The 71,602-nt window shown below is 47.2% G+C and overlaps 1 protein-coding gene and 1 long non-coding RNA gene across 8 annotated transcripts; one reads left to right on the forward strand and one right to left on the reverse strand.

The window, feature by feature from the left end:
• Positions 1 to 9,575: 9,575 nt before the first annotated feature.
• Positions 9,576 to 46,911, forward strand: TOR4A (torsin family 4 member A). 7 transcript variants are annotated; one of them, XM_043498674.1, is made up of 6 exons: positions 9,577 to 9,848; positions 12,771 to 12,871; positions 13,970 to 14,064; positions 23,882 to 23,993; positions 29,057 to 29,346; positions 41,542 to 46,911. In XM_043498674.1, exon 6 carries the CDS (start codon positions 41,579 to 41,581, stop codon positions 42,857 to 42,859), a length of 1,281 nt encoding a protein of 426 aa, XP_043354609.1. In that variant the 5' UTR covers positions 9,577 to 9,848; positions 12,771 to 12,871; positions 13,970 to 14,064; positions 23,882 to 23,993; positions 29,057 to 29,346; positions 41,542 to 41,578; the 3' UTR covers positions 42,860 to 46,911. The 7 variants fall into 7 exon arrangements, with proteins under 7 accessions (XP_038230537.1, XP_043354609.1, XP_043354610.1 ...); XM_043498675.1 differs by lacking the exon at positions 13,970 to 14,064; XM_043498672.1 differs by lacking the exons at positions 13,970 to 14,064; positions 23,882 to 23,993.
• On the reverse strand, positions 12,754 to 22,564 carry LOC122456869. Its single transcript, XR_006275998.1, has 3 exons — positions 20,571 to 22,564; positions 17,095 to 17,098; positions 12,754 to 12,764 (listed from the first exon to the last, which is right to left on the reverse strand). It is a non-coding gene; the product is annotated as an uncharacterized LOC122456869 (long non-coding RNA).
• Positions 46,912 to 71,602: the final 24,691 nt, after the last annotated feature.

Raw genomic sequence — 71,602 nt, forward strand, 5'->3', positions numbered from 1 at the left:
GACACTCAAAGGCACACTGGTTCAGAAAAACTTGGTTTTGCTTTATAACTACAAATAATAGATTTTAAGTGATTATAAGTGATAGCAAAACAGATTACCCAGCAAATAAACAAAACCGCAAACTAAGCCTAACATACTAGATAGATAGGATTTGAATTAGCAGTTTCCCAACCTGATTGATAATACAAGCAATCCACCAGGTTTCCATACATAGGCTAGAAATCCCTTTAGCCTGGGACCAGCACTTCTCCAGTTCTGTCTTTGTTCCTCAGGTGTTTCCAGGAGTTCTCATGCAGGGAGTGAAGCCAAGAGACGATGTCACACACCACCTTATAAAGCTTTAAGATATGGTGGGAACCCTTTGTTCCAAAAACAGTTTCAAATCAGTTTGTGGAAAAATACAGGTACCCATAATGCAGTTCAATGTCACCATGTGGTCTGGTCACATGCCCCTGAATAGCTTGCTAAGGGCTTATCTACAAAAAACACATCCCTGAGTGCAAGTTTCAGCGCTGTAAAGCACCAGTGTAGACAGTGCACCAGTTCTGGGAGCCACACTCCCAGCACATTAAATTGATCTAACGCTGCTAAATTAGACCTAAACTCATAGTATAGAAGAGGGCCAAGGGACATGGTCGGAAGCGGCCTCGGGGGACTAGTTATAATCCTGCAAGAAGCTAGAATGTTTCGGTTTGAGCCGCGCTGACTCAGTAGTGGCACACAGCGCCATTGATAAGCCCCTGGGTCAGGACCTGGTGGAGCAGGGAGGGCCTGGGTCCCCCTAGCCCTGCCATCACCAACTCCTAGGTGGTGGCCCACTTCCCCTATTGGCCACTGGGCTGCTCATCCCCGAGAGAGGGGGCAGCCATATTGGTTCTGACTGCTAGGCCTTATAGCCCTGGGAGGAGAGACAACTCCATTGGCTCTGACTATTAGGCCTTACAGTCTTGAGGCCAAGGACATTCCAGTGGACTTATTCACGGGGTGTCCTCACCCCGCACTGGACAGGCTACCTCCACCCTGTCACAGTGCTTCATGGATGAGGTCTAGAATTTCTCCTCTCAAAGTGCTTGGGATGACAATGTGATCCCCTTTAATCACTAATCTACTAGACTTGTGTAATTGCCCGTGTCCAGCAATAATCTCTTGCCATGGCCACAGTGTTCTTTAGGTACTTGGGCCATCCTGCCCAAATGTAACTAAAAACTTCTTGAAGTTGCTTATCTGCCCAGGTTGCTTTTTGTAGAGGGTATAGTCGCCTACCTGACACTGGCATGTAAGTTTCCACCTCATCCACAAAAAGAAAAGGAGTACTTGTGGCACCTTTTCTTTTTGCGAATACAGACTAACACGGCTGTTACTCTAACACCTCATCCACGTAAGCCTTTACATTTTCCTCTAGCCCATCAGTGTTTGAGTGTGATGCTGGGCTCTACAACAGTGTGTCAGCACCTAGGAATGTATTCAGTGACTGGATTAAGTTGCATTAGCCCAATCAAAAGATGCTGGCATCTTAGCAATGCTTGATCCAGGGATTTCCCATTTACAAGAGGTTTATGGTTGGCCATCAGTTTAAAGGAACCCAGCTCACACAGATATCTGTAGAAGGTCTCCCATGCCCATAGACTTGCCAGGCATTCCTTGCGTTCATGCCTAAGGATGTGCTGATCATGAGCTGCCAGCCATGAAATGCTGAAGATTGTGAGGAAGTGTGATGAGTGAATCATGCAAAATGAAAGATATCCTGATGGTCCAGAATGGCAACTTGCAGAGGTATTGTTTATCATGTCATGGGCCAGGATGAAAGGAGTGAGCCATCCATAGTTTCCACTAGGTCAGGGACTATCTTCAGTTGTACTGGAATACCCAAGACTTGGGCAGTATCAGCACCTGTCAAGTTGTCTACTGCCCCGGAATCCACCAGTGCCCACTGTGGGGAATTCAGTATGCCTCCCCTAGGGTATGGAGGCAGACCCAAACTCTGAGGTGCAGGAAGTGCTTACCATGCCTGGAGCATGTCTTGGTGAGGAGTGAGGGCATTACCTCGGGGCTTTCCCAGGCCAACCCCCTCAACCAGGCCTGGGTGTGATCATTTCCTGAACTGGGCTGTGCTAAAGTTTGTGATGGGCAGTTGGTGAGAGCGTGGCTGGATCCTCCACAGTAGAATCGCAGCCTGTGGTGGCAATGGTGCTTTTTCCTCAGAGGTCACATGGCAGTGAATGGTGTCAGGCTGCATGAGTGTGGGGCCCAGGTTAGAGACCGGTACCAAGGGGTGCTGGTCAGGTGGTGGCCTAGACCCCTTCCTTTCCTCACGTTGCTCTTGGAGCCTATTGTTGATGTGTATGACAAGGTTGACAAAGGTGTCTATGTTGGTCAGGGCCTCCACATGAGCTAGCTCATCCTTAATCTCCTCGCATAGTCCCCTCAGAACTGGTAGAGCTGGGCCGCTTTGTTCCACTCAGTGGAAGAGACTCGTCACTGAACATACGCCGCACAGGAGGAGGCTGGTCCCCGCTCTTGACAGAGTGGGCTCTGTAGGGATCGTCGAGCACAAAATGCCTGGAGGAAGGCATTCTATTCAGTTAGCATCAGGCTGCCTCATTCAAGCATGAGAGAGGTCCAGTCCAATGCATCTCTCATCTTTAACGAGTCCTATTTTGGTGTGATAGGACCGGGGAGATGGAGCAGAAACTGCAGTCAGCATTGGTTAAGAAACACCCTGAATTTTTGGTGATCCCCATTAAAACATTCTGGGAGGGGAACTGGTGGCCCCAGGTCTGTGTGCGTAGCTGCAGTGTATGTCTGGAGTGCAGTGTTTTTGTTCCATAGCTGGGTCTCCTGCTTTCCTGGCAGTGGGTTATCTGCGGTGTGCTGTTCCAGTTGGGCCCACAGTGCCACCTTTTCATCATGGAGCTGGGCAGATTGCCTGTGCAGTGCTTGGTTCTCTGTTGCAAGCTGCAATACTGGGGCTTGCAGCGTGAGGCATTCCCCCTGGAGTGGTCAGCCCATTCTGGCATCTCCAGTATCGTCTAGGGCATGCTGAGTAGGAAGTCGCCCATTGCCTCCATGTTCCCACTGGGTAGATCTTCACCCTGGGCTAAGGTGGTCCAGGCAAACTGTCAGAATCCTGACAAGGGCAGAGTCAAACCTGAGGCTGAGCAAAGTGGAGCAAAGTTTGTCATCAAGTTCCACGCAGGGATTGATCTTCAGGATCAGAGATTGAGTTGTGTTTCAAGTGCCAGGTCAGGAGGCAAGGTCCAAATCAAGCTGATGTTGAAGAGCAGGAATGATCGGGCACCTACAGAAAATCCATCCTGTTACCTAAACACTTCTTGGCAGGGGTTGGCACCAGGTTGCGTGATGGACACTTGACAAAGTTACTGTGCTTAGTGACGGACATTGCAGGGGGTGGGTTATGTCATTTGGTCATTTAACATTTCTTGAAAAATTACCACAGACCTCAATTTTTACCACGCACACTTGTGTCTGTGTACGGACATGTTGCTGGCCCCTGCTTCCTGGAACACCACTTGGGTTTATGTAGAGCAAGGAGCCATGAGGCTACTGCCTCTCAGACCACTTGCAGTGGGACTCCTTGGAGTGTGTGCCGGCGGTGGTGCTGTAGGTTGTGTGTAGTGAGCATAAGCAGGCAGCCGCTGCTGGTTGGCAGCCTGGAGGTGTCCTCAGCCTGGCAGTTCTGGGTTTGAAATCTACTGAGCTTTCTAGTTAATAGGTCAAACCCTTGGAAGGAAGGGATTGTATTTTTCACTGTGTTAACTGGTGCTCTGCAAGTCCATACAAAATGCAACATCGCAGAGTCTGCAGGGCAAGACTTTGCCGCTTTGACCGCAGAAGAGTCCCTTGTTCAGTATGTGTCATCAGGGTTTGAATGAGCTCTCCCCTGACATCTAGTGATGAACTAAGGGAAAAGACCTCAGAAGTAGACTGTTTGCATAGCCACAGCCACTCTGCCTAGGTGACCAGCAGACAGACCTGCTTTCCTGTAAGTGATCAATTTTGGCTGTTTTGGGTTAAAATTTACTTTAGTATTGAATGCAGGGTAATAGATGTTCTTCCTGTATGAATAAAAGGCAGCAGAAGTGTCCTTAGCATGCCCTTATTGAGGGGTCAGCCTAACTTTAACCTCATTGATCACTAAAGCTGAAATAACTGATTTAGGGGTTGAGCCTTTGACATGGTACAGAGACAGGGTTTCAGTAAAAAGATGAGGCAGGACCAGAGCGGTTCCCCACCAGGCAAAGCGGTGGGGCCTCAGACACAGCATTACAGCAATGGCCAGCAGCAGCAGGGACAGTGACAAGCAGTGGCTGAGGCCGCAGTGACAGCAGGGAGCAGAGGTGAAGGAGTCACTCAGCCATCCCTACCCCCCTCCGGGACTGGAGAACGACCCAACCCTGGACTCTGGGACATTGCTGGCCTCAGACACCAAACTGTGAGTGTGGTACAGCAGAAAGAAAGGGGAGTGGCATGTTAGAGACATTTATCCCTTGGACTTTCACAGCTCAAGGTGGGAAACTGAGGCCAAGGGCATTGCACAAGATACTCTGGGGCAGCTGTGTTACTTACTGTTTGTGTAATTTCAACTCATTGTTGCAGTGTTTCCCCAAATTCATGCTGTGGTTTCTTCTCATGATAAAAGTTTTCTTTCGTACATGGACTCAATGTTTGTAGTGGGGGAAGTACTGCCTCCTAGAGATGGGGGTGGGGGAGTATAAGTGCAGGGGCTCAAGCCAGGTTTGTTTTGTAATGTTAAGAAGAGCCCCTGGATATTGAACCAGACCCTTGTTGTTGTAACTTCCACCTGGCAGACGGGTTCCACATTAATTGCCATGCTTATGGGGCAAGTTGACCTTTTGGTCCTTTCTGCTCTCTGAATGCACCCACTTCAGGTGTTCAGCTTCTTGCCGTTCCCTATCTCAGTGCGGAATCACGTGATACTTCAGCTCTCTTTATAAGCATTCATGAGACCATTACTGGAAGAGATTAATAGATGTTAAGACCAAAAGGGATAATTGTCTAGTCTCCCCGCCTGCATAACACAAGCTAGAGAAGCTCGCCCAGCAATTCCTGCATTGAGTCCATATATTCTGGTTGAGCTACAGCAGTGTTTCTCAATCTTTTTGATACCAAGGATAAGCTTGTTGCCTTCCTAAACAGTGTCAGGGAGAGCTCAGGGACTGAGCTAGAGCATATCTTTTAAAAATACAGACAATCTTGATTTAAAAATTCCAAGGAATGGAGAATCCACCATCTTAGAGAGGAACTACGAAGGTAGGTCACACTTATAGTGCAAGGGGCTGTAATTTGGAAAGCAGCGATTCAAAAAGGTCATTAGAGATCATGTTGCAAATGAACTCATTATGAGCTCACAGTGCAGTGAGGTGTTTAAGACCCCAAAATACTATTCTTTAGGTGTACAAGCAGAGCACTAGTGAGCAGCAGTAGCCCAGAGGTGCTATAGATGCCCCTAAACAGCATTAATGGAGACTCTTACTGGGTACTCTGTTGGACACACTTCAAAAATAACGTTGATAATTTGGAAAGAGTTTAGAGAAGAGCCCCAAGAATAATCAAGGTCTGGAAAACCTGCCTGGCTAAAGGATTCTGGTCTGTTTAGCTTGTCAGAAAGAAGGTTAAGAGGTGACTTGATCACAGCGTAGGTACCTGGTTTTGGTTACAGAGCTAGCTGCACCTTTGCCTCTTTTCTTGTCTCCAGTGTTCAGCCTCTGGCCCTTGACAGTCTCAGGGTGAAATCACATGATTCTTCCACCTTAGACTAGGCCAGGGTCTAGTTACATCACCCTGCATGTTCCAGTTGTCAGTGCCCTGGAGGGCCAACAGATTCTTCTGCTGGGTTAAGAGGATAGTTGGATATTGGATTAACAATATTGCTGGGTGGGTTACGGGAACCACTGTTGTGGCCCCTTCCACACAAACTTCCTCGTGGCTGGACTTTAAAAAAACTAGACAAGCCATTTACAACATACACTTTGCTTCTCTACAAAAGAAAAAGGACACTAAGCTATCCAAACTACTACATGCCACAAGGGGCCACAACAGTGGTTCCCATAACCCACCCAGCAATATTGTTAATCTATCCAACTATCCTCTTAACCCAGCAGAAGAATCTGTCCTATCTCGGGGCCTCTCCTTTTGCCCCTCCACCCCCATGAACATGATACAGTTCTGTGGTGACCTAGAATCCTATTTTCGATGTCTCCGACTCAAGGAATATTTCCAACACACCTCTGACCAACATATTAACCCACAGAGACCTTCCTACCAACACTACAAAAAGAAGGATTCTGGGTGGACTCCTCCTGAAGGTTGAAACAGCAGACTGGACTTCTACATAGAGTGCTTCCACCGACGTGCACGGGCTGAAATTCTGGAAAAGCAGCATCACTTGCCCCATAACCTCAGCCGTGCAGAACACAATGCCATCCATAGCCTCAGAAACAACTCTGACATCATAAGCAAAAAGACTGACAAAGGAGGTGCTGTCGTCATCATGAATAGGTCGGAGTATGAACAAGAGGCTACTAGGCAGCTCTCCAACACCACTTTCTACAAGCCATTACCCTCTGATCCCACTGAGAGTTACCAAAAGAAACTACAGCATTTGCTCAAGAAACTCCCTGAAAAAGCACAAGAACAAATCTGCACAGACACACCCCTAGAACCCCAACCTGGGGTATTCTATCTACTACCCAAGATCCATAAACCTGGAAATCCTGGACGCCCCATCATCTCAGGCATTGGCACCCTGACAGCAGGATTGTCTGGCTATGTAGACTCCCTCCTCAGGCCCTACGTTACCAGCACTCCCAGCTATCTTCGAGACACCACTGACTTCCTGAGGAAACTACAATCCATTGGTGATCTTCCTAAAAACACCATCCTAGCCACTATGGATGTAGAAGCCTCTACACCAACATTCCACACAAAGATGGACTACAAGCCGTCAGGAACAGTATCCCCGATAATGTCACGGCTAACCTGGTGGCTGAACTTTGTGACTTTGTCCTCACCCATAACTATTTCACATTTGGGGACAATGTATACCTTCAAATCAGCGGCACTGCGATGGGTACCCGCATGGCCCCACAGTATGCCAACATTTTTATGGCTGACTTAGAACAACGCTTCCTCAGCTCTTGTCCCCTCATGCCCCTCCTCTACTTGCGCTACATTGATGACATCTTCATCATCTGGACCCATGGAAAAGAAGCCCTTGAGGAATTCCACCATGATTTCAACAATTTCCATCCCACCATCAACCTCAGCCTGGACCAGTCCACACAAGAGATCCACTTCCTGGACACTACAGTGCTAATAAGCGATGGTCACATAACCACCACCCTATATCAGAAACCTACTGACCGCTATTCCTACCTACATGCCTCTAGCTCACTGAAGTGAGCTGTAGCTCACGAAAGCTTATGCTCTAATAAATTTGTTAGTCTCTAAGGTGCCACAAGTACTCCTTTTCTTTTTTCTAAAAACCATGAACACAACAATCCAGGGCCAAGAACTGGATGCACTTCAGCTGATAGCCTGAGAGGCACTATTCCTTGTGGATGCTGGTATGTGCTCTAACCCACAGCTGAAGTGCATGAATCATTTACTAGACCTGGCAGTTAAGGAACAGTTGTAGATGCCATAGACGGTGTCTTAAAACAGTTACTTAGCTAAAGATGATAAAAAAAAGTCCCTAGCTTGGCCAGCTGGGGGCAGTCCAATAGATGATCTCCTCAGGCCTAGTACCTGAGGCACCATTTCTAATTCATTCCTGGATATCTGACAGGTAGCTCTCCCTGGCCAGGGCTCAGCCCCACAGTATATGGCTCATCGTGGACCCTCCTGGCTGCTGTACCGAGACTGTTGCAGGTCGATTTCCCTTGGGGAAGATACAGCTGTGAACTCCCATGCCCTACAGTCACCCCCTTTAGAGCACAACTTCTTACAGAGAGGAACCACGAAGATAGGTCCAACTTATAGTGCCCCTTTGAGCCAAATACATAGTCAGATCCCATGGGCACCTTTCCCATCTCTGGGCACCTGGGTTGCCACATATTGTTGTCAGTTGTGCCCTGGGAGGGCTGCTGGATCCGTGCTCCTCAGGGCATGTATTCAGAGAGTTTGTGTCTGAAGGCAGCACTGGCCACACTGGGACCGCAGGGAGATGTGTGTCCTCGCCTGTCACTGAGGGAAAGTGGGCTGTCTTGTAGACTTCCTGCATCATCTCCAATGGCTTCTTTCTGTCTATGAGGCATTGCATTGCCCTCCTCACTAGGGCACCGAGTAAGCCCTCGAGGCAGCGAGGGACAGAAACTGACTCCAATGGCACCCCATGGTCCTTGGGAAGGACCCAGTGGGCCACATGCCCAGAATGGTGGTAACCCTGGCAGGGCATGGCTAATGCATCATCATTTCCAGGTTCCCATTCAGCTTATCATACAGCTCCCCCAGGGTTCTGGGGTGAGCCCGTGCCGCTGGCTGATCTGCACCTCAGTGAGGCCAAGGGAGCTCTTCATTGTCTCCTAGTTGTGTTTGGAAAGTATCGGCCTGTCCTTTGTCTTTGAGCCAGGGGCAGCCTCACCCTCCTTGTCCTCTCCCTCGGTTACTTTATGCGCTGTCCCCATGGCATGTGGGGTGGGGTGCTGCAGTGCACGGGTTGGAACACCTCCTATCAGGAGCTGCAAAACCCTGGATGCATCCTTGCTCTCCCCCCAGTCCTGCGCTCCCTCTCACTACCCGGGTGATCCTTTCTCCCTCAGTCTCCACCCCCAAGTGCAGAGCGGGGTTCCAGAGTGTGTGATGTGCAGAGTAGCCATGGTGTGACTGGTGTCTGGATATCCTAACTTCCCCCCTCTGGTTGTGCTGTGCCTGTGAATCTGAGACACCTGCGGCATGTGGGGGGCCTCAGCACTGCTGAATGTACCAGTGGAGTGTCCAACCCCCCGCACTCAGGGTACTTAGGAACAGCCCCTGCGGAAGCATGCAGAACACCATCTGTCAATGGCCTGGGGCTCAACAAAAGCGAACCCCTACAATCAAAGAGGAAGCCAGCGATGTTCCTGGAGAACTGATGTTAATATGCCCCCTGGGGCTGAGTTCTGCTAACAGGCAGGTAGCCACGTTCTGCACGAGCTCTAGCTTCCTGACTAGGACAAACAGCGCAAGGGTCCATTCGTGCAGTGAGGTGAGCAACAAGCTCAGCGTGAGGGGCAGATGGCAGAGTTAGGAGACCAAGGCTGGGGCTGTTCCCGAGAGCCAGGCAGCCCTGGGACAGCCCGGCTGGCTGGTGCATTCATATTTAGAGCAGACTGCACCTTGAGAGGCCAAACTTTGAATCGGGTGCAGTTTAGTGCAGTCCCAGGGCAGCCTGGCCCATTTGTCTGCAGAGAGCCGGATGTAGCCAGAGGTGCGGGCACCAGTAAGCTCTCTTTGGGGGAAATACATTGTGTTAAAATGCTGCAGAGTACATTGCAGCAGAAGCACTGGGAAGCAGAGCAGGGCCAGATACTGCACCTTGGCCCCTTTCCCCAGCACAGCACAGGCTGGAGGTGCTTTTCCAGGAACTGGTCAGTGGAGATTTTTGTTTATGCATGATTTGCATTCTTTGCCTGCTTGTCTAGCGCTCCAGGAAGGGCAGGGGGACTTTATCTCACGCCCTCAGCAGAGCGCTGTGGGGAGTAGTGGTTTCCTCTTTCCTGATGCCTGAGCTCAGTGCTGTTCTGGTGTCACCCAGCTCGGTGACCCTGCTCTGCAGAGCCAAGGAACCGAGGGCCTTGAAGACATGCAGCTCGTCGGGATGGATTGAGGTGAGACTAAGGGCAGGGTTAGTTTGGGGGTAGGTAAAGACCGTAGCTTTCAACCTCTGTCGTCTAAGACCACTCCAGAGAAAACTGCCCTGAAAATTAGAGAGAGGAGCTTTAAAAAGAGGAGAAGGGACAGGGGCCACATAGAGAGGAAGAAGTGAAGGATTCCTCTGCTCCCCATCACAGCTGCTGAGGGAGGAAGCAGAAAGGAGGAACTACACTTTCCTCCCTTCCCCTTGCTCTGAGCAGCTGGAAAGGCTGATACACAAGTCCCTCAGAGCTGCCTTGAGCTTGAGATAAAATTTAAAAGGGTGATACTGCAAGTAAGATGGAGCCCTACTCTGCCACCCCACCACAGCACAGGGCCCCAGGCCCCGCTCCGCTGCCCCCGGCCTGAAGCTCAGGGCCCTTGCCCAGGGCCTCGGGCCCTGCTCCGCTGTCCCTGGCTGCAAGACAGAACAGGGGTCTTTTCTGTGTAGTTTTCAGGCCACTCCTACCAAAGAAAAAGCCTATAACCTTCTGGCTGTGGATGTTATATCAGTGTATGATGATGTTTCAGCACAATGGTGCAATGTTGCAGGCTCCTAAGGGCATGTCCTAACCAGCCCCAGCAGTGCAAACATACATAGGAACTTCAGTGATGGGGGAAGTATAAAAGATTGCTGTGAGCTGATAAGGGGAAGTCTGGGGGTCTAGCTGCTCTCCAGTGCCTGTGCATGGCTACTCCCTCCCTCTCTCTAGTGTCTGGCTGAGGGCGGGTGCAGTCCCAGTCCCCTTCTCCATTGTGTTTGTATGAATAGGAATGATGGAGTGAAACCGAGCAGAGTGGAATGTAAGCTTACTACAGTCATCAACCTGTTCTATTAGTGTCTGATCCAGGCCAGGATTTAGACAGACCATCCGCAGTGACAAGGTGCACGCAAGTTGTTCCCTCTGCTGTCTGCAAGCTAGAAATAAGGGAGCACAGAATCCCTTTGTGGCCAGTGCAGCGAATGAAGATCCCTGTCCCATCAGAGTGGAAATAGGGCATCCTTGGAACAGCTCACCAAGGGCCATGGTGGGTTCTCCATTGCTGGCAATTTTTAAATCCAGATTGGATGTTTGTCTAAAAGCTCTGCTCTAGTTCCAAAGGAATTAATTCAGGGCAGGTCTCTGGCCTGTGTTACACAGGAGGTCAGACTAGAGATCAGTGGTCCCTTCTGGCCTTGGAATCTGTGTCTATGGACACTACGCCCAAGTCCTGTTACTTCTCTGGCCAGAGAGCTGTCACTCATTTCAGGAACCAAATTCCCTGCCTTTCACACAGCTTTGTCTGTCTCCGTTATCGCTGCACATTCCTGACATCAGAAATACAATTCATGCCACAAAGGTAACAGCTAGTCATTTATACAAAGTGGGGGTCCCACAGCATTTCCAGTCTCCTGCATGTACGCTCCTTTGGAGTCTCTCGCTGTGGGTCTTTGTCCACAGCCAGGCAGTGGCACATTGTGAAGTGGGTTGTGAGGGGCACAACAGTTTGCAGGACAGTGAGAGAGATCCTTCTCTGGATCAGTGCTGCCAGCCTGACTGCCTAGGTTTCTGGTGCCACAGAAAGCCCTGTCATATGGCACCAACATTTCCTTTGCTTTCCAAACACACAAATGAGCCAGGATGGCAGGGTTTCCTGGTGCCTCTCTATCAGCAGAATGGGTTTGCTCTCCCTTATGGCTGGGATATCAAGTCCTTGCAGACAATGTTAGACATCACTGAGTCTCAGGGACTTCCACATAGGGTTCCACCCCTGACAACAGCACTGGCCCTGCACCTGCACCATTCTTAAGCATCCTAGAAGACATCTCAGTGGGGTATTCCATGGCCTTATCCCCCCAGCTCTCCAGACCCCTTTTACAATGGCCCCATAGTCCCTCTTCTCCCTCAGTCTACCAGCTTTACCTGTAAACCACACAGCACTTGGGAGCACTTATAATAAAACAAAAATAGGTTTGTTTCACAACACACAGTCAACTTGTGGAACTCGTTGCCACAGGATGCTGTGAAGGCCAAAACTGTAACAGGGCTCAAAAAAGAATAGATAAGTTCATGGAATATAGGTCCATCAATGGCTGTTAGCTAAGACGGCCAGGGGCACAACCCCATGCTCTGGATGTCCACAGCCTTTAACTGCCAGAAGCTGGGAGTGGACAGCAGGAGATGGATCACTCAACAATTGCCTGTTGTGTTTTGCCTCTGAAGCACCTGGTATTGGCCACTGTCGGAAGATGAACCATTGGTCTGACCCAGTATAGACGTTCTTATGTTCTTAACAAAGAATAGAGAGTTCACTAGAACTGAGGGACAGCGAGGGGGAAACTACTGGTTCCAGCACAAAATAATAAAATGCAAACCTGGGTCTACACTTATCAATAGTTACCTTTGCTATCTAATAGAGTTGTCTTTCCCCGCAAAGTCCAGTCCATGGCACAGCTGGCTGGTTTCACAAGCATCAGGATCCCATTATTCATGAAAGGCCCACCTTCTCCTTAAGGGATTTCCTCAGTGAATGGATCCAGAATGCCTTTCCCTACACTCTGTTATACTGAAACAATCTTTTGTCTTTATTCATAGCCAGGACACTCTCCTGCCTGCTGTATGAATCTTGATGAGTTATGAGTTTTCTGTAGATACCTTTACATATTACTCTTTATTGATAAGTATCCCATAAGACATGTTTGGTGTAGTGAGTTTGTCAGGTCTGAGAAAAGAGTTGTTTGCAAAGAACAGGGGACCTTTGTCAAGAGTTGCTGTGTCATGGCTCCCCCAGACATTGACACAGTCGGGCTAGCCACTGGCTATTCTGCAGGCATCCGTTCTGGGCTCTTTTCTGGACAGGACAATTCCTACTATGTTTTCTTTCCCCTTGATGTGCACAATCTCGTTTTCCTGCAGCACTATGCTCCAGCACAACTGCCTAGAGTTGGTACCTTTAGTCCTGTGAAACCACACCAATGGAGAGTGATCTGTTAACACCCTACAATTCTGTTGAACGGGTAACATTTTCACCGTTTGACTACTCACACAATCACATAGCACTCCACCTCTATGACAGAATAATTGTATTCAGTGTTGGTCAATATTTTGCTTAAGAATGCAGTGCGGTTGCTCTCCCCTGCTGGTATCAGAACTGTCCTCACATCTGTTCACAACTCAAACACTTTATTAAAATCAGGACTGGCCATAACTTACTTTTTGGACAAGACCTCTTTTATTTTATCAAAGCCCTTTTGACAGGTCTCAGACCAAACCACTTTGTCTAGTTTATTCTTTTTACAGAGCTCTGTGATAACTGATATGATATCACTAAAACCTTCTACAAATCTGTGATACTACTTTGGGGTATAGGCCAGTTGATAATAGATTCTACTTTTAGGGGATCAGGATGAATTTGCATCCCCGATCCAATGACCAAAATAAGGGACTTTTAGCTGCTCCTATTTTGCATTTTGATACCTGAGCCAGCAAACCTGCATCTTGTGAGTGTTTGCAACACAATGCCCACATGATTTTTGTGGCCTTGCCAAGTGTGGATAAGAATGATGTTCTCATCTACATACGTGTGTGAGCTCCTGTAGTCCACATAACATCTGGTTAATTTCCTAGTATCTCCTGGTAAGGGCCAAAGAGCTTGGGAATTTTGCACTGCTTCATAAGTCTAGCGTGTCTTCATAGTCAGAGTCCTTGGCATAGGGTAAGGCACAGGTACTGTGACAGCATTAAGTTTTCTGTAGTCAACCCAGAGTCTTATAGGTCCATCCTTTTCAGGGGACCATGACAACTGGGGATGCCATGGGGCTACTAGGCTCTATAATTGCATGAAAACACCTGCTGGTGGTGTTTCAACACAGCCATGATTTCTAATCTTTCCCTTGATGTTAACCCTTCACATATATCAATGTTCTCCCCGTAGCTCTCCCCCACCAAATCTATTAGAGAGGCTGTGATGCAATCCTCCTCTTTACAACATATCATACTCTCAACAGCCTCACAGTTGTGATAAGCTTTTAGTCTATGTATGGGAACAGTCTATAGGGCAACCTCCCTGAGGGGCTTCTGCACATTATAAGTAACTTCATTAACCTGCTCCACAGCCTCCAAAGGTCCTTCCCCAGAATTTTGCATCTCGTGCTGCTTTACTGGGAGTAACATCAGTACCAAGCCTCCCACATCAAAAGCTCGTTCACAGGTATTTCTGTTGTACCACTCTTCTTGTGAAGCCTGGATTTTGCTGTCCTACATCCATCATGAATTTTAAATCTCTGAACTTGGTTACGTATTCAGCTATGGGCTCCCCCTCTGGTTCAGGGCACTCTTCTAGGAGTCCCTAACAAGATCTAGGGGGCCTCTGCCCTGTCTCCCATAAAGGAGGTCAAACCGGGCAAACCCTGTGGATTCTTGGGATACTTCCCTGTAAGCAAATAATAGCTAAGGCAATAACTCATCCCAATCTCCAGCTGTTTTGTCCATGTATATTCTTAGCATTGGACTTGAGAGTCCTAGCGAACCTTTCCATAGACTGTTTGTTTGTCTGGGGGTGGTAAGAGGCAGACTAATTGTTTTACCCCATGCTTCTTCCTCGGTTGACTAAATATTAGGATGTGACTGGGTTGGGACTCAGCACCGCAGCGCCTCCTGCTGTTCACTCTGGGAATTAGCTCAGTTCATGCAGAGCGCCCCAGCCGGTGGTGTCCCACCCATCCCACACTGCCCTCCGGCGGTGCCCCTAAGTCCACACTCGCCCCCTTCCGGGGTGCGTGTGTGTGTTTAACAGCAGCCTTTCCAGTTCACTCCTGCCGCAGTGGCCAACCACAACCCCTCAAGTCTAGCCCCTCTGTTCAAGGGCTGGTTGCATTCTGTCATAGCCACCCTTCCATGGCCAGGTGCTGTACAAGGAGGAAGGGGGGGACTCAGGCCCACCCACTACTCTGGGTCCCGACCCAGGGACCCTCTAGTGGTAGCCTCCCTGCCCTCCTTCTCTTCCCTTGTCTAACTGTCCCTGGGCCACTTCCCCTCTGGCCCTTCACACCCTCTAGGCCCTTTCTATCAGGGCCTGGGCCTGGGCCTGGGCCTGGGCCTGGGCCTGGGCCTGGGCCTGGGCCATCTCCTGCTCAGGAAACAGACCTCCCGGCCACAAAGGTCTGGAACAGACTACCTGCTCCCTTCCTGGGCAGCCTTTATATAGGGCCTAGCCTAGCCCTGATTGGCTGGCTGTAATACTGGCCCTGATTGGCTCCCAGTAGGCCTTTTCCTGATTGGCAGCCCTTCTGCACAGCTGCTGTGACCTACTCTAGCCCTATCTCTCATAGGGATAGGACAGCCACCCCACCACATAGGGGTATACAGTTTGACCCTCTATCTGATAGGATTTCTTTTGCAAAACCCACTCTGCTGAATATAGCGAACAGTGCAGCTCCAACTGTCTCAGGATGTCTGGTTGCAAATTCAACCTCTGCTAATTTTTCCCATTTTTGGACGGCCTAGAAAATGGCCCTATGATATCCATGGCAACCCCGTGGAATGCTTCTTTAATCACAGGTAAAGGCTGGAAAGGAGCCTTGCGGAGACAGTTGGGTTCCTTCCTCTTCTGACGTAAGTCACATGCCCTACAATACTCCTTTGCCTCATCAAGAATATGAGGACAATAAATGTTTTTCTTAAGCCTTTCAAAAGTTCTTCCCTTCCCCAAATGGGCCATCTTGCGCTAACCTTAATAGCTCTGCACGATACCTTTTGAGCACCACAAGCTGTCTGCAGGGTGCCCCCAGGCTCCTATTCTTACCCACCTGGGCTTCCCTGTGTAGCCTGCCCTCCTGCATAAAGAACTTACCCCTGCTTTCCTTATTTGGGGCATCTCTGCCAATAGCCTCCCTTATGCCTCCTAGAGAAGGGCCAGCATCTCGCTCTGAAGCAAACATTGCTGGGTTTGTGCTCAGACCCAGAGCTCTCAGCCAAAGAAGCTGATTTCTCAGCTCTCTGCTCTGAAGACATGGGTGTTACTGCGTGCTGCTAAGGGAACAGTGGTTGCCCCACCCTCTACAGGGTCCATGGCTGGGGACTCAGGAGTCACACTTCTTCTTCCTGCGAGTTATAATATTAACAGCTTTACACAGAGACAAGAGATCGGTACCATATTATATATGCTGGAACGCTATCCAGTATTCCAGCAGTTAAATACCTTTTAAACCTTCCCACACCAACTCTACTTGAACTCAGGGAACAGTGGTTTCAAATTTTCCCAATGCAAGGAATTTTACATTTTCCCCTGGGGCATCACTGTTTCCATAACCACGTATTTTCTGACCAGTGAAATCTGGGCACCAGTATCCCTCCAACCTTGGCACACTTTGCCATTCACCTTGGCATCTTTGATAAACTCTTTATCAATCTCCAACAGGTCAGACTGTACAACATTCATTAGGGTCCCCTCAGGCACTCCCATGTTAGTCTTCCACAGAATCATCGAAATGTAGGGCTGGAAGGACCTTGACAGGTCATCTAGTCCATTCCCCTGCACTGAGGCAGGACTAGGTATTATCTAGACCATCCCTGACAGATATTTGTCTAACCTCTTCTTAGACACCTCCAAAGGTGGAGATTCCTAGGTAATTTGTTCCAGTGCTTAACTAACCTGACAGTTGAGAAGTTTTTCCTAATGTCTACCCTAAATCTCCCTTGCTGCAATTTAAGCCCATTTGTTCTTGTTCTGTCCTCAGTGGTCAAGGAGAACAATTTATCACCCTCCTCTTTAAAACAGATTTTTACATTCTTGAGGACTATTATCATGTCCCTCCCTCAGTCTACTCTTATCCAGACTAAATAAACCCATTTTTTTTCAGTCTTTCCTAGACCTTTAATCATTTTTGTTGCTCTTCTCCAGACTTCCTCCAAATTGTTCACATCTTTCCTGAAGTATCGTGCCCAGAACTGGACACAGTGCTCCAATTGAGGTCTTATCAGTGCTGAGTAGAGTGGAAGAATTATGTCTTGTGTCTTATTTACAACACTCCTGCTAATACATCCCAGACTGATGTTCAGAACTTTTTAGCAACAGTATTACATTGTTGACTCATTTTAGGATTGTGATCATAACCCGCAGATCCATTTCTGCTGTACTTCTTCCAACCTGAAGGAACTGACCTGAAGAAGAGCTCTTTGTGGCTTGAAAGTTTGTCTCTCTTATCAATAGATGCTGGTCCAATAAACGATATTACCTCACCCACCTTGTTTCTCTAGTACTCCTTCCTAGGCAGTCATTTCCCATTTTATATTTGTGCAATTGATTATTCCTTCCTAAGAATAGTACTTTGCATTTGTCCTTATTGAATTTCATACCATTTCTCCAGTTTAAGATTGTTTTGAATTCTAATCCTGTCCTCCAAAGCGCTTGTGACCCCTCCCAGGGTGGTATCATCTGCAAAATTTATAAGTGTACTCTCTATGCCATTATCAAACTCATTATTATGAAGATATTGAATAGAATCAGACCCAGGGCAGATGCCTGTGGGACCCCACCCGCTATGCCCTTCCATTTTCAAACCAGTTCTGCACCCTCTTTATAGTAGGCTTGTGTAGACTTTATGTCTTTAGTTTATTTATGAGAAGGTCATGTGAGACAGTATCAAAAGACTTACTAAAGTCAAGATATACTGCATCTGCTGCTTCTCCCCATCCACAAGGCTTGTTACTCTGTTGAAGAAGGATACTGGATTGATTTGACTTGATTGGTTCTTAACAAATCCATGTTGGCTGTTACTTGTCACCTTATTTTCTTCTAGGTGTTTGTAAATTGATTGCTTGATTCTTTGCTCCATTATTTTTCTGAATACTGAAATTAAGATGACTGGTTTATAATTCCCTAGGTTGTCCTTATTCCCCTTTTTATAGATAGGGGAATATTATTTGCCCTTTTCCCATCCTTCGGGATCTCTCCCATCCTCCGTGTGTTCTCAAAGCTCATTGCTAATGGCTCAGACATTTCTTCAGCTAGTTCCTTAAGTATTTGAGGATGTGTTTAATCAGGCCCTGCCTATTTGAAGATATCCAACTTGTCTAAGTAATTCTTAACTTGTTCTTTTCCTATTTTAGTCTCAGATCCTATCTCATTTACACTGATGTTCACTATCTTAGTTGTTCAATCACTGCTAACTTTTGGGGGAAAACAAACAAAAAAGGCATTTAACATTTTGGCCACTGCTGCATTTTCTGTTATTGTCTTTCCCTCCTCATTGAGTAATGGGGCCTACCCCGTCTTCCTCTTGCTTCTAAGGTATTTGTAAAATGTTTTCTTGTAACCCTTTAGTCCCTAGCTAGTTTAATCTCATTTTGTGCCTTGGACTTTCTAATTTTGTCCCTACATACTTGTGTTGTTTTTTATATTCATCCTTCATAATTCAATCTAGTTCCCACTTTTTGTATGACTCTTTTTTTGAGTTTCAGGTTGTTGATCTCCTGGTTAAGCCAGGGTAGGCTTGTACCAAACTTCCTCGGCATCAGGATAGTTTGCTCATGTGCACTTAATAATGTCTCTTTAAAAAACTGAACTTTTTTTTCCCCTTAGACCTGCTTTCTATGGGATTCTACCTACCAATTCTCTGAGTTTTCTACCATCTGCCTTCTTGACGTCCATTGTCTTTCCTCTGCTGTTTTTCCTCCTACCGTTCCTTAGAATCGTGAACTCCATCATTTCATGATCACTTTCACCTAAGCAGTCTTTCACTTTCAAATTCTCAACCAGTTTCTCCCTGTTTGTCAGAATCAGATCTAGATACCTGGGAAGCTACTAGAGCAATGTATAAAACATTCAATCTGCAAACACTTGAAGCATGAGGGGAGATCATTAGCAGCCAGCATGGATTTACCAAGAACAAATTGTGCCAAACCAGCTTGATTTCTTCTTTGACAGGGTAACTGGATTGGTGTATAGGGGGAATGTGGTGGACAAGGCTTTTGACACAGTCCTACATGACATTCTGATAAGTAAGCTGGAGAAATGGGGGCTTGGCAGAACTACCATTAAGTAGATACATTGGTTAAACAACCACAAAGAGTAACTAGTAATGGAATGATGTTGGATTGGAGGGAGGTCTCAAGTGGGGTTCCACAGGGATCTGTTCTGGTCCAGTGCTATTTAACATCTTTATTAATGACCTGGATGTAGGTCTAGAGAGCACACTGATCAAATTGGTAGATGACTCAAATCTAGGGGGGTTGTCAACACTTCGGAGGATAGAGCTATAATTCAGAGGGATCTTGATAAATTGGAGAACTGGGCTATAGACAACATAATGAAATTCAACAAAGACAAATGTCAGGTGCTACACTTAGGGAAGAAAAAGCAAATGCACCTAATCAGAATGGGGGAGAACTGGCTTGGCAGCAGCATTTTTAAGAAGGCTCTGGGAGTTGTGGTGGATCACAACCTCAACATGAGTCAGCAACGCAATGCTGTTGCAAAAAAAGCAAATGCAATTTTAGGTTGTTTTAACAGAGGTATAGCTTGCAAGTCATGGGAGATGATAGTATCACTACTCAGTACTGGTTAGGCCTCAGCTGGAGTAGTATGTCCGATTTTGGTCACCAATGTATAGAAAGAATGTAGAGAAACTGGAAAGGATCCAGAAGCGAGCAACAAAGATGATCAGAGGGATGGAATGCACGCCATATGAGCAAAGACTGAAGGAGCTGGGTATGTTTAGTTTCAAAAAGAGGAGATTAAGGGGGAACATGAAAGGAGTCTTCAAATACTTGAAAACCTGCCACAAAAAAGATGGAGAAAAGTTATTCTTTTTTGCCACTGAGGGCAGGACTACAGCATAGCACATTTAGATTAAATTTCAGGAAAAGCTTTGTAACTGTAAGAACAGTAGGACAATGGTACAGACGCCTAGGGAGGTTGTGGAAGCTCCTTCACTGGAGGTTTTCATAAGGAAGCTGGAGCTATCTGCCTTGGATGGTTTAGTCGCAACAAATCCTGCGTCTTGGCAGGGGCTTAGGCTTGATGACCATTACAGTCCCTTCTAACCCTATGGTTCTATGATTCTAGAACAGCCTCTCCCCAGTCACGTTCTCTACCTTCTGTAATGAAAAAGTGGTCTCCAATGCATTCCAAGAACTTGTTGGATGATCTGTGCCCTGCCATATTATTTTCCCAACAGATGTCTGGGTAATTCAAGTCCCACATCACTACTGAGTCCTGCATCCTGGATGATTTTATTAGTTTAAAAAAACCCTCATCTGCCTCTTCTTCCTAGTAGGGGTCTACAGAAGACCTACCTTGACATCACCCTTGGGTTTTACCCCTTTTATCCTGACCCAGACTTTCAACAGGTCTGTCTCCACTTCTGTCTCGGCCTCAGTGTAAGTGTATACACCTTTGATATACAAGGCAACAAACACCGCCTCCCTTTTTTCCCCTGCTGCTCTTCCTGAACAAGCTGTGCCCTTCTACACCAATATTCCAGTCCTGTGAATTATCCTACCAAATCTGTGATGCCAATTGTGTCCTAGTTGTGATTATTTACTAGAATTTCTAGTTCCTCCTGTTTATTCCCCATTCTTCTTGCATTAGTATACAGACATCTGGGGTGTTTGTTAGATTTCCCCTCTGTATTCGCTTATCTCTCCTTTGTCCCTACTGTAATTGCCCATGTTCCCCCCAGAGGCCAACCCTTCACCCAGCTCTTTGTTTTGGACTTATCTGTGGGCTTTTGTCTCCTGCCCCCATTGAACCTAGTTTAAAGCCTGCCTCACTAGGTTAGCCTGCCTATGTCTGAAGATATTCTTCCCTTTCCTTGAAAGGTGGACCCCATCTCCACTCAGCAGTCCTTCGTCTCGGAACAACGTTCCATGGTCAAGGAAGTGAAAGTTCTTCTGGTGACACCATCTGCACAGCTGTGCATTCACCTCCAGGGTGTCGGTCTCTACCTGGGCCCCTACCCTTGACTAGAAGGATGGATGAGAACACCACCTGCACCCCCAGCTCCTTCACTCTTACACCCAGAGCCCGGTAGTCACATGATCTGCTCATGGTCATACCTCACAGATGGACGGATGGGGATGGACAGCATGGGGTAGTAGTTAGAAGGCCAGATTAGCCTCGGCAGTCCTTCTGTAATGTGTCCGCTATGTGCCCTGGGCAGGCAGCACACCTCCTGGGATGCCAGGTCAGGCCGGCAGATGAATGCTTCGATCCCCCTTAGAAGGGAGTCACTGACCATCACCACCTTCGTGTCCTCTTGGGTGGTGGTGGCCATGACCCTCCCAGCCTTGGGGGTACATGGCTTCTTCTCCTCCACTTAGCCTTTAGTGCCAGGGCAGCACTCCGGTTTTTAGCTCTGTGGATGGTGGGTTGGGAGCAGGGGTGGAACGTTCCCTGCTGCCCAAAGTAACCAGCAGCTAGCTTCCTCTCTGTGAAGGAGCCATTTCCTCCTGTTCTGGTGGTGCTACTGCAGTCCTCTCCAGCTAGATAGCTTCCTTGGAGGCCTCCATATGCATGTTTTCAGTGAAAGCCTCATGTGCATGGATGCCCCTCTGCCTGGCCACCTCCTCCTGTAGCTCTCCCACCTCCTTCCTGGGAGACTCTACCAGCAAGCCCTTCTCACACTGGATGGTCTCCCCAGCCTGGCTCTCTATGATGGGGAAATGAAGGCCACAGGCTCTGCAAATCCACACCAGAACCTGGGCAGGGGTGTCCCAGGTCTGGTTCTCTATCTGGACACAGCTGCAGTGGTGATGCGGCCTTTCCGAACCACACTGATTTTATTCTTTCTTCCTTCTACAGCCTGTCTCTCAGACTCCCTGTTTGCTAGCACTTCTTGTTGCTTGCGTCTGACTTTTATGCCCTTCTGTCCTTAGTCAGCCCTGCCTCCTTGTTAACAACCAAGGGCGATCCCTAGCCGCTAGTGGACTGTCACTCTTTATGGTTAAATGTCCTGTTAGACATGTGTTTGGTGTACTGAATTTGTCAAGTCTGAGGTGAGAGTTGTTCCCAAAGAACCGGGAACCCTTTGCCAAGGTGCCTCTGTGTTACACCCTCCTATTCACCTGTAGTACGATAGTCTAGTCTCCTTTGCCTGCCATACCTTGGTGTAATTTTGGTTGTTGGGTTTAGTGTGCGGGTGCTTGGTGGTCTGTGTTATACAGGAAGTCAGACTAGATTATCTCATGCTCCCTTTTGGCCTTAAACTCTATGGCTCTATGAGTATTTTTATGAGTATTGTATTATCAGCTCTCATTTAGGAAGGGGAAATGGAGACACAGATAGATAATTGCCAAAATTAATGGCCACTGCCAAATATTCTGGGTTAAATTACTAGCCCAATGCTACAGGTGGTTGTTCATTGCCTGAGGACCATCCTTTCTCCTCCCTTTCCCATTCACTGCACAGAAATTCCATCGTGTGTTAAGTATTTGGTAGGCAAATTCATCTGTATGCCTCATAGTGCTTTGCAGAGGTGGGTATGCAGCTGAGACCATAGACAAGTGTGGAAATTTGATCTAGTCTTTCCAAGCAGCAGTGTGACTAAGCATTGGTTTTGTTGTAGGAGGATTTCATGTTTAGGCCTGGTTCTGCCTGCTGTGACCTTTTGGAGCCTTTCTGGTATGTCTACACTGCAATTAAATACCCATGGCTGGCCCAGGCCAGCTGACTTGGGTTCGTGGGGCTCGGGCAAAGGGGCTGTTTAACTGCAGTGTAGACATTCATGCTCCTGCTGGAGCCCAGGCTCTAGGATCCTGCAAGGGAGGAGGGTTCCCAGAACTCAGGCAACGTCTACACTGCAGTTAAGCAACCCCGCAGCCCGAGCCCTGCAAGCCCGAGTCAGCTGTCGAATGGCAGTGTAGACAGACCCTATCAGGCCTCAAGCTACCAATTCTCCAGCAGATTTGATTGTTTTGTATATTGTAGAGAGGATGCAAATCTGGTTTTAGCAGAAACTCAGCTGCACAACCTTAACTCAGCAAAACCTGCATGATTTAGAGCTGTAATCACCTCCAGCTAGTTCAACAGGAGGGTTTAAACAAGGGGCCTTCAGGTGCCCTCTCGTCCATAAGCTTATACGCACTTTGCCAGTGGGGTAAAGTGTCGCTAGACACCTGTAGGATTTGGGGAATTGGGGTTCCTGGGATCTGGCTCCGGATGAAAGATCAGTGGTTGCAGACAGACTAAGTAAGCACATAGACTGGGCCTATTTGTGGCAAAACAGATGAGAGTTGGATCTTTGCTATTGGATGTCTGGGCTCTATTCTCAACTCTGCCAGAAAAGGTACCATGCAAATCTCTCAGTTACCTTTGCTGTAAGCTGGGGGAATGATAGCAGCTGCTTCCTCCAGGTCACGGGGAGGAGGCCTGGGTGCACAATATGGGTTATGAACTGCAGAGAAATACTAACAATGGTCAGTGACAGCATAGGTGACGATTCCGTGCCCCAGGACTGGAGCACCCACAGGAAAAAAACAGTGGGTGCTCAGCACCCACCAGCAGCCCCGCCAAACAGCTCCTCCCCCTCCCTCCCAGTGCCTCCCCTGTGCCATGATCAATTGTTCAGCAGCATTCAGGAGGCACTGGGGGAAGGGGGCAGAGCAGGGGTGGGAAAGGGCAAGGTAGGGGTGGGGCTTTGGGGAAAGGGGTGGAGTGGGGAGGTAGTAGGGGTCGAGCACCCCAGGGGAAATGATAAAGTTGGCACCTGTGAGTGACAGATGTTAGTCCAGAGCTCTTGGCTCACAGCCCAGTGCAACTTCATCCAGTCTGAAGGGGATTTTGCTGGGGAATGCTCTCTGGCTCAGAGCACCAGTCATCTCTTAATAGTTACCTAACCCTAAGCTTAGGGTGACCAGACAGCAGGGGTGAATAATCAGGACGGGGGTGGGGAGTAATAGGCACCTATATAAGACAAAGCCCTAAATATCGGGACTGTCCTTATAAAATTGGGATATCTGGTCACCCTACCTGAGCTGCACCACTCCATATTTCAAAAATATGGTCTACAAACTTTTTACTATTTCAGCCGTTAGACCTTGGTTTGGTACCATGCACTACCTCTCACGGAAGGCATTCCAGGAATATATGTCTCCAGAAATATAACTACTGCCTGCCATCTGTTTTTTCCCTATCTAAAAGTAGGTGATGACTTTAAAGCCTTTGACAAGAACTCATTTTTGGGATGCTATATCTTGGGCACCCCTTGACTAGATGGCCTTGAAATCCTCTTCCCCCCACCCCCCAAAAAAGTCTACCCTGGTCCATGACCTGGCCTATCAAATTTCAAACCAATCTAACATGTAAGAGGATTTCAGAGAAGATGCAAAACAGAGCTGTAAAAAAAACCCTCAGCTGCAGCTGCCATTGGTGTAGTATCTTAGCACCTCCCATGTATTCCAAACCAGAAATAACAATAAAACATCTCTCACATTCTTCCAACCTAGCTCATCGGAGCTTGATTGTTTGTGGCAGGGAGGTTGTGGTTATATTTGTACGTGTGAGTGTGTTGTTGATCTTTGTGTGTGTGAATGAATGGGTGTGTGGTGGACCTAGGGGTGTGGTGCGAGTGCACAGGTGTTTTGAGCATGTGGGTGGGAGTGGGGTTTGTTGTTGTGTGTGCATGTGTGGCTGTGGACGTGTGTGTAGAGGCCTTCCTGAGGCAAAGCTAAGCTGAAGAGCTGAGTGTTTCAGTTAGTTCTGAGCACTGTGAGGTCCATGGTCTCTTCTCTCTTGCAGGATTAGAGGGCAGGTCCTGTTCCTCCTGGGAAAGTTCTGTTTCCTGCGTTCACAAACTTATCTCTGCAGCGGACCCCAGCCAAGGGGAAGGGGGCAGGGCCTCTCAGTGGGTTACTGTTGAAGGGGATGGGGGTGATCCAGGGAATTTCACTGCTGTAGGCCCCTTGGAAAAGGAGGTGTCAGATTTTTCTGACATACAATGGGCCCTCAGGACTGAGAGGTGAACAGGCCACTTAGCAGGTTCCAGCTTCTTCCCCTGCCATTTCCCAGGCCAAGCTCAGCCACAGGCAGCTGGTACATACATTCCACTCGTTCCCTTCCCCCTGAGCTGGTTCCACGTTTCCCTGAGCACTCCGGGCGGATGGAGATGACTCCCTTGATTTGACTAAGGGAGGGGAGAGGGGACTGACTCTCTCATATGGCACATCATCTGCCCATTGTTTCACAGCACGGTCTGATTTGCATGGCACCTGCTCCACAGCTCTTTGGCCTGAAGTGAGAGCCAGCTGATTCTGGCTGGACAAAACTCAGCTGAATCTGAGGCAGAACAACTAGGGGCAGGGGAGGCACTGCATGGTGCTCCCCTCACTGTGACAGAGTGGCAGGGAGCCAGGGGCACTATATTGGGCTGAGCACGCCGGGTTAACAGCAGCAGGGGCCAGGGGCACTATATGGATCTAAGCTCACCGGGTTAACAGCAGCCGGGGCCAGGGCCACTATATGGGGCTGAGCACGCCGGGTTAACAGCAGCAGGGGCCAGGGGCACTATATGGGGCTGAGTTCGCTGGGTTATGGAGCTGTATGGAGCGGCAGGGAGAAGGGGGTCATGCTATTTTTCCCTCTCACAAGAGATGGTTGCCAGAGCTTGTAGTTTTCTGCAGCAGTGCTGCTCAGAGTTGCTTTCTATGTTATGTTTGCATTAACTCTTTTTCTTTTTTTTTAATCTTGCAAAATGTTTGGCCTCTGCAACATCCTGTGGCAATTAGTTCTACCGGCTAATTACATGTTGTGTAAAAAGATCTGTTTTGTATTGATTTTGAAGCAGAGGGGCCCATTATATCATTTCCTTTGAACTGTATATTACAGACATTGAGAATTTCATTCCGTTACTCCTGTATTGAGGCCAGCAACATATGTGTGGTTAAAACACCTTCCACAAAGGCATCCAGTCTTAATCTGAAGACTTAAAGATATGGAGAATTCACCACTTTCAGTGGCAGTGTGTTTCAGTGGTTAATCACCCTCAGTGTTAAAAGTTTGTGCCTAATTTCTAATATGAATTAGTCTAACTTTAGCTTCCAGCCATTGGTTCTTGTTACGTCTGTTTCCACTAGATTAAAGACAACTTTACTACCTGGTATTTTCGCTCCTCTGATGTTCCTCTGCACTTTCATCCAATCATCTCTTGATCATCTTTTTGACAAGCTAAACAGACCAAACTTTTGAAGTCTCTCACTGTTAGGCATTTTCCCATCATTCAAATATTTCTTTTGGTTCTTCTCCGCACTCTTGTCAATGTTTTCACATCCTTTTAAAAATGTGGACACCAGAACTGGACAGAGTAGTCTAGTATCGTTCTCACCAATTCTCATTTCAGAGGTAAAATCATTTCCCTACTCCTATTTGGGAGTGCCCTGTCTCATAACACAAGAACAAGGGAACACTCCATGAAATTACTCCTTCATGAAAATGCCCTCCTCCCCCACTCCACCCACACTCCGATTGCCTCTGTGCTGTTGAGGAGGATTAAAGCCTTGGGGAAGGAGAACATCAAGCTGGAGTAGAGAGAAACGATCCCATAGTTAGGACCCTCCTTCCAGATGGTGCCATGGTATCTTCTTGTATTGAGAATGGGAATACCCCTCCGGTGGAGGGAATCCCAGTTATTAGAAAGAGCCAGGTAACAGTAATGGGGGATTCAATCATTGGAAATTTGATAGTGACGTTTGTGATGACTGGGAGAACTGCATGGTGAATTGCCTGCTGGGTACAAAGGTTGCAGACCTCTCGACGCATAGATAGCCATATGTGCACTGCTGGGGAGAAGCTGGTGACTGTGGTAGGTACCAGTAATATAGGAAAAGGTAGGAGAGAAGTCCTGGAGGCCAAATTTAGACTGCTAGGTAAGAAATTAAAGTCCAGGACCTCCATGGTAGCATTCTCTGAAAAGCTTCCAGTTCCACGCGCAGGGGCAGACAGGTAGAACTGCAAGGTTTTAATGTCTGGACAAGACAATGGTATTGGGAGGGGGGATTCAGGTTTCTTAAGAACGGGGGAACCTTTGGAGAAAGGACGAACCTATGCAGGAAGGATGGGCTCCACCTTAACCAAAATTTAACCAGATTTCTGGCATGTAAAATTAAAAAGGTCATAGAGGAGTTTTTCAACTAAGGGCTGGGAGAAAGCTGATAGGTGCAGAGGAGCACACGGTTCAGACAGACACAGCCTTTAGGGGAAGATTTAAAGGGAATGATCTATATCCTAGCAAAGAGGAGGGGATAGAAGTTGAAAAAGTATAGGTAGGAACTGAAGAGAAACAGCCAAATTTGGTGGAACAATGATAATCAATGGAACACAATAATACTGGGGTACAAAATACATAGGAATGACAGAGTAGGTTGTGCTGGTGCATTATATGTGAAAGAAAGCATGTAACCAAATATAGTAAAAATTTTAAATGAATCAAACAGTATCAGATAATCTCTATGGATAGAAATTCCATGCTTGAATAATAAGGGTATAGCAGTAGGAATATACTACCTACCACTTTATCAGGATGGTGACAGTGACTGTGAAATACTCATGGAGATTACAAAGACTATAAAAACAGAAAATCCAGTAATAATGGGGGGATTTCAACTATACCCATGAACTGGGAACATGTCACCTCAGGATGGTGGGATCTAGAGATGGGATCTAGAGATGCAATTTCTAGACAACATCAATGACTGCTTCTTGGAGCAGCTAGTCTTGGAACCGACAAGGGAAGAGGCAATTCTTGATTTAGTCCTAAATGGAGCACAGGATCTGGTCTAAGAGATTAACATAGAATATTAGGGTTGGAAGGGACCTCAGGAGGTCATCTAGTCAACCCCCTGCTCAAAGCAGGACCAATCCCCAACTACATCATCCCAACCAGGGCTTTGTCAAGCCTGACCTTAAAAACTTCTAAGGAAGGAGATTCCACCACCTCCCTAGGTAACGCATTCCAGTGTTTCACCACCCTCCTAATGAAAAAGTTTTTCCTAATATCCAACCTAAACCTCCCCCACTGCAACTTGAGACCATTACTCCTTGTTCTGTCATCTGCTACCACTGAAAACAGTCTAGATCCATCCTCTTTGGAACCCCCTTTCAGGTAGTTGAAAGCAGCTATCAAATCCCCCCTCATTCTTCTCTTCTGCGGACTAAACAATCCCAGTTCCCTCAGTCTTTCCTCATAAATCATGTGTTCCAGTCCCCTAATCATTTTTGTTGCCCTCCACTGGATGTTTTCCAATTTTTCCACATCCTTCTTGTAGTGTGGGGCCCAAAACTGGAAGCAGTACTCCAGATGAGGCCTCACCAATGTCGAATCGAGGGGAATGATCACGTCCCTTGATCTGCTGGCAATGCCCCTACTTATACATCCCAAAATGCCATTGGCCTTCTTGGCAACAAGGGCACACTGTTGACTCAGATCCAGCTTCTCGTCCACTGTAACCCCTAGGTCCTTTTCTGCAGAACTGCTGCCTAGCCATTCGGTCCCTAAACTGTGGCGGTGCATGGGATTCTTCCGTCCTAAGTGCAGGACACTCTGCACTTGTCCTTGTTGAACCTCATCAGATTTCTTTTGGCCCAATCCTCTAATTTATCTATGTCCCTCTGTATTCTATCCCTACCCTCCAGCGTATCTACCTCTCCTCCCAGTTTAGTGTCATCTGCAAACTTGCTGAGGGTGCAATCCATGCCATCCTCCAGATCATTTATGAAGATATAGAACATGGTTGAACATCTTGGTAATAGTGACCATAATGTAATTAAATTTAACATCCTTGCAGGGGAGGAAATTCCAAAGAAATCCACCACAGTAGTATTTAACTTCAAAAAGGGGAACTACACAAACTTGAGGAAGCTAATTAAACAGAAATTAAAAGGAACAGTCACAAGGGTGAAATCCTTTCAAGCTGCATGGAAACACCAAAATAAATAACACCAAAATAGAGGCTTAAGTTAAATGTGTACCTCAAATAAAAAACAAACACACAGTAAGAGGACCAAAAAAATGCCACCATGGCTAAACAGCAGAGTGTTTGAGGCAAAAAGGTATCTCTGGAAAACTGGAAGTTAAATCCTACTGAGAAAAATAGAAAGGAGCAAAAACTTTGGCAAGTTAAGAGTAAAAGTATAATTAGGCAGGCCAAAAAAGAATTTGAAGAGCAACTAGCAAAAGACTAAAATGATCAGCAATTTTTTTTTTTAAGAGCACATCAGAAGCAGGAAACCTGCCTAACAATCAGTGGGGCCACTGGATGATCGAGGTGCTAAAGAAGCACTGAAGGAAGACAAAGCCATTTCAGAGGAGCTAACACGATTCTTTGCATCAGTCTTCACTGAAGAGGATGTGAGGGAGATTCCCACACTTGAGCCATTCTTTTTAGGTGACAAATCTAAGGCACTGTCCCAGATTCAGGTGTCAATAGAGGAGGTTTTGGAACTTGTTGCCAGGAGATGTTGTGAACACCAAAAGTATAACTGGGTTCAAAAAAGAATTAGGTAAGTCCATGGAAGTTTGCTCTGTTGATAAATTGTATAGTCAGTTGCTTGACCACACTTTGGTTCGTTATAAAATTTACTCCAGAGGCCAAATAACCAGTGTCAGTCGGGTTTATTAATATGGCACAGGAAAACGGTTCTATATGGTTTCAGTGTCTGAGGAGCTGTCCTGTGCAGCGATGTTACTTTCATCTTATGCAGAAGGTTTGCTCTCCAGAGTTACACTTCTAAAGCCATCTTTTCATACCCTACTTGTTTACCAGTAAAAGGTACCGTATATGTCATTTTAAACTAGAGTCAACCAATTAACTTTGTATCTTGTTTTTCTGGTACCTTAGTGTACCTCTTATCTTTGTTCTGAACCCACCATGCATTCCAGTTCATGACACACTCTTATCTTTGTTCTGGGTACGTGCATTCCAGATACTAAGGGGCATGAAGACACTTCCTAGGCCAGTACCAGTATAAACAGATTTGTGAGAGTAACTCCCTTTCTGTTGCTATAAGGAAACAACTGTATGTCTTGATACTGACAATTTCCTTATCTACTGAAGCCAAAGCTTGCCTCCGCTAATACTAGGTGTTATGGGATACTTAGCATATGTGAACAGGATTATAACAAGGGTACAGGCTAATTCATGCTATATAACTGCTATATTGACACTTAATGCTTAAAATATATGTAAGCTAGCCACCATTTCAAAAACGGATTGGACAGTTATATGACTAACAAGAATACCCAGATTTGTCACAGAATCGTAGACTATCAGGGTTGGAAGGGACCTCAGGAGGTTATCTAGTCCTACCCCCTGCTCAAAGCAGGACCAATCCCCAACTAAATCATCTCAGCCAGTTCATGCTAACAAGTTTTGGAGGAGTTATTAAACCTCATGCTTCTTGCCTTAAACCAATCTCTAACTATGTGGGATTAGGAGGTGCCCTAAAGTGAACAGGGAGAGAATCCTGTATCTGCCTAGTGCAAGATTCCTTACACTTTCCTCTGGAATATCCAGTACTGCCACTGCTGGAGACAGGGTACATGGACCATGGGTCTGATGCAGTCTGGCATTACTATGTGCTCAGTCTGATTTCCCCTACTTGCCCCTTTCCTCTCAGACTGTGTTCATGGCAGGTAATTTTTAATTTTCTGTGGCAGCTGCCCAATTTCCCCATGCTCTGCTGTGCTAGGCAGACCCATGCCTGCCCTGCTACTGTGCTTTCCGGATGGCTGCCTACCTGCAAGTGGATTCGGAGGCACAAGGCTGCAGGGAACGTTGTGCAGCTGGAGCAGCAGCAGAGCTGAATTTGGAAGCATTTGTTCTTGTTTATTTTCCAGTGCCTCCAGATGTAGGCAATAATGTTGCCTGTCTCTTGCCCCACACCCTGTTCGCACGCTGCTCTGTGTCATGGCTGCATCTCTCTTAATGCTCCTTGTACCCATGAGGGGACACCGCTAGCGACAGGATATTTCTGACCTGCTTCCGAACAGCTTAGAGAACAGGAGTAAAACACAGTGCAACCTGTGTGCAGCCATCAGTGTGTGAATACGCTGTCCATGTTGCAGAGAACATGAGCAGGCCAGCAGCAAACACAGCTGCAGAATAGGATACAGATAAGGTCTTGTGCAACTGGGAGAAGGAAGTGCTGGAGATAGGGACCACTCCCGCTTGTCATTTCCTCTTTTCTCCCTGACCAAGTCCTTTTAGACAGATGTGAAGGTACAAAGTGGGACAGCCAGTGAGTCTGCAGCTACAGAGTCCCCTGCTTACCCTGCTTGGATTGCTGCTGCTGCTCCATTGACTTGCAGGCAGGGACAAGGAGTGACATTCTCCCAGTGAGACCCAGAGAAAAAGCTCCCTGGTAACTGTTCTCTTGCTCTCATGCGCCTCTCCCCACCCTTCCTGCTCTCTCTGAGTTGCCTTTTTCTTTTCCAAGGGCCCCCAATGCGTGCTCTGTCCTCGGGGCCAGGTGGTATCTAGTTCTCCCCAGACTTCTGTGCTCACTGTGTGGGGCCACGTTTGAGCCATGGCATTCTTCCAACTTCGTCCCTGCAGTGCCACTTACTCTCCTTGCCAAGGCTTCCCAGCACAGGGACTGAAATGGCAGCTTAGCCCACAGAGGCCAAACTCTGTGATTGTAACGGTGTCTTTGCACTAGCCTGGCATTTCCTCATGGGCTATTTCCTGATCTAGGGAGGAGATGCAGTGGTGCTAGGAGGCCCCATGGCTGGCAGACCAAGTGAGCATTTCAGTTCACTTGTAAACAGCTGGGCAGGAAACAAGGCTGGTGCCACCAGAGCCAGAGTGTAAAGATGTTTGGCTCTCGGAGGGACGGGACGCATAGAGATGCTTGGAGGGGTCGGTCTGACTGGGCAGCTGGGAGAGGGGCCAGGCTCTTGTCCCCATTTGGTGGGCAAAGGAGAAGGATTCTCCTTGTTCAGTTGGGGGAGGGATAACTTTGTTTGGTGGGGTTGGGGGAGCATCAGTCTCCCGCCCTGGTTCACTGGGCCCTGAGGGTCACTGTCCTACACCTACCAGCGCCATCTCTTATTCACTCTCCCATCACCCCAGTCTTTGCCCCCATTTGGCTGACCTTCAGCCTTGACAAGACACAGTATGACTTTCCTCCACCCCCTCCTCATCTGTTACCCAGTCTCCTCCGCCAATGACTCTGATGACACCTGCCTATGGTCCCCCTCCAGCTGTCTCCTCAGCCCCATCCATCCCTGCTACCGACTTCCCTTTCTTCTCTTCCCCCTGCTCAGTCATGCTCCCCCATTCTCTTCCTCTGACTCCTTTCCCCCAAACACCAAGCCAGCTCTAGTGTCCCCCATATGGGAAGAGCTGCCTTTGATGGCAGCTGTCTCCAGCTCCTGCCTCCCCACCCTCCTCCCCGTCACTCTAAGCGCACAGTGGGAGCTATAGACAACTGCTGCATTATTGTATTCTTCTTTCCTTCAGCCCCGGATGGCCTCCCATCTGCTACCATGGAACCAGCTGCCGATTTGTTCTAATTCTAATGGTTGCTAATATTTGCATTAGTGTTTGCATCGCATGAAAAAGGCCGACTTTTCCTTGAAAAACTGAACATCCAAAAAATGCAAAAGTGTTGGCCAAAACCGGAAACTTTCGATCTGGAAAGATCAAAACATTTTACGTAGATCTTTTTGAGCGAACCCAACGATTCCAACATTCCCAAATCAAAATGGTGCATTTCGGCTGATACTAAACCATGTCCTCCTGAACTGCCACAGAGCCTCATGGGAGCTGTACTTTGGGAACCTCATGCCTGTTCTCTGCTCTGGGCCAGACTCCCAGACTACAACTCCCATGAGGCTCTGTGGCAGTTCAGGAGGACGTCAAGGCACCACAAACATGTGACTTCCATGATGTTCTGCAACATGTCATCAGAATGATGGTACATCAAGGGAAATGGAGTCCAGCCTGGGAGCCCAACCCAGATAGCTGAATGGGAGCAGGAGGCATCCAAACAACAATGCCCCTGGCAATGCGGGCGCACACACTTCATTGTCAAATTGCCCTGAAATAAAATGTTTGAGTTCAGTCAATAAACTGAAACATTTTGATTCGAGTTGTCCTGATGTGAAACTTAATATTTTGTTTAGATTTTCCCAGACTTTTGGTTTTCAGCCAAAGGATCTCAATTTTTTGAGTTTTCAACAAGTTCCATGTTCCAGTCAGCTCTGCCAATCACTATTTTTTCCCCTGAATGGCCAGTATAGTCTCATTTTGGGATCTAATTCTGCACTTTCTTGAAGACATCCTTGGAAAACTGTTAATTTCCGTTTCTGCAGGTTTAGTTAACATGATAATAAAAATGCAAGAAGCAGAGATAGTGCTGTCTACCCTCGGGCTTTCCTGAGCGCTACCACTGCTTCAGCTGAATTGATGATAGTACTTTCCTAAAATCCCCTCGTGTAGACGCAGTCACATAAGAGCTCCTTTTCTAGTGTGGCATTATAAATTACATTCCCTTCTCCATTGGTTTCACTGACAGAGACTTGAGCAGTTTTCTACATATGTTAATTTCTGAAACATTTCACTATTCTGCCTGTTGATAGGGTTGCCAACTTAGTAATATTTAAAAAAAAAAGGACACTCCAGCAGAAGTGCCTGAACCTCCCGTCCCGCCTCTTCCCCCCTGAGGCCCCACCCCTTCCCTGCCTCTGACCCACCTCTTTCCCCAAGACACCGCCCCCATTCACTTCTTTTTTCCCCTCCTCCCATCACTTGCTGCTTCCCCCTACTCCCCCTGAACCTGGGTCAGAAGGGACTCACCTGCAGAGCCGGGGCTGGGAGCTGCAGCTGCCCGATGCAGGTAGGAGGCAGCCCCGGCTGAGTAGGGGCTGGCGTGGGTGATGATCCGGCACTTCCCCCACCTGCAGTAACTGGACTTTGGGTATCTGATCAGTAGTACTGATAAGACACTGTCAGGTCCCCTTTTCGACTGGACTTTCTGGTTGAAAACCAGGCACCTGGCCGCCCTACTTATTGAAGGAGCCAATGTGCAAATTTACCTACGTATGGATATTTGTTGTGCTAGGTGGCTTTGTTTGGCTGATACAGGGTGACACAAAAATGCAAATGAGTAAAAATATTTCAAAGGAGCTGTTTTAAGGTAAAAATTGCAAGCGTTTAGAGCCAGAATTACAAAGGTATTTAGGCACCGAAAGAAGTAGATAGGTGCCTAGTGGGATTTTCAAAAGCATCTAAATGAGTTAGGTGCCTAACTCCCATTGACATTCCCTGCCTGTTTGTTCAGTCAGCCTTCTGTTGTGCCTTGTTTTGAAGTTGTAGGCGCTGGGAGGCAGGGACTGATGTTTACTGTACATTTGTATAGTGCCTCATCCAATAAATGGCTGAGGCCTTAGAGCACTGCACCAATATTAATAGTAGCGTGTTTATTAATAGCAAATCTCCATAATGTATTGTCAGTGCAGTTCCACTGGGGAGTATCATGGAGAGGCTGCAGTGAAGGTAGAACTCGTGCAGTTTTCTCACAGTATCTAATTCAACTTCTCTGACCTAGAGTATGGCTAAATCTCGTGCATGACAGAACTTCTACTGTCACGTGATCACAGATCTCCTCTGGTAGCAGATTCCTGGTTTGCTTTGCGTACTTATGACTGCAGTTTTCTTTGCTGAGCGTGTTTCAGAGCTAAGATTGATTGCATGTTGATTGGTTTTGCTTGCTAGGTTCATTATTTATTAGTGAATTCAATACAACATTGGCTAAAATTTTACTGAAATGTTGAGTTTTGACATTAAAACCAATTAAGTAGTGAAGTATAGGAACAAACTAGCTGTAGCAGTGCTGGGAATTTGTATTGAGTACCTGACCTATATAGTGTTCGTTTTACTATTAATTTGTTTAGAAATGTCCATTATAGAATAATTTGGGAATTATTATCAATTGTGTTTATGAAAGTAGTGCCGATGGGCCACCTCAGAACGGGTCCCATTGTGCTATCATCATTCTCACCCTCATGGCAAATCCCAAATGGGACAGAGTATCCTTGCAGATCAAGCACCCCGCACATCAATCTCTGTGCTGTAAAAATACAGAGTGCTAAACGGTCTCTGCCCTGAAGAGCCTACAGTCTAAATAGACCAGACAGACACAGGGCAGGGAAAGGGGTAGAACATACCAGCTGAGGGATGGTAGCAAATGGCATGGTAGTGCCATGATTTTTTTTGTGGGGGGGTGTTACTGAGGAGGGGATCAGCTACATGGAAAGAAGACTGAAGGGAAGGAGGGTGAGAGGGACAGGTGTGGATTGGTGGAGCTGAGGTAGAGGGGAGGATTGAAGCAAACAGCCAATCAGCACAGGACCCAGAAAATCCAGTCAAAACCAAGGTACTAAGACAATAGTGCTAAGGATCAGAAATCCAGACTCTAACTCAGAATGTTTCATTACTTTATCTTGTGTCTACCTTACTTACGGAATGGACATGCTCTTTTACCAATCCTCAGAAACTAAATTTTTTCCCTCTGCCTTCTACCCCATCCCACCACTGCACATACCATTTGAATCAGGGCCACACCCGCACCATGGAGGGGGAGGATTTGGAGAGCTCAATTTGTAAAAATAGGATTTACATAGGGTGACTATATTTCCCAAAGGGAAAACGGGACACCACATGCGGCTAGCCCAAACCTCCTTCCCTCCTTGTGCGGGGCTGGCGTCGCTGCTCTCTTGACTTCCTGCTACTGACTTCCTGCCCCGTCCGAGCCCTGCTCCACGCAACTGAGCAAACGGGACAAATGCACGCTTTTGCAAAATAACGTCAGGACGGCCGGGACAGGGCTTAAAAAAGGGACTCTCCCGGCCAAAATGGGACATATGTTCACCCTAGATTTACAGCTTTGCAAACATGCTGAACTGAACAGACCTGAAGCTGTATTCAGGGTTTCCCAGGAGAGCTTGGGTGCTGTCTGCATTCATGCTCTAAGCTCCTCCTAGTCTCCAGCAGTCACCCAAACACACCACACACAGAGCACCTGGCTCAAAAACTGCAGTTACTACCATTACATATAGCATGTTAAATTACAGTCAGCATAAGATAGATCAAACCATTACCACTGGGCAGTACAGTTACCTGGCAAATCAGCATCAAATGGGGGACGTGGAGAGAAACATTCACCTTGGCTCTGAGTGTGTTGGCATCAAACAGCTCCATCAACTGCACCCCAGACACGCCCGCAACTTTACCCTAACACTCTTAGGAAGAGAACCCCCATACAGTTAACTTTGTGATTCTCCAGATGTAAGGCAGGAGCAGGAACCATTTCTTTATGCAAGAGAAGCATATTGCATCCAAGTCAGCTCTACCTCTGGCTCCATGAAAATCTCCCTCTCTAGGATGCTGAGGTCTGGTTATGGACCACAGCCTGAAGATGCACACAAGCCTCACATCCAGCACTACTGCCATTACCACTGGCCATAGCATACTCCTCTTAACTCTCTCAGCCAGCCAGGGAGACAGATAAGGGCAGCACCAGGTCTCTGCTAACAGAAGGTGCAAAAGCGTATGGGACACAGTGACACAGCATGGCAGACTAATGGTGAGATCGAAGGCCCAGCACCTCCAGGCAGTGCAATCTGCGCTTCACCCCCTCTCAAGGCCTGACAGGGAGCCATGCTGTGGAGGGCTGGGGCTCTCTGGGCTCTCCCTGTAGCATTGAGTTCCTGGTGAAACACAGCAAGACAGTCTGAGATTCTCTGACTGGAGCCTTAGTGATGGAGCTTGTCCCCTCCCTCATATGCTTGCCTACGGGGAGCCATCCAAATCCAAAGCTTGTGAGACGGGGAAGAAAGAGTGAAACTGAGCTGACAGGTCCCTATGCCTGTGCAGGGAAGCCTCCATTTCCAGGCATCTCTAGGAGCCTGCGCACTCCCCTCTGCCCAATAGGATCTCTCCAGACCATTCATTTTTAGTGACTTTCACTTCCTGGCTTGTCCCATGTTTCCCTGGTTACTCATAGGCATCTGATCTAACTGGTTCTGCTACTTCTGGCAAAGTCCTAAAGGTGACATTATCTGGCACAAGTTCCAAAGACTCACTTTCATGGTAATAAATATTCAGTGTTGCCAACTCTTGTGGTTTTGTCCTGAGTCTCATGGTAATTATTGTTTCCTTAAAGCCCCAGCTCCTGGAGTCAAGTGGGGTATGCAATGATGTCAGCCTTCAGTCTTATAGAAAAAGTTAGTTTCAGCCCTCATGGATGTAGAGAGAGCTTCAAAATGTGACCCCAGTGCACCCTAAAGGCTCAAAAAGGCATATAAAAAGAACACCATATTATTTGTATATAATCTCCATGATTTTAAAGCCAGTCTCATGATTTTTGGTAGACCTGACTAATGATTTTTGAACATTTGCGGTTGGCAATATAAGTGTCTCCAGCAGGTCTGTGTGACATGGTTCCTCAAACTCCCAGCGTGCACAGAGTTTGCTGGATCTCAGCTGTAGTGATGAAGGGCTAATAAAGTTAGTGTTACAGTGAGACATCTACCACTCAGAACTATCCAGGGAATAATTAGGAACTCTCAACTATTCGAAAAGCAGAGTACTCCTCACTAAGAAAGTGGGGGAGAATGAATTCGCTCCCCCGGCTTGCTTAAGCCATATTTAACCTGTGTGATGTCTAGGCCTGAAGAAAGTAGAGGAGTAACTGGAGTAAGGCCAGCTAGAGGCAAACTTCCCTGGAGGCAGAGAACTGGGCAGAATTCCTCAGTGCTTACTGTTCCTACGTGCAGTTTTGTTGTCTTTTAATTTGTTTTGTGGTGAATGACTCATGATTTACTCTCACAATAGCAAAACAAAACCGCTTGTGAATAAATCATTTACCAAGAGGTGGCTTAGATGTTTCCAGCTTCCACAAACAAAATGGAAAGATGGCAAAAAGCAAACGTATGCTCTGCCCTGGCAAAGAGTTTGGGGGGACCAGCAGGCTGAGTGAGAGGGTGACGCGTAATGGAGAATCTCTCTCCCACCATTCATTGGCCTCTGGGATCTGTGTCTACAAGGTCATCACAATTGGCACTAACTGTCCCCTTTTGTGGCAGCCTCAGCTTAGGCCAAGAAATGACAAGGGGGTTGAGAATTAAATACCCTCTCCCCATGGAGTTGCTTCTTCCAGGTGCATGGTCTGGGAAGGGGGAAGAAACATCCGTTGCTTGATGGGTGAAGGGGTCAGATGAGAAGGGGGAGCCCCTTGTCAGCCGCTACTTGGGCCAAGGTTCTCTTGGCTGATCTGCCCAGTCTCCTCGCTCTCCCTCCCTCTGGGGCCTGTCTTCCCTTCTAGGGTTCTGCTCCTCACTCTGCTGCTTCCAGTGGGGCTGGAGCCAGGTTCCCCTGCCCCCCCCCGGCTGCTGCTCCTGCCATTCGCCCTGGGACACCCCCTGGCAGTTCGCCTGCTCCCCTGCACATGCTGCAGCTGCTGCTCCTCCCACAGGGGCGCCCCTCAGCAGTTCTCCACCCCACCAGAGATCCCAGCCAGGATGTTCCCCAGCCCTTGAGGCATGTCTGCCACCCCTGCACTGAACGGGGGTCCAGAGCTCCCACAGGGGGACCAGGCCGAGGACAGAGATGGACAGCTGAGGCCAGCACTTGGGCTCCTGGTGCCGTTAGGCCCCGCGGTGTGGGCGGGAGCTGAGCTGGGGAAGGCGGGGGAGGCTGGCAGCACAGCAGTGCCCGCAGGTGAGAGCTGGCTGGGCTGCAGGGACAGGCGGACAGCAGCCCAGGCAGTCTCCATGCAACCTCTGTCTGTGCCACCCCTCCAGGCTCTCCTGTGGCACTGAGCCCTCAGCAGGTCCTGGCTGCGGGCCCTTCACAGGAGAGCTTCAGCAAAGTGCAGGAGCTCCCCGCCGTGCCTGGCTGCTGGCTCTGCACTGCCTGGCAAGCTCTCTGGTTTCCTGTGTGTGCCACTGGAAACCACTGGCCACTAAATGGCGCAGCTGGGCAGCATTTTCCCTGGCCCCGCTGCCTCCCAAACTGCCTTCCCGCAGGTGTGCATGTGCTAGAGCCTGGGGGCAAGCGGCCTGCAGTCTGCCCGGGGAGCAGCTGGCGCAGTGCCTGGCCAGGGGACAGGGAGTGAGCGGCCTGCAGTCTGCCTGGGGAGCAGCTGGCGCAGTGCCTGGCCGGGGGACAGGGAGTGAGCGGCCTGCAGTCTGCCTGGGGAGCAGCTGGTGCAGCCCCTCGCTGGGGGACAGGGGGCGAGTGGCCTGCAGTCCATTCCTGCTATAGTACCTAGGGATAGGTTAGTCCTCACCCCCGGATGGGAGCAAACAGGTATTGGTGTAGCGTGGCTGCTGCAATCTCATCCCAGAGGTGGTTGCATTTCAATGGTGGGTGAAGGAGTCCCAACATCCTGGGAATCCTATTGGGTGAAAGGTGATCACTTGAATTCGATGTATTGTACAAGTGATGCCTGTCAGAGCTCAATAAGAGCCACCCCCGATGGCTACCTATTAGCTGGGGCATGATGTCCTGTCTCCATTTGTCATTCCTGTCTATTCCTAATCCACTGGCAGGATGATGTGTAGGGCAATGCTGGCTCTGTCTCTCCCATAGTCAGGTGAGGATTTTCCTAGTTGCTTTTTGCTGGGACATCTTTTCAGTTCCTGAGCGTTTGTTATTTACCACTCCCCCAATTTTTGTGTCACCTGCAAACTTTATCAGTGATAACTTTGTTTTCTTCCAAGTAATTGATAAAAATGTTAAATAGCGTAAGGCCAAGAACCGATCCCTGCGAGACCCCACTAGACTTGATTGCCAGTTTACAATTACATTTTGAGACTTATCAGTTAGCCAGTTTTTAATTCATTTAATGTGTACTAGGTTAGTTTTATATCATTCTAATCTATTAATCAAAGTGTCCAGTGTCATGTGGTACCAAGTCAAATGCCTTACAGAAGTCTAAGTGTATTACATCAACACTATTACCTTTATAAACTAAAGTTGTAATCTTATAAAAAAAAAGATATAAGGTTAGTTTGACAGGATCTGTTTTCCATAATCCCATGTTCATTGGCATTAATTATATTATGCTCTTTTAATTGTTAATATTAATTGAATCCCATACCAGTTGCTTCAATTGTTTGTCCAGGATCGTTGTCAGACTGACAGGCCCGTAATTACCTGGATTATCCTGTTTACCCTTTTAAAATATTTGCACAACTTTAGCTTTCTTCCAGTCTTCTGGAACCTACTGAGTGTTCCCAGCCTTATAGAAAATCCACTTTAATAGTCCAGAGAATTCCTTGGTCAGCTCTTAAAAAATTCTTGGATATAAATTTTCTGGACCTTCTCATTTAAAAATTTAAAAAGCTCTATTTTTGTAGCCCCTGTTTAACTTCCTCCTGAGTTACTGCTGGAAAGGAACATGTGTCACTGTGGGGAGGTCTCTGGATAGTTCAGGGCAGGGATCTGGGCAGTGTAACTTGTTGCTGTGTTTGGTTTGATCGTCCCAGTGATTCATATATTGGTGTTTTAGGTTCTGGTCTAATGTTATGAGTTAACGTCCCAAGCTATTTGCAGTGCACAACAACAATTTTATTGATTCTACAAAATCCAGGACCTGTGCTACATATTGCCGAGTACCATCTCCTGGCACCTTATTTGTCAACTAACTAGGTTGCACAGCTCCAGCATTTATAAGTTTCTCTCTGTTTGTATGTCCAACAGCTTCTATTTGTGTGTGTGTGTGTGCGCGCACACATGTGGGTTCCTACACCTAGATGTTTCTCCCTTTCAGTGTGTGGAGTATGTTTGCTTGTGTATGTCCTGTGTTTTCTTTCTTTGCATGTGTGTATGGTTGTATCTAGCCAAGGAACAGTGGATGTAAGCCTGGGACTCAGGTGATCTGGAAACAATTGGTAATTCTACCACAGATGTCCTGTGTGACCTTGGGTGAGTTGCATGGAGTCCAGTTTTCAAGTGCTCAGCATCTACAACTGGACCCAAGTTTTCAAAACAGCGCAGCACCCAGCATGCTCAGCTCTTCTGAAAACCTGGCCATTTACTTCGGTCTCTAAATGGGCGGTGAGCTCTTTCGAAAAACTGGCCCTGATGGTGGGTGCTGAGCTCTTTGCAAACTATGGTACTTAATCTCTCTGGGCCACAGTTCCCCCTCTGTATGATGGGGATAATAGCACTTCCCTACTCACAGGGTGTTGTGAGGACAAGTTCAGTAATGTCCAATGGGTGCTCAGAGTGATGAGGGCCATAAAATTACCTAGATTGATACACAGCCCCTGAGTGGGTGCACCTGTAACAACTTCTCTCTCTCAATATCCATAGTCCTTAAGGCCAGATGGGACTATTAGACCATCTAGCCTGACCTCAACAGCCATTGAATTTCACCCTGTTGCCTCTGTATTGAGCCTGATTACTTGTGTGTGGCTAAAGCATCTTCCTGAAAGAGATGGAGAATCCACCACTGCCCTTGGTGAATTGTTCCAGTGGTTAATCACCCACACTGCTAAACATGTGTGCCTTCTTTCTAATTTGAATTTGTCTGGTTTTAACTTCCAGCTATTGGTTCTTGTTCTGCTTTGCTCTGCTAGATAAAAGAGCCTGATATTTTCTACACAGGGAGGTATTTATGCACCATGATCAAGTCACCTCTTGCTCTTCTGTCCATTTATTTTCGCACTGTCTTTGTGTTTTTTAGAGAAGACACTTTGAATGGTTTATGAGAAGAAAGCAAAATGGATGGAAGTCAGTCCTGCACTGAGACTCTCACGGCTTCCAAGAAGATCTCTCTGCTTTCCTCTCCCATGCGGGCAGTCATTCGTCTGCGACGAAAAGTCCAGTTCCTGAAGAAAAGCCACCTGCATCTGAACCTTCCCAGAGAACAATCTCCAGAGCGTGTCCAAACTAGGCTTCTTCAAAAGCAGATTTCCATGAGCCGAACAAACCTGTATAACCCTTCAAGGTCCGTCTTTAATCAAGCCACCTTTGCCAATTCTCAGTACTTCACCTTTGACACCTCTGTGGACCAGTCAACTCTGAATAAATACAAACGGAAGAAGAGCCGCAGGAAGTCCAGGATGGTGTTGTATCCAGAAAGCTTCAAAAAGTACCTTCCAGCAGAGCAAAAGAGTAAAGCAAAGCGCTGCCTTCTCTTGCTCACTGGCATCATCTGCTTCCAAATACTAAATGCTATTGAGAATCTGGATGACAATCTTCAGAAGTATGACCTAGATGGGCTGGAGAAAACCATGCACCGGGAAGTATTTGGACAGAAGGTGGCTGTGGACAGAATTATGGAATTGTTGAAAGAATATCTGGCCACCCACATACACAACAAGCCATTAGTGATCTCCTTCAATGGCCCACCTGGGGTCGGAAAGAGCCATGTTGGATGGCTGCTGGCTAAACACTTCCGTTCAGTCATGGACAATGACTTTGTGCTTCAGTACTTTGTGATGCACCACTGTCCAAACAAGGAGGCTACTCCTGCTTGCCAATTGGATTTGTCTGAGAAGATTTCTAAGATGGTCACCAGAGCAGAAATAGAAGAGAAGATACCATTGTTTATTTTGGATGAGGTTGAGCTCATGTCTCCAGTTCTGTTGGATACACTCAGCAGATTCTTCCAATCAAACCAAACCAACGAGTTCCTCAATGCTATCTACATTCTAATAAGCAACATAGGGGGCAGTGAAATCACAACGTTTGTCCTCCAGAATGTTTCCACTGACCTTCCGCACCTGCAAAGAAAAACAGAAGAACTGCTGTACATTATCCAGCCTATTCTGATCCACTTCCACCCTCTTTGGAAGTCTGCTGACATAATCCCATTTGCTCTGCTGGAGAAGAGTCATGTCATAAACTGCTTCTTGGAGGAGATGATGCGGGAAGGGCTATATCCTGATCAGAGCCATATTGAGAATTTAGCTAGCCAGCTCAGCTATTACACTACAGGAGGCAGGGAGTACGCCATAACTGGCTGCAAGCAGGTCGGAGCCAAAGTCAATCTACTGTAGCAGCAACCATAATAAGAGGCCAAATCCTGTTCTCAGCACTTTGCACTCAATGGAGATAGCCTGGCTGAACACTGGCATGACTGACAGCAGATTTTGGCCCAAGATGCATTTCCTCAAGAGGACAGATATGAAGCTGTCCCAGTGACCACCTTATAAGAGGGTTCCAGGAGGCAGAACAGCAGCTGTCACTGCTTCTAAGATGAGCTCTGTTCTCCTATTGATTTATCGGACTTGAGTCACTGAACTCCCACTGTCCTGCAAATAATCCCCTGTTGACTATGGCCAGGATATCTCTCTGAGGCCAGGTCTGAGCCCAGGCACAAGCCAAACCCCCTTGTGTCCACACTGCAAATGTGCTAGCCGAGGGCTCCAGACCCAAGGTCCTAGGACCCTGCAGGGCTGGAGGATCCAAGCCCTATTGCTTTCTTGTGTGCACGCGACCCCGACTTGAGTTGGGTCTGGAAGTCCTCTGGATGTATCCCAGAGTTCCCGGCAGCAGAGGAGCAGCTCTGCAGGCAGCCAGTGCAGCAGGTGGAAGCACTATTTCGGCCTGGCAGAGCATGATCCTGCTCCTCTCACAGTAGCTGCTCCGGCTCCTCCTCGCTGCTGCGCGGAGCTTGCCCAGAGCAGGGAGCAAAGCTGACAGGTGGGAGGTGGCTCCCGGGGATCATCCCTCTACTGGCCAGGCTGAGCCAGAAGCTCTGCCGCTCGCCCTCTGTGCAGGGCGGAACTTGGTCCTGCTCTGCTCTCTGTGCCCTGCTCCTGGGCCCACCCTGCCCTCCCTGGGGCTGCGTGTGCAGGGACACCCAGGCAGTGTGCACTGTCAGGGTGGTGAGTAGGAGCCAGCCCCCAAAACTTCCCCACAGCCTCCTGGGAATCCCTTATCCCTGCCTCCCGGGGTGCGGCAGGAGCCATGCTTCACCCCAAGTCTTGGCCATGCACTTCACCGCTCCGCAGCCAGCAGCAACCAGGCTGTGTGGGGAGGGGGCGTGAAGGAGTGTTTTTCCTCTGATACCTTCATTTTAGGTCAAACTTCTGTGCCCTGCAGTGAGGATGCTAGAGCCCTAGGTTTGAGCACGGGTCAGAAAATCCTTAACCTGGGGTTAAAATGCAATGTAGACACTCAAGCCCAGGGTTCCCTGACACAGGTCAGCTGACTCTAGGCCCACTAACCCGAAGCTTACATTGCTGTGTAGACAGCCTCCAGTTGTATTATGACCTCTTTGGTGTCCCTCATACACACGTGCCCAGGAGTTTATTCATTGGTGATGTGTCAGCAAGTCTAGGAGTTGAGAATAAATCCCCCATTATATGTACATGGTAGGAACAATTTAATGTCGGGGAGATGGGGAGACCTTTGGGGTGACAGTCTCATCAGCACACTTAGCTGGGTCTCACTTTGTCTTCAAACTCAGAATCTGCAATCTCTGCTTTTCCGGGGTCTGGCTGGACCTGGGATAAAGGCTAACTGGCTTAAGATCTGTCTAGCCAAGCTAGAGATGATGCTGGCATGTAGGGGAAACATTTGGAATAGCTGATGCAGACTGTGACTGTTACCCACCGATCTTTGGGGTCAGAATTATGCATTCTTGGGTTCTTTTTCTCCACTGCTGCTCTTGGATTCCCTGGCAACAGCAGTCTCCTGGAATATGTGCTACCATCTCTGGTTGCCTTAGAAGTCGTAGCCCTTTATACCTGATGCACTGTGCCTACGTCACTTCCAGGCTGGATTCCTGCAATGCACTTTTCTTGGGACTATCCTTGAAGACTACTCCAAAGCATCAGCTAGTGGAGAATGCAGCTGCCTGCTTGTTACGGTCTTGCTCATGTGGCCTTTGGTATAAATTCTGCTGCTTGTTTGTTTCTGCGTACAATTCACAGCACTGATTATCTAGAGATCCCTTAAATGGGAATTCACAGATGCAAGGTAATGTGCATTTTGAACTGTTGATGCACATTGCTGGGTTCAAAAACTACTCCAGAACAAGTGCTGGGCATCATGTGAACAGCTCTGTGAAACCTGTACTCACTGTGCAGCAGCTGTCGAAAACAAAAATATTAAATTGCAGGAGGCATAGGAGAGGAAGCAGCACTGAAAAGTATTATAATGCCATTGTTCTGGAGTGACAGTCACTTCTCTACTGTTAAAGGTTGCCACCAGCAGCCCTGTTTTAGTCCTGCAGTAACCCTAGCTTGGAAATCTGATACAAGCAAAGTTTGAAGGAAATGTATACACCTGCCTTGGAGTTCCAGGTCTTTATAATATTCCCCCGATTGGAAATATTGTCTGTTGTCTAACCTATCTGCATCTCCGTCTAGCTCAAAATCAGTTTGTTGCCTTCACACTTCCTGTACAGTTAACTCTCCTTGAACATTCATGTGCTGTGGAAGAATTGATGAAAATAGCATGTAATTAAGCAAAGGTGTTGGTGATTTTTTTTATAGGCCCAATCCTGTTTGCATTGATTTCATTAGAATTATGTGAATAATGGATTTTTTTTACTGGACATTCTGAAATATATATCAAAATTTGGTTTGGAGCTGTATTTTTTTTAAATATTCTAAAAATAAAATGGAAGTAAAGTTCAAAAAGAAAAGTCATTTTGAATCAAATCCCCCAAATATTTCATTTGGAAAATGTCGAAACAAAATGTTTTGATTTTTCTTTTGGAGAGGGGCATCAACTGAAACAAAATGCAAGGTTTTTAATTTTTAGGGCTCACTCTCCGGCAGCTGTTCTGAAAATCTGGAGCAAGCACAGTGGGAACTTTCTGAGATCCAGCCATAATAATGACTCCCTTTAAAGAAAAAAAGCAGTGGTTTGTGTCTGTCTCCATCAGCCCTGACATGACAACAGGCTATTGCTGCCTGTAGGAGGCACCCCCCAACACATTGCTGTCTCTGCCACCTCACTCCATGTCTGTTTTGCCCCATGGCTTCCCCCCTGCTGCCTCCCGATGCTCCCCTAGAGCTCATCCCTGCTGCCCACTACTACACCCCTATTGGCTCTTGCCCCCTCTCACTGCATGCCCCTCCCCACAGCCCCAACCTCCAGCTGTTTCAGCCTTCCCTCCATTGGTACCCGGCCCCCTTCCCTGCTCCCGCTACCCAGCTCCACTGTGTCACTCCTTGATAGATCTGCCTGCTACATTTGCCACCTCAGTGTCTGGCCCTTGCTACCCTTGCAGTACTTGGGCTGCTGCCCTGATCCCACACAGCACTCTCAGCCACTCCGTGACCTTCTCATATTTCCTGGTCCTTCCCCGCCCACCCCCCATCCCCACTGCTGCCCCTGGCAGCCCCAACACCCATCACTGCTCCCTCTGATTCCCTTACCTGCCACTGCTTCTCCTCCACTGATAGCCCTGCTGCCTCAGTTTCCCCACTGCTCTGCTCCAGCCACCATTGCCACCTCAGCCTGTAGCCTCAGCACCCCCGCAGCTGGCATTCTTACCGTTACACACTCCATTGGGACAACTCCACTCGCTCACCGCTCTTCTCTGTCTCCTCCACCTACGCCTAGCACACCACCCCATCATCCTTCCCACTGCTGTAACCCTGGACCCTCTTCTTCTCTGGGCTCTGAGACATAGCTGTCCAGCCTGGCCTGCATGCAGAATGCAGTGCAGCCAAGGTTCACATCGTAGATGGAGCGTCATTTGGTGTTTTTCATTTGAATTGTGGATTTCTTTGTCTTTGTGCAGTTAAGCCCAGATCCTGGGTTTTTCAGTGTGAATGCCCTGACCAGGATACAATTTATCTCTTCCCTGCCTCATTTTCCTATTAGGTGTTTAGAGGGAGAGCATGAGTGGCTGGAGCACTGTGAGTCAGGCAACCTCTGTTCTCGTTTAGGTTCTACACAGGGGAAGGCAAACTACAGCCCACAGGCCGCATCCAGCCTGTCAGACATTTTAATCCGCCGGGAGTGGAGTCGGGGGCTTGCCCTACTCCACGCTTGCCGTGCCTCCGCATGGCTCCCGGAAGTAGTGGCATGCCCCTGCTCTGGCTCCTATGCATAGGGGGAGCCAGGGAGCTCTGCACACTCCTCCGCCCCAAGCACTGGCCCTTCAGCTCCCATTGGCTGGGAGCTGCAGGGGCGGTGCCTGCAGACGGGGCAGCATGCAGAACCGCCTGGTCATGCCTTCATGTAGGAGCCGGAGCTGGGACATGCTGCTGCTTCCAGGAGCTGCTTGAGGTAAGCGCCTCCCAGAGCCTGCAACCCTGAACCCCTCCTGTGCCCCAATCTTCTGCCCCAGCCCTGATTCCCCTCCCACCCTCCACACCCCTCGGTCCCAGCCCAGGGCACCCTCCTGCACCTCAACCCCACATCCCCACCCCAGAGCCTGCACCCCCAGCTGGAGCCCCCACCCCCTCCCATACCCCAACCCCCAATTTCGTGAGCATTCATGGTCCACCATACAATTTCCATACCCAGATGTGGCCCTCAGGCCAAAAAGTTTGCCCACGCCTGTTCTACCATGAACTCATTGTGTGACCTTGAGTAAGTCATTGCCTGTCTCGGAGCCTCAGCTTCTCTTCTGTAAAATGGGGATAATGGTACAGACGCAGCTTGGAGGCATTCATGTTTGTAAATCACATTGTGGTTCCCAGATGGAAGGCGTTATAGGAGTGCAGAGCACTGGTTGTTGTTTAGTCATCACGAGTAAAGTACTACAGGAGAACCTCAGGGTTACAAACACCAGAGTTACGAATTAAATGGTCATCCGCACACCTCATTTGGAACTGGAAATATGCAATCAGGCAGCAGCAAGACAAAAAAAGAAGCAAATACAGTCCAGTGTTGCGTTAAATGTAAGCTAATAAAAAAATAAAGGGAACGTTTTAAGAAAATGACTTGACAAGGTAAGGAAGCTGTTTCTGTGCTTGTTTCATTTAAATTACGATGGTTAAAAGCAGCAGTTTTCTTCTGCATAGTAAAGTTTCAAAGCTGAATTAAGTCAATGTTCAGTTGTAAACTTTGGAAAGAACCATGCCGTTTTGTTCAGAGTTATGAACAACCTCCATTCCTATGGTTTTCAGAACCCTGAGATTCGACTGTTGTAGAGGCAGAAATGCTGGGCCCTCAGTAAGCCTCCTCTGTTTCTCCTTTCCGGCGGTCCCTGAGCTGCCAGTGTGCATTCAGCTGGGAGCTCATCCATGAGATCATTGACTCGGTTATGTGCAGGTCATTGAGGAATAGGGTGACCACAAGTCCCATTTTGGCCAGGACAGTCCCTTTTTAAGCCCTGTCCCTGGCCTTCCTGACTTTTTTGGCAAAAGTGGGCATTTATTCCGTTTGTTTTTGATCAGTTGGTAAGAGCAAATGGGACAAATGCCCACTTTTGTCAAAAAAGTGGGCTATGAAGGGCAAGTGGCGATGCCAGCTCCATTCAGGGGTGGGAGACTGGGCTCAGATGGGGGGCAGGCAGGGCTTGAGCGAGCAGCGATGCCAGCCCCAGCCTTTGGGAAATACAGTCACCCTATCCAGTATGTGCATCCCTGCTAGCCCGAACCCTGCCTGCCCCCCTTGCAGGAGGGGGGCCCGGGTGAGTGACTTGGACCAGCCCCATGGGGGCAGGCGAGGGCTCGGGCTAGCCCCGCACTGTGTCCCATTTTCCCTTTGGGAAGTATGGTCACCCTATTGAAGAATGACTTGTAAAGCCCACTTCTGGGCACATGATAGTACTGCAGTTGGGTTTTGAATTGATGGGCCTGGTTTAACTCCACTGATTTCAGGGCAGAATATGACGCACTTTATTTACCAGTGGAAATGTTGCCTGGTGTGGAGGGAGGATGGGTAAAGGTTAGGCCCAAGTATTTCAAGATCTGGGTTATTTTCCCAGTTGCAAGTCACTGGATCACTTGACTCCCTCTGCATTATCTTTGGAATTCGAAAGTTCCAGAGATAGACTCTGTACTTTACAATTCTGTCATTAGCTGCTGCTCGTATGCAACAATGGGCACTGCTACTTTCAGCTCATTCCTATGTTGTTTAATTCCAAAAAGGGACTCAGCACGCAATGCAGATGGGCTGTTGCGCCTGCCTTGTCCAAGTTCTCGTCAACCCAAAGAAACGTCAGATGAAGTGTTCCATCTCAATTTGATGGATAGGTTACCCATCACTAATACTGACATCAACAAAGAATGGTGTACTTTCTCTTGTGAAGGGGTGGTACTACAAGGTACAATGTTGGATCAAAAGAATCCCCAGTTTACACAATTCGTGTCATGTCAATATGACTTATCTGTGAATTATGGTTGCATCTAATGGGGAATGCGAGTGATCATTCCACAATCACTCCAGTCTCAGGTTTTGGAAGCTCTTCATGCAGGTCATTGTGGGATTGTACAGATGAAGGCCATAGCCTGAAGTCATGTCTGATGGCCAGGGATTGACAAAAAGGAAGGTGAAGTGCTGTACCAGGTGTCAGCAAATTCAGCATGATCCTGGCCCCATTCATCTACACCCTTGGTCACGGCCTCAGACTCCTTGGGCATGTATTCTGAGGGATTTTTCTGGCTCTATATATTTTTGGTCATAGTTGACACTCATTCATAATGGCTAAAAGCTTTCAGAATGACTTCTCTTACAGCTACTAAGACCATTGGACATCTTTGTACCTTGCTCAGGCAGTATGGTTTACTGTTACAGTTAGTGAATGACAATGAACCTCAGTTTTCTGTTCTGAAGAATTTCAGAGGTTCCTAGCTTCAAAGGGAATATATCATATATGCTCAGCTCTTTACCATCCTGCTACAAAGACACAGTGGAATGCTTTGTATAAACACTTAAGCATGCCTTAAAAATTAATAAACCTATTCTGAGTCATCAGCAGCAATTCGACAATTTCTTACTTGTCTACAGGAACACACCACATGCTACTTACCCAGGAGTCACCGGCAACTCTTTTCTTGAAGTGTTCTTTGTGTACCTGTTGGGGCCTGCTGCATCCTGATGTTGCCTCACATATAGCCAAATCCCAAGATATGTAAATTGATCAGTGATGTGAAACTCATCATCATTCCTTTCAAGTTGGAGACTTAGTGTGGACACACAACTACAGCTGTGAAATTAAATGGGTACCTGGAGAACTTGTAAAATGCACGGGACCTGTTTCATTTGTGGTAAAACCATCCAATGGCATTTTATGGAAATGACGTTAAGGACCAGTTGAAGCCTCAACTAGTACCGAGTCCGGGGATGTTCCAGTAGCACTTCTTGCTCTTACAACTCCTAATTTTGATGGAAGAAACTTTGGTACCAGATACAACTGATTCCTTTCCACCAACTGTTCCTGTTGTTCAGGAAATTGCCACACCACTATCACCATGTTATCTCAAGTGAGTGCAAAAACTAGTTGTGCACCTTAATTTGTAAATTTAGTTAGTGGGTTGCTATTCCAGGGCAGAATAATCCCTTGCAATTTAAAAGTCTGTAATGGTCCACCTGCAACGTTTAGTTAGGTTATATTCTGGTTCATGTTAGCCGTGTGAGTGATAACTTATATGTGCTTACAAAGCTTTTTAAAGCAAGGTGGACAAATGTGATGTCCTGTCTCTTTAAATATTTGCTCCACGCTCCCGGTGCACAGCCTCACTTTCCCATTAATTTCAGTTTTGCAGCCAGAACAATAAAGCCAGCACAGCAGACAGAGGTGTTTTCATCAGAACCCTCTGCATCTGCCTGTCTAGCTCCTTCTCTGCTGGCTCCAGAAATAAAACACTGTACAAGTTCAGACACTTTCTGTGGAAGGCTCAGGCACTCGCCCTGGGAGAGGGAGTTGATTCTTAAATAAGATTCAGCAGAACAAACTTTTCAGCCAGTTCCTGCATTTCTTTGTGCTCAGCAAATACTTTCTTCAATATTTGACTGTGGGGGCCATCCTCTAATGGTGGAGAATCATCAGGGGTTTGTTGCTGGTCTTGGCTCTGAATAAGGCTCCTTCATGAGTCTGAGGCCAGATAAGATTATCACTGCCGGAGAGAGATTGAGGCAGTTTTGGTTGGATCACTTTTACATCTTGTGGATCCCTTTTGCCGCTGTTCTTAGCTGTGAACCAAAGCCCCCCTCCGTGTAACATTAGAGCATTTGGGCTGATTTGAAGCAGAGCCCTAGCACTCAAGGGAATTGGGTAGTGATCATAAAGGCCATGCTGGAGCACAAGGAAGGGGGCAGAGTTCCGGCAACAAAACCGGGCAGCACCTGAAGGCAGCAGACCCTGCAGAGCCCTAGGGAGAAAGGGCAGACCCCTGCTGCCATTATGGAAGGCGTAGCAGCCTGTGTTAGAAACTGGGATCCCTGTGGTTTAAGAGCTAGCAACAACAGTGACAGCGTGGGGGCTGCAGTACTCCAGCTCCAACCGTCCTGACCATCTGGCTGACCCCAGGGCACGTGGCGCTCTGATTTGGGGGGAGCTCGGTCATCGCACTGAAATTGTGATTCTTTCCCTGTTTTTTGTCTCACAGCCTTCTGCTGGGGATTTTGCTTTATGCAGTTTAGCATCCATTGAGGCACAAGCCCTGGTAACAGCCTGGAGAGTATCATTAGCTCACTGCCAGAGCAGCTTGGTGGGCCAGATGCTACAAGGTCCAAACAGAGGACTATGGAAAAGAACTGGAAGAGGGGCAGAGGTTGCCAAGCAGCAGCTGGGGGGAACAGTGCCCCACCTGGGATTGATCAACTAAGAAGAGGGAAGCAGGGAATGTTACAGAAAAGGAAGTGAGGAGGGCCTTGTGCATAGGTGAGCTGTGTTTTAAGCCTACACTTGCAAAGGGGCGTTTTAGGAATCAAGTCCTGCTGGGAAAGACATCAGAGCAGCTGTTAGTATCAAGTCCCCCCACACCAGTGGCAGAGTACCACATGGGCCAACAGGGCCCGTGCCCAGGGGCCACAGCCAATTTGGGGGTCCTGGAAAAATCTCCCCCCGCTGCAGGCCCAGGGCTGGAGGAGCTCTTGCTCCCTGTACTTCTCTGGTCTCAAGGCCACAGTGGTGGTGGTGGGGGGTGGATGCAGAAAGGAGCGAGCAGGGCCAGGCAGTAGGGGAAGAGGTGGAAGGGGGTGGCGATATGGGCAGGGCCACAGGTGGAAGGGGCAGGACCACAGGTGGAAGGCATGGGGCAGGGCACAGGTCCGGCACCAGGGCCCCACCCCTTGATCCAGCCCAGGGCCCCAGGAGACTTTCATCTGCCTCTGCCCTGTATGCCCCCTCTCTGGGAGAGGAAATTACCTCCCTTTACATTCAGTGTTAAAGAGACCAGCCTGAGGGGTTCTGATTACTCAGCCCCCATGAATCATCAACCTGCCATCTGGAAGGCTGGCTGCCTCCTCCCTCTGGCATAGCATCTATGTCCTGTCTCAAGTTAAAGCCTTCGTGGAGGATCCCAAGGTGCAGGGCTGGGGGAAAATGAACCCTAACTGCTGAGTCTCCCAGAGACATCTTTCTGTACTGTCCAGCCCCCTTACTAAACAATCAGAGAAGTTGTTAATTTCATTGTGCATTTAAAGAGACAATAGGATGCAGCCTGCTAGCATCACTGGAGTTAACACACTTTCCCCTTCAATCAGTGCACTGAATTGGCTTATAGTAAAAGCAATTTAAGTTTATTTAACAAAAGGACATAGAATTAAGTGATTCCTGGTTTCAGGAATAAAGTTAGAAAGGATCACAAGCAAACACAAATAAAAATATGCTTCTAAGACTAAAACCTGATTTAACAAATTAGATTCTCTTGTTGAAAGAAGTGTTTCTCACCAAGTCTCTTTTCCAGTCTGGCTGACCAGACTATCTGGCCAGGGTGCTTCACAGATCTCAAAGTGCTCAGTTCCTTTGTCTCATCAGATGAAGGATGCCAAAATGGCTTTTTCTCCTTATATCTTTCCAAAGTTCATTGATCCTGCTCCAGGAGGCAGGAAGCGCTCTTGGGAGTTCAGCTTGCTGTGTCAACCAGCAGGCTGATTCCATGCTAATTTTTGTAGTCTCCTTCTCCCATCATAATAGGTAAGAGGCTATCTCCTCCACTTGCTAGTTTGATGAGTTTGTTTACCTTTTATATAAATGTACCTTCATTGTCTCTGCCTGACCAGGCTGATCAGACAAGCAAATACATGTTCCTTTGTCTAAGGCAGACTTGCTTATGCATTGGTTGCCAAACACATTTTAAGAACATAATTTGAGCACATATCCATAAATCTTTGTACACATTCTATACAAATGAAATTGAAAATGGGGAATCATCATAGAATGGACATGTTTTTGGTGGCATCCCTCAGGGATCAGTTCTTGGCCTTACACTAGTTAATATTTTTGTTAATGATCTGGAAGAAAACATAAAATCCTCACTGGTAAAGTTTTCAGATGACACAGAAATTGGAGGAGTGGTAAATAATAAAGAGTGCAGATCACGGATACAGAGCAATATGGATCACTTGGGGAACGGGGCTCAAGCAAATAATGCATGTTTTAATAAGGCTTAATATAAATATATGCATCTAGGAACAAAGAATGTAGGCTTTTCTTATAGAGAATGGGGGACTCTATTATGGAAAGTAATGACTCTGAAAAAGATTTTGGGGTTGTGGTGGATAATCAGCTGAACATGAGCTCCTAGTGTGACACTATGGCCAAAAGAGTTAATGACAGGTTTCAGAGTAGCAGCCGTGTTAGTCTGTATTCGCAAAAAGAAAAGGAATACTTGTGGCACCTTAGAGACTAACAAATTTATTTGAGCATAAGCTTTCGTGAGCTACAGCTCACTTCATCGGATGCATTTGTTGGAAAATACAGAGGGGAGATTTATATACACACACAAAGAACATGAAACAATGGGTTTTATCATACACACTGTAAGGAGAGTGATCACTTAAGATGAGTTAAGATGATGAAAAGAGTTAATGCGATTCTTTGTTGGATAAGCAGAGGAATCTCAAATAGGAGTAGAGAGGTTATTTTACCTCTGTATTTGGTACTTCTGTACCCGCTACTGGAATATGGTGTCCAGTTTTGATGTGCACAATTCAAGAAGGTTTCAGTGTTAGTCTGTATCAGCAAAAACAACAAGGAGTCCTTGTGGCACTTTAGAGACTAACAAATTTATTCAAGAAGGATGTTGATAAATTGGAGAGGGTTCAAAGAAGAGCCACAAAAATTATTAAGGGATTAGAAAACCTGCCTTAAAGTGAGAGACACAAGGAGCTTAATTTATTTATCTTAATAAAGAAGATTAAGGGATGACTTGATTACAGTCTGTAAGTATCTACATGGGGAACAAATATTTAATAACGGGCTCTTTAATCAGCCAATGACTGGAAATTGAAGCTAGACAAATTCAGATGGGAAATAAGATGTACATTTTTAACAGTTTTCAGAGTAGCAGCCCTGTTAGTCTGTATTCGCAAAAAGAAAAGGAGTACTTGTGGCACCTTAGAGACTAACAAATTTATTTGAGCATAAGCTTTCATGAGCTACAGCTCACTTCATCGGATGCATTACTTTTAACAGTGAAAGTAAATAACCTTTGGAACAATTTATCAAAGGTTGTGGTGGATTCTCTCTCACTGGCACATTTAAATCAAAGCTGGATGTTTTTCTAAAAGATCTGCTCTAGAAATTATTTAGGGAAATGACTTGGTTCAGTGTCTTGTGTTATACAGGAAGTCAAGACTAGATGATCACAATGGTCCCTTCTGGTCTTGGTGACTGCTGAACCAAATATGTACCTGGATTCCAGTGCATAGCCAGGGGTCACCAAGGCTCTGCCATGTTTTCTCACTGACCCCAGAAACCCACCAGCAGCCAGCTGGAGAGCTGCTGTCTCTGCTGGGCATCAGCATTCTCAGGCACTGCTCAGCAGGTCAGGACCACGGTGAAGAAGCTACTGTGCTAAGGAAGCTGGCTCTGTCTGAACTGCACAGTTGCCATGGATCATGGATGCTAGTGCCACAGCTGCTGTGCAGGAACCAAGATTTACCTCGGCATGAAGTGTTTATGTCCATTGAGACCAGACACTACAGTCTATGAAACTGCCAGAGTTTAAAGGGAGAGACCCAGGTTCTGGAACAGGTCTGCAAGCCAAGAGCAGGGGATGTGTGAAGGTTTCTCTGATGACAGGGGCTGAACAGATACTTAGTCCCTGCTGTCTTTCTCAGGGCGCCCTATGACTCAGGACTGGCAGGTGACAGTAACACAAGCTTCCTCAGAATCACCCCTTTGAGTTGGGCTGGAAATGAAATGCTGCACGGGGAGAGGGAGCAGGGTCTGATCCGCATGCCTGGAAGCACATTCCCACCACCTCCCCACTGGGTGGATACAGTTATGGTTCGGAGATCATGAGAAGTCGTTAAAAGCCTATTCCCCCTGCTGCAGGCCCAAGGAAGTCGCCAGGATTGCACAAGAGATGGATTTGGCCTTCTGTGGCTGTGTTCTGTAAATATTTACACCTGTGTATGTGGTTGGCATGGTTACCATTTGCTTCGAGAGCCTGCAGCGTGTGCTAAGGGTGTTGGGGATGGCAAGTCTCTGCTCTTCTCGCCAGGCTGCTCGAACATTCTTTAATTGCTAGTGCTCATGGAGCCCTGCCTGACGAATGAACCACCATCACAGCACATTCTTATAGAGCTGTAATTAGTCATGGGCTGAGCTGTAATTAGTCTGAGCGGCTTGTCCTGTGTTCCCCTTCCAGCCGTTCAGATAGAGCTTCCAGCATGGCCTTGTGTAACACTTTCTTTTTCTTCTTTCATAATCCAGACAGCTTTCCACTTCCACTGTCTGCACGCCCATGCTCATCCTGTGTGCTCCCTTCCAATACTCTTCCCATCCTGTGCTCTGCTCCCATCCAGCCTGTGGGGACTGAATCATCCCCAAAAGATCTGTCCAGGCCAAGGGGAACTACCCACCCCCAGGGATCTGCCAGTGCTGTCCGGGCCAGTGGCAATGTTCCTGCAGTCTGAGAGCAATGCAGTGCTGAACAAGGTCCTGGGGATGCTTGTCCAGGGGGGTGTTCTGAAGGTCTTGTGCACATGTCTGAACTTGCTTCTATCCCCTCATCACTAAAACGACGAGGCTACTCTCGGGACTGGATCCTGGACTGGGACTCGAGTTCATTTTCTATTCCCAGCTCTGCTCCTAGACTGCTGGGTGACCTTAGGCAATTCATTCCCGCCCCGGGCCTCAGCTTCCAGACCTGTAGAATGTGGATAGCAATATTGAACTCCTGGGTATAGCACATGGAGATCTATGCACGAAATGTACTAGATAAAAGCTTTTGTACAAACGGTAGTACCATCAGCCCTGGTGCCTGGGCAGAGAGGGTGGGATGGATGGGCAGCCATGCAGAGGAAGGCTGCTATTAACTACTGTCTTGCTCTGACTCCGGGAGAACACTCACTTTCCCAGCTGAGGGCGTGCTGCCCGAGACTGACTTGTGCAGGTAGGAGCTAGGCTGTCGCCCTAGTGCATAGGGCTGCTCTAAGCCTTTGCTAGGTCCAGTGATATTTCTCTAGCCTGCATTTTATAGAACAGCTTTGGGCTTTTTTGCTCACTTCTTTTTGCCTTTTTCTAATCCCCATGACTAGCTCTGGATAATGGAGATGACTGGGCACATTACTGGCCCATTGATTTATTGACAGATGAGTGTTCTGTGCCCATACCCTCTTACTCAGATTCACGTGGCCAGCCAGAGCTCTGGGAGGCAGCAAGGGTAGTGTTGTCTTTAGCAGCTTGGTTACTGGATGCACAGCCCAGCCCTGAAGCCTCCACTGGCTCTGGGTTTCGACTGTTACACACAGGCTGCATTGGGCACAGTAATGGTGAGTGCTGAGTGAACCTTGAGCTCTGTGGAGGTTCAGGTGGTTTAAGAACCCAGAAGTCTCAGGCCCAGATCCACAGACGTAAGTAGGCTCCTGGTTCAGGGCATTGCTTTTAGCTGCCTCTTTGTTTACAGGCTTACAGAAAAATACACACAGTCTTGGCTGGCTCAGCAGACAGAAGGCAAAAGCAGGGAATAGAAAAAAGAAGAAATAAGGTGGGGAAGGAAAAAAACACAAGGAGGGGAAGAGAAATGACAAAGGCTCACATCCCTGGTGATATCTGGGATTTAGCCAGAGGCAATGGAGGTGGTGTTGTCATCAGGGTCCCACCTTCTGGCCTGGTCTGGTCAGCACATCTCTCAGGATCAGGATGATGAAGGCCCAGCAGTGTTCTGGTGGATCCCGATGTCCTAGGAGATGGCAGGGTTGTCTGCCAACTTGGTGACATGTAGTCCTTTTGTTCCCCCAGTTGGTCAGTATCCACTAATTTTTCCCCAAAGTCTCTTTTTAAGGACCCCCAAAGGAAGCGATGGGTGGATTAGCCCATTTGCTCATTTGATTTGCCAACTAGGCCTAATTTCTGACACCCAATTTTGGTTCATTAATTTCCGCTGCCACACTTCTCTTGTTTACCAGGCATGATCTCAACACAGTCCTTGAGTTATATCAAGAAGCCTTTTTGTCTGGACTGATTCAGTCTCTCTGTCTCCCCTTTGTACCTTTCTGCACCAATATTTGATATTGTAGGTTATTGTGACATTATACACACTTTCACTCACTTCTCATTGTTGAGCCCCAATACTGGTAAATCTGTTGGTCTGATTATTACAACAGTGGACTGGGAAGGACAAAGAGCCAGAGCCAGGGAAAGGAGAGCTATAGAGATGTGTGAAACTGTATAGGGCCTTGGCTGGCCTTAGGGTTGGGCGGGCTGGGCCCCTGCCTAGGGTGCCGGTATTCAAGGGGGCGCTGTGCTGGTACCTCCCACCCACCTCACCTGCCCACAGCTAGTGGGGCTTAGCGGCAGCCAGGCAGGCACAACAACCTCTGGAGAAGAGAGATGGACCAAGCTGCAGGGGGGCAGCTGGACCCGCCAGGTGATTCCTCCCAAGCAGGGCTGCCTCTCCTCCCGCACCACCCTGCTCCACTGCCATCTGCAGCCACCCACTGCTCCTGACCCCCCTCCCCCCACCCATGGAGCCACCCAGGTCAACTTGGGGACCTGGAGCCTGGCTCCTGTCTGCTGTGCAGAGCGGGAGGGTTGGGGTGGGGCTGATGTCAGGGTGTCCCCCTCCCCCAACCTGTGTACCTGGTCTCCGCTGAGCTGGGATGGGGTCGGGGGAGTGTGTCTGTGCTGGAGCCTCTGGGTGCGGAGTGGGAGCTTGCTCTTCTTAAAGAGACAGTGCTCTGACACTCTCAGGGACACACACACACACGCTCCCCAACACACACACACTATTCACATAACACAAGAACCAGGGATCACCTAATGAAATTAATAGGCATAAGGTTTAAAACACACATAAAGAAGTACTTACACAACACACAGCCTATCTGTGAAGTTCATTGTCATGAAGGCCAAAAGTATAACTGGGTTCTAAAAGAATTAGGTTTGTGACGCTGGCAGAGCAGGTGTCAGCTCAGCCCTACGCATCACTGAACACTGATAAATGCACAGCAGGAAACCGGTTTGACTCATCTGGGTGTTAGTATTGTTAAAATAGCTATTAGATTTATGGAGCTCTGTGTAGTTTTTGGATTTGCATGCATTAATCTCACTGATAATATGTGTATCCCATAGGATAATATTTCAGGGTTTGCTTTGTAACTGTAGAAGTGTTTGCTATGAAACTGGAAACCCTCACAGTCAGGAGAGAAGCATTACCAAGTGTGAAATACTAGTTTACCACAGGATATAGAATCATAGATTTGTAGGACCGGAAGGGACCTCGAGAGGTCATCTAGTCCAGTCCCCTGCACTCATTGCAGGACTAAGTATTATCTAGACCAGTGGTTTTCAACCAGGGATCCGGGACCCCTGGGGGCCTCAAGCAGATTTCAAGAGGTCCGCCAAGCAGGACCTGCATTAGACTTGCTGGGGCACAGGGCAGAAAGCTGGAGTCCCACTGCATGGGGCTCAAGCCTGTAGCCCACCACCTGGGGCTGAAGCAGAAGCCTGAGTAACTTAGCTTCATGGTGCCCCTTGAGGCCAGCCCAGCTTGCTAACCCTTAATGCTTTTATATGCAGAAAACCAGTTGTTGTGGCACAGGGGGGCCGTGGAGTTTTTATAGCATATTTGGGGGGCTGGGAGGGGGGATCAGAAAGAAAAAGGTTGAGAACCCCTGATCTAGACCATCCCTGATAGGTGTTTGTCTAACTGCTCTTAAAAATCTCCAATGATGGAGATCCCACAAACTCCCTGGGAAATTTATTCTAGTGCTTAACCACTGTGACAGTGAGGAATTTTTTTCTAATGTCCAACCTAAACCTCCCTTGCTGCAACTTAATCCCATTGCTTCTTGTCCTGACCTCAGAAGTTACGGAGAACCATTTTTCTCCCTCCTCCTTGTAACAACCTTTTATGTACTTGGAAACTGTTATCATGTCCCCTCTCAGTTGTCTCTTCTCCAGACTAAACAAACCCAATTTTTTCAATATTCCCTCATAGATCATGTTTTCTTGACCTTTAATCATTTTTGTTGCTCTTTTCTGGACTTTCTCCAATTTGTCCACATCTTTCCTGACATGTGGCACCCAGAACTGGACACAATACTCCAGTTGAGGCCTAAACAGCGTGGAGTAGAATGGAAGAATTATTTCTTGTGTTTTGCTCCTGCTAATATAATAGGGGATGCCATCTCCTGCCCAACAGAGGAAGGTCTATAGAAACCAGACAAGCCATTGTGGAACGTCAATGGACAAAAGACTGTGTTGATTGCTCCTCCCCAAACTCATGAAGAGGGGTGGTACACAAACCCTCATCCTGTCACCGTTTGAACTCTGGGTGAAGGGAATAAAAATCCCTGACCGAAAGGATCTGTATTACTATGGTGCTTGGAATTTGGAGAAGGCAATATTTCCATAAAGTTATCAAGCTCAGTCTTGAAACCATTTAGGTTTTTTGCCCCCATTGCTCCCCTTGGTAGGTTGTTCCAGACCTTCACTCGGATGGTGTGAAAGACCATACCTTTATTTTCACCACTTTTACAAGACTATGATAAATTTTGTACAGAGTATGCCTTGTGAGATACCATTTGAAAACTCATAATCTACTGAACATTATTATCTTGGTAAATTGCATGTAGCAACATTGTATGTAAAGTTATAATATTTTACTGTACAACATTGCTGAGACATGCTTCAAGTTTAGAAAAGCAGCCCAAACAGTTCCTCAGAGACAAAAGGTTAATCAGCACCTTGGCCAAGTGTCAACATAATTAAGTGGACTATTACCAGGTTGAGTGGCCATTCTTTGGGAGGAAGGATATGAGCAAGAAATTTACATTGTGGCAGACAGACGTGCTGTCATCTGAACCCCAACTGAGGATGATTCTCAAAGAAGAAAAAAAATACTATAAGAAGGGTGAACAGAGGACACAAATCACCTCTCTCCTAATATCTATTCGTAGCATCAACAATGTTTGAAAGACAAAAGAAGCATTATTGAACTGGGGAAGCTGTCCTCGCTGACAGATTCAGTCAGACTGCTGTGAGCATGTTTCAAGTTCACTTAGCTTGTTAAGTTAGGTATCAGTCTGCATTTTATCTTTGATTTCTTTTTAACCTATTCTGACTTTTATGCCTCATTACTTGTAATCACTTAAAAGCTATTTTTCGGTAGTTAGAAAACTTGTTTTATTGTTTTATTTAAACCAGTGTGTGTTAGTGTTAGGAAACTTCCATTTGAGATAACAGGGTTTGTGCATATCATTTTCTATTAATGAAATGATGGACTTTCTATGAGCTTGTAGTGCACAGAAGGAAAGAACTGGGCAATACAAGACACACATTTCTAGGGACAAGTCTGGCACTGGGATTTTGCTGGTGTCACTCTGCAATATAAATCAGGATTTGCTGGCTAGAAGCTCTCATATCATTCAGCTGGAAGTGATTTTGCATGCTAGAGGCTGTATGTAAACATACCAGGAACGGTAGTTCTCACAGTGAAGCTGTTTAAAACGCACTCCAATTGGAAAGTTGAGAGGACATAACTGTCCAGCAATCCAGACTTCACTCTGGGGAAGGTTTGACAGGTCTCACTTTCCCCCTGCACTTCCTGACCTCCAAGAGGTAGCTTTCCTTGTGTGGATCCATCACACCTTCCATTCCTTGTAGATTTTCTACTTTCTCTTAACAACCAATTTGAGGTGCTTGTTTATCCAGCTTGATCTGCAACCCTTCCCTATGAATTTTTTCTCCTTGCTTAGGATGCAGGCTTCAGATAGGTTCTGCAACTTTGACTTGAAGTAATTCCAAGCTTCCTCCACATTCAGATCCTTGAGTTCTTCAGTCCAGTCCACTTCCCTAAATTTTTTAAAGTTTGCCCTTTTGAAATCCAAGACCTATTTTTGTTCCTCCTTCCATTTAGTCCAAACTGAATTAGCTCAAGATCACTTGAACCAAGGTTGTCCTCTACACTCAGTTCTTCTACCAATATTAAATCCAAAATGGTATCACATCTTGTTGGTTTGGTGACTATTTGGTGAAGAAATCTGTCAGCTATCACACCCAGGAATATCGGGTCCTACCATTACTAGTAGCATTTGTCCTCTAATCTATGCCTGGGAAATTGAGGTCTCCCATAATCACACAATTCCCAATAGTGTTTATTTAATTACAAATATTAAAGAGATCTCTATCCATATCCAAATTGGATCCTGGGGGTCTATAGCATACCCCAAGCGCTATCCCACTGGGGCCTCTGTTAGCTTTCTTCCCCACATCCCATATCTTAGCTCCTGGCAGACAGCACATCTTTTCCCCAGATCAGCTCTGGTGATGGGCCTGTCTGTTCTTCTTAGTAGGGAGTCCCCAGTCAAGTAGACCTGTCTCTTCTTGGTCTTGGTGCAATTCTCCGTCATTCCTCTTTCTGTTCTTTCTAGCTGTAATCTTCTTGTCTTTTGTTCTCTCTTGCAAACTTCTGCAAGTCATCCTCTGTCCTCCTGGGGCTCTGAACTCTGGCTATCTCCATTGACCTGTCCCCTCTTCTTGTAGGATTAGCTGCTGTTCTCTTCTTCCTGGCCCTCTCACCTTCAGTTACTGCATGCCGTGCCTGTTCATTTTCCAGTTCAGCAAACCTGTTCCCAAGCTCCCTTTCTCCTTCACTAGCCTGTCTTTTCCTCTGCCTGGTTCTCAGAGTCACTGGCTTCCACTGGCCTTCTTGGCTGGGAGCTGCCTGCAGCTCAGCACTTTCAACAATCCAGCTTTCTACCAGATGCCTCAACATGCCTGTCAGAGCCTCCCTTCAGGCCTCCGTTTCTGAGCATCTTGGGCTGTGCTTGTTTGAGTGTCTGAAAAGGACAGCCACATAAGAGAGATTCCTGATGAATTATAAAATTGGTGTAAAGGGCCAAGGGATTCTACTGGAGCTCAAGCTGCTGGAGCTACATGTTTAAAATGTGAATGAGTTATGGTTTTATTTCAGGAGTCCTCTGCACCAGCCCTATTTCCAGTTAGGTAATTGTTCTTTGAGAGGTGTCCACACTGCACCCATTCTGCAGGGTGGTTTAGGTTTCAGTATTGCCCACCCCACATCAGGTTCAAAACCTCAAGAGATTGGCTTAGAAATCAGGAGACACTGAAAAATAACCAGTGCTGGGTGTCTTATTTGCCTTGTGTCAGGGAGCTGTTGGCCCCTCACTGAAACTTAGTGTTTTTTGGTTGGCCCTCTCCCAACACCAGGAGAAAGGGAAAGGCCAAAGACGAGTCAGGATCCTGGGGCTGACACATCCTCAGGGCCAAGGGGGAGAGGCCAGCACTCCATGTCAGCTGGATTGACAGGGTGAGCAAGCCAATGAGGCAGCTGAGAGCCCAGGGCCCATCGTCCGTGTGAGCGGGGGCTGCCAGGGCAGAGCTGAAGAGTGTGCAGCAGCCCAGAGCTGGAGCCAGAGAGGCATCCGAGCGATAGTGGTGGCATGGGTCTCCTGCTCTCGCAGCAGGGTCCTGTGCATTGGTCTAGGGGAGAGGGAGAGATGGGCTCTTTCCCACAGTCTGTCAAGAAGGTATTAAATGCCAGACTGGGACGTGGCCTGACAGGAAGCCAGAACTGAAGGTGGAGAACAGGTTCTGTCACGTAGTCCGGCCCACCTTGGGGAAGTGCCACACCAGCAGCGTCACAGCAGCACATCCAGGTCTGGGAAGGAGACATCAGACTCGTAAATCTGGGGTAAGGTTTATTGCACTTTAGAGATTGCTGCATTGAGCCACACCCAAGCCATTTATTTCAGTGCTGGTGCTGTGAAGGCTTCTATACTCCCCAAAGGAACGGTTTTTGGTGTCAATACATTGCCTGTGTGTTAAATGAATTGCAGTGAGTAAGCGTTAAAAGGGTAACAAGTGAATGAGGAGTATCCTGGAGTAGCAGCACCCTCGTCCCTGCCCAAAGTTGCCCATGGAGAGGCTGAGGTAAACACCCAGGAAGCCCTGGGCTCACTCCTCCCTGTGTGGTGCAAGTCCTGCTCACTCAGAGGGAAAGTCAAGGTGGGCAGTACCAGGGAGAAGTGAATTGGGATGGGAACTCGGATCCTTTTGTCACTCGGTTCAGCCAGGATACTGTGTGCATAGAGAAATTCCCCAACTATGGTACATTTTGGCATCACAAACAAGATCTTATCCATAGCGTCTGCTTATGTGGTGAATTGGTTAGGTTCTAAGGTTGTGCTCTCCAGTGCAGAGTCCTTGTAGGTGCCAGGTCTGGTTGGGAGTCCCACCACTGATGAAATTGAGAAGTTATGCGCCCGGTTTGCTAAACTTCCGAGCAGGTTGTCTGACCAAGCTGCGGTGTCACAGCCAGCTTGAACCTGAGTAGAGGGAAGTTTTATCATTGGTCAAGGCAATGATAGACCAGTAGGTGGCTGCAGCTAAGAAGCCTCCTGCCATTTATGTTCCACGAGACTGGAAGATCTCCAAGTTCAGTAACTTCTCAACTAAGCCAGGGGACATCACAAAAGAAGAATGGTTCAAGTCAGTGAAGGCAGCTCTGCAGGTGTTGAGAGTACCAGAAGATCACATGGTTCTTGTGGGAGAATATGTCAAAGGCCTGGCCAGATCCACAGTGAAGTTCATGGCAACAGCTGACAAGACAGATGTAGAGAACGTATTTCAGCTATTCTTAGAAGTGTATGGAAATAAAGTGGCTATTGGAACCAGACTCAAGGAATTTTAGAGGAGGACACAGAATCCAGGTGAGATCATTCAGGCTGTGCATATGATCTCCAGGAGAGAATGAGCAAGGTGGAGCACTGGGACCCAAGACGAGTTCCAGATGTGAATCCGGTGCAGAAGGAGCTGCCAGTCATGGGAATCAGAGATGATTCCTTCCAGCATGAAATGAAGAGGAAAGCTAAGGAGCAGCTAGACGAGAAATTCCATGGTCTCATGTAAGCTGATCTTATGCAGTCTGAAGAAGAAGAGATCCCTGTGAAGGGTGATGCTGGGCCTAACTGCTGTACAAGGAGTGGAGGCACAGTGAATGCAACTGCCATGGAAAGAGCTTTTTCACAGACATAGTTAACATTAGAAAGCTTAAATGAGGATATACAAAAACTGGATATTCGGCAGGAGGAGATACTGATGATGGTGATAAAGGAGAAAACGTCAAGCAGTATTCCAAAGTACCACGGGTTTTAGAATCTATCTCTGTGGTGAGCCTACCTAATGGGCTCCTGATAGCCAATGTACTAGCTAATGCCATCAAAGGAAGGGTATCATGAGACTTCTAATCTCAAGTATGAAGGCTATGGAGTTGTATCCTTGAACCAGAGTTGCAAAGGTACACTACCTGAAGAAGTGGTCCCTCAGGTGAAAGTGGCCTTTGAACAGAATGGAAATTAGTTGCAGGTGACAAGTTGGAGAAAGAAAACAAGTTGCCTCTTCTCGAGAAAGATATGTTTTGGAAATTGCCAGTTCTAGTTCAAGCAGAGCTCTGAGGTCTGACTCCTGTGCAGGTGACCGACTTAAGAGTGTTGCTAGAGAAACATTGAGAAGTCTTTTATTAGGATGAGCAAGACTTTGGTTATATCACCATGGTAATACATCATATACCTACTGGTGACATCACCCGATAAAGCAGAGACATCATAAAATTTCTTCACAAGTGTTTCAAGAGGTTAAAAAGCATGTCCAGGATCTGGTATCACAAAGTGTTCCTGAAGAAAGCCACAGTCCCTGAGCATCACCTGTAATAATCATGATGAAAAAGGATGGTGGACTGTGGTACTGCTGTGAATTCAGGAAACTGAATGAAATGACATGCAAGGATGTCTACCCATGTGGTTGTATATGCGAGACCTGGGTTGAGGCATTCAGAGAAAAACAACAAGAACTACAGTGACTTTAAGCTGGAGCTGCTTGCCCTCAAGTGGGCTGTCTCAGAAAAGTTTAAGAACTATTTAATATATTCAAAGTTCATGGTGGACACTACAATCCTCTCTGATTCCTGACTGATACCTGGGTGCCGTTGAGCACAGATTGGTGGCCTAGCTCACAGGATTTATTTCTGAAATGCATTACAAACCACAAAGACAAAACATCAATGCCAACATGCTGTCTAGACTGCCCCTAACAGAGGAACCAGAGGAGAGTGAGGACTTGGAAAAATATTTCCTAATAATTCCTGAAGATGCCATGCGGGCCTGCCTGTTGCAGGAGCAGCCTGAACCTGAGGGTGATAGAGGTGTAAGGAAGGCTTCCCAGAATGCACTGGGGAGAAAATCCTGTGTCTTCTAGGATTGGCCTAACAACTTCAAGATACTCCTGAGAAGAGATTCAGGTTCTGCAGCAGTAGGGTGATATCGGATCAGTCCTAGAAGCAGTCATGAAGCAAACAAAGCCTAACCAGACATTTGGAATCAAGCACTCGCAACCCAAGAAATTAACCCAGTAGTGGGAACAGCTTAAGTTACACCATGGAGTGTTATTCTGGGTGATATATGACCAAAGAGATGGAGAAGAGGTATGGCAACCGGTAGTACCAGTATTACTACTCAACAAGTTAACAAGGCTAAACATGACCACCAAGGGCATTTCAGAGATAGGAGCACCCTTGAGATGAGAAGTTATTACTGGCCCACTATATTTAGTGATGTCCAGTGCTGGGTTAAGCAGTGCAAGCGATGTGCCTTAGCCAAGGATGTATTTCCTCATATCAGCGCCCCTTTAACTTGCACCAATGTTACAGCCCCAGTATGAGATGTAGCAATGGACTGCACCCTGCTAGGAAGGTCTTCAGATGGGTATGAAAGTGTATTAGTCCTCACTGACATGTTTAGCTGGTATACCATTGCTGTTCCAACCAGAAACCATACTGACTGCCCAGGCTCTCCTAAAGCACTGGTTCCTATGTTATGGTTGTCCATCATGATTGCGCTCAGACCAGGGAAGTCTGAGATTATGTTTGAGTCAGAGATTATCGCCAAATTGTGTAAACTGTATGACATATCTCAGAGTCAGACAACACCCCACCACCTGCAAGGAAAAACTCAGTGTGAGAGATTTAACAGGATGATGCATAACATGTTAAGGACACTTCCACCTGAAAAGAAGCAAACATGTAAGGAACACCTCCCTGTATTAGTTTTGATTTACAATGGTCGTGTTCCCTCTTCCTCAGATTACCCTCTCTTTTACCTCATGTTCGGGAGAGATCCCAGGTTGCCACTGGACATCCCGAGCAAAGAAGGTCCCAAGGAGGAGGATGTGGCCAACTTGGATGACTGGATCAAAGGTCACCATGAAAGACAGAGGATGGCTGGTCAAATTGCTCTCAGCACAGCCCAAAACAGCACAAAGCAGAGAAAGGACTTATGGGGACTCTCATCAGACCTGGTGGTCATATACTCGTATGTAACCATAAGCATTGAAGGAGTAATAAAATATAGGACAAGTGGAAGTCAAGTCTCTACATGGTAGATGCTCATAGAAACACAGAACCTCCCGTCTCTACAATTAAACCAGAGAAAGGAAGTCCTGTGAGGGTACTGCATAGAGATCAACTGAAACACTGTACTTCTAGCCCAACCAGAAATAATAGGAAACACCAAGTACAATGCCAGGAGGAGGAGGAGTCAGATGGGGGTATGGGTCTAATCTTGCAAATGGAGTGCGAAGGAGAACAGGGTGGGCAAACTGAAATCCTGACAAAAATGGCAAGATCTGGGCCCAACATTTTGGGAAAGATGTGAATGAATTGGAGAAAGTCCAGATTACAGCAACAAAAATGATTCAAGGTCTAGAAAACATGACCTGCAAGCAAAGATTGAAAAAATTGGGTTTGTTTAGTGTGGAGAAGAGAAGACGGAGGGCAGATGTGTTTTGATGGAATACACTTTTGTATTCACACCTTACAAACTAGCTGGTATATACTACAATGGCCAGAGACTCATCCAACATTATGACTATCCATATAAATGTTGCTCTCACTTGTTCTAATCTAGGTGCTCTGTGAGAATGGCTGGTGATTGACAGGACTCCTGACTGCAAACCCCACCTGAAAGATGAACATTTAATCCAGCTTAATGTTTTCCCCTCCCTAATGATTTTCCCCTTCCTAATGATGTGTTTAATAACTATGAGAGGTAATTTTAGAGTATACGCCTAGATCTGAATCAAAGGATTTATGGTCACCTGAAGGAAATACTTGTGCATTGGGGCAGGCAGCATTTGAAAACATCTTGGTTCTATATTCTCTAATTATATTTTTCTATATTTAGAAGCAGGTTATTTTTACCCTGCTAGCTGTGCAGAAGTACAGTACTGTGGGGAGTGATTCAACACCTGTTTCTGTACCTTATATGTGCATGGGATTATTGCATCACTACCAGCCAGTGGGCTCCTCATGGGGACAATGCTGAGGCAATTGCTTGATGGAGGTTATTGCAAAAGAAGGGGCAAAAATATTGAGATTCCATAGAGAACCTGATGCAAAACCAGAATCCCGTTAGGTTTCATTAAAGGAATAAGAACCAATGAGAAAGTAGAGACAAATGAATAGCATTGAGCATTCATGGTTTGGGGCAGAGGTTGAGGGAAGGGTTCCACCTGGCTCCCCCTGTTTCTTCCATAATACTCTGAGTTGCTCTGCTTGAGGGAACTCAAGAAGTAAGGGAGATGTCGGGGACCTGAACGTGAATCGCTAAATGAAGGACTGAACATTCTGGACCCTCAGCAAGGGGGCAGCTAGAGCTGGGTGAAATTGTATGTAGGAAACATTTTTTGGAGAAAAATCAGATTTGGCAACACAGATTTTGCAAAATTGTGTCTCTTTCACCAAATTGTTTTGGCTGAACACCCTTCACCCAAAAACCCTACCAAAAAAACCCCTAAATGTTTTAACATTTTCTGAACGATGCATTTCAATTTTTTGGTCCAAAATTACTTTTCATTTAAAAATTCCCTTTACTTTTATTTTTTTAATCAAAAATGTTTAAAAATAGTAAAAAAATCTAAAAAAAAATTTTTTTTAAAACAAAACATTTCATTCAACCCCAAACCATTTTCTTTTCTTTTCAATTTGCCAAAAGTTTGGAAAAAATTTCATTTTTGGTTCCACCCCAAATTATGTTTTCAGATGTTTCTGAATTTCCAGTGAACCGAAAAATCTGTTCTTCACCCAGCTCTAGTGGCAGGGGCTGTGCAAACCCCTCTCCTCGTGGCAAGTGTGTCACTGCACTACAGTCTGGACCTAACACACTGCTATTCCAGCCCCGGGCCTCATTACAGGTCTCATTGCGACTCATTTCTCCAGAGTGTAGCTATCTGTCTGCCTGCTTACAGCATCTGTCACCATAGTACCTAGGCATGGAATACACAGGTAAGAATTACATGCTTTTCTAAGAAACCTTTATCTAAGTGCTTCAAAGTGGATCTAGAGTTGAAGGGAGAATCATAGGACTGTAGTAGTTTCCTGGGATCTCATGAATCTTTCTTGTTTAGCAAGTGCTGTTCTGTGTTGAACTAGCTGGAGCTTCCACATGTCCTGCAAAGTCATCCTCAGGCAGAGTGTGCTACAGTGACCCAATCTGGGGGAGGCTGTCATGTGTATCCTGTGGCTAGACCCTCATCTGAGATGAGTGGGTGCAATCTCCTGCTAGCTGAAAAATGTACATTCATGGTCCATTTCCAGGAACAATGATGAAACCAATAGGAGCCCAAGACTATACATGATGGTTGGAGTGTGGGTACCCTCAACAGAAGGTGAGATCAGTGTCCTGACTTCCCCTCAAAGGGTTTCCCTCTTCCTCCCAGCACTGCCACTGGCTTCTCTTGGGTGAGCCTGAGACAGCTGCTCTCTGTCTAGGTTTTAAGAACCTGTATGAAGCTCAGAGGGAGCCTCATGACTTGCAAGGGGGAAGAATTTGGATGTTGTGCTCTAGAAGATTCCAGAAGCTCATGCAGTGGTCACCATTTTGAGCACCCAGGTTGGGGGATGGGGAGACTGCAGAGATCGTCTGGAAAGTGAGCCAGGACTGGGGATGAGCAAGTGGGGTTTGACCTGGCTAGGGCAGTAAATTGTTTTATTTGCGGCAGCACTGTGCTTCAGAGCCAAATTCCCCTGGTACAGTTGCTATTTTGAGTATGTGGGAAGAGCGTGGTAGGGATTGTCTAGGAGGTGGGCTGGGACTGGGGATGGGGAGTGTGGGGGGGGGTCAGAGCTCAGAAAGGCACCTAGTTCACATCCGCCCAAACTGGCTGTGTCCATCGGGCACCTGGAACAAAACAAACCCCAGCTGCATTTCACAGCATCTAATAACAATAATGAATAATACAGAGTAATTTAACGTACAAAAAGAAAGATACTTACTAGCTGAGATCCTTGCCCCACAGTGTCCTCTGGGTCTGGTTCAGGCTCTTGTGAAGCAATGAGGTCCTGGATCTCCGGGAAATCACCTCCTTATCTGAATCTTGGTCGACCCCAGTGTCTGCAGTCTCCTTGGTGCCTTCAGCACTGTCCACAGCCAGCTACGGTTTGGTGGTGGTTTCCCGGGAGAAAATGCAGTCCTGTTTATCCTAGCAGGGGCAGGTAGCAGGAGCCTGGCTGGAGGCCCTGTTTTTGTCCTTTGTTTTCTTGTGCTTTTCAACTCCTTGCTCTTATTGCAGCACTGAACAGGATCCTGGCAAAGACCCTTCTCTGCCATCTTCTTAGAGATTACTCTATATACCACATATTCTAATGGGTTTGGGAAAGGACTGCCTGCACCTTGAACTCCCCTGGTGGCAAGGAGATCAGTGACCTCTGCACAACTCATGGTGTAATGCTGGCAATCACAATAGTAATAGCATTACTTGAATGCTGAAGCATGCAGCTCCAGGAGCAAACCGACTGATTCTGGCCTTCTGAGGTGTGGTGACGTCTGGGTAAAAGGACCCCAGTAAAGGGCACACAGGGAAACAGACAGGTAAATCCTGGCATCATGCAAAGCAGCATGGGATAGCAGTTGATGCATTGTCGTGTTCATGCAAAAGAGCAGCGTGTGCACACAGACATTAGTCTGCACCAACTCAATATGGCCGATGAAGTGAGCTGTAGCTCACGAAAGCTTATGCTCAAATAAATTTGTTAGTCTCTAAGGTGCCACAACTACTCCTTTTCAATATGCAAAGAACTTCATACACTTTTAAGGTGGTTAGAGAATAAGTATTAATCTCCCAGTTAAGCCTTTGCATTGTATGGACCAGGTATTGTAGTGTGCACAGACAATCTTCCCATGTAGGCAAGCCCTAAAAGACAAGACATAGCTGGTATTGAGCATTCCCTGTGCCTAGTTGGACAAATTCGTCAAAACTATCTTTATGCCTATTTCATTGAGTGGCTGTTCCTGCCAGGCAGGGGCTGCAGTCTGGTGGGTCTGGCTGCAAAGATACCTCAATTGACTGGCATCCCCAAACTGTGGTATCTCATGGAAGGAAGGAAACAGGGCTGAGTTCATGTGATGCTTTGCATGGAGGCCCTAGCAGCCCAGATTCTAGCCCAGGGCACTGATGAAGCCTGGTGTGGTTGACGTGAGTGCTGGTGAAGTGGGGTGCATTAACAACCTGATTGAGTTAATGCCTCTTTTTATTTAGAGGGCAGGTACTGCAAAGCAGAATCAGGGCAAGTTTCCATCACATCATATCACCTCCCTCCTCCAGCGTTCCTCACGCTGACCCGAAGGGGCCATGCCTAGAGCTGAAAGTGGAGTTAAGTCAGAATGGCTCATTAAGTCCCTTCTCATTGGGCTGAGAATGTCATCCTGGTGATCAATGAACATCAACCGTGGGCGCTAATATGTGCTGTGGACACATGCTCACTGGAAACTAAACAGACACCCCACCCCTCCTACATCATTTCACACACATCATGCTCAGGGTCTAACTGATCACCATATCTGGGGTCAGGAAGGAATTTTTCCCCAGGTCAGATTACTAAAGACTTGGGGGGGGTCTTTGCCTTCCTCTGCAGTGTGGGGCACAGGTCACTAGCTGGTTTGAACTCAAGTAAATGGTGGATTCTCTGTAACTTGAAGTCTTTAAATCACAATTTGAGTACTTCAGTAACTCCGCCAGAGGTTACGGGTCTATTGGGTGGGTGAGGTTCTGCGGCCTGTGATGTGCAGGAGGCCAGACTAGATGATCCTGATGGTCCCTTCTGACCTTAAGCTCTATAAGTCTGTGAGTTCTTGGTGGCAAAACTTCCTCTGTTGAACTCAGCTGGGCTGGAACCAGAGGCCTAGGAGTGGAAGGA

This window comes from Dermochelys coriacea, chromosome 16, assembly GCF_009764565.3.
Source record: "Dermochelys coriacea isolate rDerCor1 chromosome 16, rDerCor1.pri.v4, whole genome shotgun sequence".
Taxonomy (NCBI): Eukaryota; Metazoa; Chordata; order Testudines; family Dermochelyidae; genus Dermochelys; species Dermochelys coriacea.

What these genes read in the sequence shown, in the direction of transcription:
- TOR4A (XM_038374609.2), top strand. Translation starts at nt 41,579, where the DNA reads ATGGATGGAAGTCAGTCCTGCACTGAGACTCTCACGGCTTCCAAGAAG.